This window comes from Candoia aspera, chromosome 1 (assembly GCF_035149785.1).
Source record: "Candoia aspera isolate rCanAsp1 chromosome 1, rCanAsp1.hap2, whole genome shotgun sequence".
NCBI classification, from domain to species: Eukaryota; Metazoa; Chordata; class Lepidosauria; order Squamata; family Boidae; genus Candoia; species Candoia aspera.
Window position 1 is genome coordinate 193,105,380 of NC_086153.1, and position 59,915 is coordinate 193,165,294.

A 59,915-nucleotide genomic window follows, 5' to 3' on the forward strand; every position below is an offset into this window, starting at 1 on the left:
AGACTTGCAAAATTCTGTCACTATAGCTGTTCAAATAAAAGTAGCTTTAGTTCAGCACAGTGTGTTTCTTCCTCTTGTTTACTATTTAATGTTGGTGTTACTTTTTTTGGACTTGTGTGATATACTTTGAACTAGTAATCTTTTTAATTTGGTCATGGAATAAATCACAAGCTCCTATTAATCCTAAGAATTTGCATCCTTCAATTACTAGAGGTCTAATGGCTTTTCTATTCATTAGTTGTAGCCCATTTTTTGCTATAACCTTGCCTACTTTAATTGCTAATATTTATTTATTTATTTGTCATATTTCTTTACCGCCCATCTTGTATTGCGACTCTGGGTAGTTTACAGACAATATAATTTGTCTAGGCCAATTTTCAAATTTTCCTATTACTACTGTTGTTGCTGTTGACAGTACATTCTGACATTAGAATGAAGTTGCCTTCTGGTAAAGTTAATTTCTAAATTCCTCTTTCCATATCCTGAGGACTTCCTGCTGCCAAAATGTTACATTCTATCCCAAAACAGAGATCTAATAAGGAAAACAAAATCTCCTCTGCTTTGGCTATTTATTTTAAAAATGCTTGGAGCTTTTCAGTACATACTTAAGCAAAATTTATTTTCTTGGTCTTTTCCCAAGCTAAAGTTTACTTTTTCTCCACAGAAATCATACGGAAGCTTTTGGTATTTCTTTATTCCTCTCATATTACCTAACTGTTGAGCACAATGAATAATTTAAAAATATGATTTCCAAGTTACTTCTCATTTGCATTGGCTGAGACAGATAGGAAGGTAAATGTAGCCAAGTCCCATAGCCAGAGGCTTACATGGCTTGATGCACAGCAATAAAGTTCCAAAATGTAAAATGTAGACTTGCAATTCCAAAAGAATATGATTATGCAGTTAAAGCCACAAAATGTATCAAGCAGAGATGCAGGATGGATTACTCCACGGATGGCTGCTGTGCCCTTTTTTAAATAGTTGTTTTGATTCAATGAATAATACAATAAATTAATATAGCTTTATACATCTTCACTGTTCCATTCATTAGCAACTCTACTTCATTTTAAGATGAGCAAAGAAGGATATAATAAAACTGTGCCTTGTAGATTTCATTCTGATCTGTCTAGCTAATAAATGTATGAATCTGTAAGTGGAAAATCATTTTTCAATTTTAAACCCACGAATTCTATAGGTATTATAGCATCCCTATCTGTACTCGGTTTTGAGACGTACCTATTTGATTAAACCATTTCACCATTATACTAAACCAATATGTAATGACTAAGTTTGCACAATATATAAAGGAAATCACGTGTGTGAACCTAGTCAATGTCTATTAAATACTTACTTTCAGCATTAGAGTGTCAGGATATTAAAAGGAATGAGTGAAAATGTTTTACATGTTCTAACACAAATGAACATCTTTCAATAAAACACTTACAGCAGAGGGGAAAAACCAAACAGAATTAATTCTTAGGAATGTTGTTCAGAAATGAAATTTTTCTTTTAAAAGGAAAAGTTAAAAAGCAGAAATGTTCAAAGCAAGGTATCTGGGAATACACACACATAATATTGGCAAAATCATGCAGCAGGAGGATGAACAGCCAATTTCTTAAATCATAACCACTCCAGTCTATTTCCACATAACTTTAAAATAGCAGAGAATCCCCTATCCAACCCCCTATGCATTTAGCAGCGGACTGCTGCACTCTGTATTACTTCTAAAGAGAATCCCATTTGATAGTCTTCTTCAGATGACTGGCAAGTGATCAGTCATCTGCTGACAGAAGAACTAAAGTCAGCTCCCTCTCTGCCCATTAGAAGAAATACAACCCTGTCAGTTAGTATGTTCATACAATGTCGGGCTGTAGAAGGGCATAAATAACCATGATTAAGCCCCAATATAACTGAAGCAGTATTCTTTGCTCCATACAGAATAGAAAATGAACATGATTTAAATTCCAATTTTTTTTAAGAGCAAAAATGTAGTTTGAATTACAATCTGCACAATTCTCCCAGCAATATTAATTAGTCCAAAAGACGATATTTTAGAGAAAATTATGTACAACAGTTCCAACTACAATTTTCTACTTGAGTGTGTTTTTAAAATAAATATTTAAAATGATTTATACTATAGTACATTTGATCTTAGGGACGCGGTGGCGCTGCGGGTTAAACCGCTGAGCTGTCGATCGGAAGGTCGGCGGTTCGAAACCGCGCGGCGGGGTGAGCTCCCGTTGTTAATCCCAGCTCCTGCTCACCTAGCAGTTCGAAAACATGCAAATGTGAGTAGATCAATAGGTACCGCTTCGGCGGGAAGGTAACGGCGTTCCGAGTCGTCATGCTGGCCACATGACCCGGAAGTGTCTATGACAACGCTGGCTCCAAGGCTTAGAAACGGAGATGAGCACCGCCCCCTAGAGTCGGATTCGACTGGACTTTACGTCAAGGGAAACCTTTACCTTTACCTTACATTTGATCTTAGCCAAAAGGCTGAGAAGCGATATAACAAAAAAGATTTACATTTACACCAAGATGAGTAACAGTTGTTGTTGTTACATTGCACAAAAAGAGGCTTCCACATCTTTGGATACTGTCCACAGCAAAGCCTCCAAACCGAGATGAATTCTAAAAATATTCAGTATTTTCCCCTAGTTTTTGACCAAATACATGCTGTTCTCTTGCCCTTCTGTGTATTGTCATCTTTTTCACTATTGCAGGTCACCTGGTATATGTGACAGCTGAACATCCTGTGGGGCTTTTGTTGTATGTGCAACACTATATTTCTATCACAGTAAACTTCATGGTTGTACGTCTGCATTAAGAGAACAAGAAACATAATTTTCACTTCAAGTGATTGAGAGAGAATGTGTTCCTACGACACATAGGCCCTTTGTGATGATACAACCCTTATATATGATGTCACCTTCTAGGTTATTGGTAAGTGCTTCAGACTGTAATTTGATCTTAAAACACTATCGGAAGATATTACAACTTGAGTGCAGTGTTCTAAAACAGACAAGTCAACCTAAAACCCATTTCTGTTGGTTTAGCTTTTATGTTACTACTGTAGATTTATATCCCATCTTTCCTTCAATGAGCAGAAGATCCCTATTTATTTCCAATACAACCTTGTGCCAGTAGGTCAAGCTAAGAGATGGAGACTGACATACACTGTTGCATTTAAGCATGGATTTAAACTGGGGCATCTTCAGTCCTACTATGATAGTATATACTTACGTGAAACCTGAGCAAAACTTCAGCCCTATGTCTTCCAAGTAATCTTAAAGCTAACTTTACTGGATCTTCTATGGTAGCATTCCACAATACATTATTTGCTCTCTGGTGACCCTAATGCAAGTGCTTCTCTACCAATTCCGTTTTCCAAAGAATCATCCACGTTATTCAAACTTACATGTTTGAAATGTACAATGGCCAAGACATCCTGAAGGGCTTAAATTCCATCTGCTACAAAACATAAAGGAAAGGTTCCAGAGATGTGGACACATTCTTATGAATGCTGGCCCAGCGTCTCATGAGTCCTCAGTAATGGAGCTGTGAACAGCTCTACTGCCATGGGAATCTAAGAATAGCAGCAATCAAATTCTAGCATTGGAAGTAGCAGAGAACAGGCAGAGCAGGAGAGGTGTCATTTCCTACTATGGTTTCAATATTTCTAAAAAAGTCAGGCTGGCTAAGGAAGAAAATGAGTGAGAAGGAAGCAAAGGTAGTTTCTTAGCTACTAAACCAAGAAACTGCTTGTGGTTGCTGCCTTGAACCAGGGCGTCCTAGAATGATACTCAAAGGCTGAAATCTTCATTAGGTCTATCCACCCCCCATCCCCCAACCTTCACTGTAATCAGAAATGTGTAAAATTAAGCATGAAGGTAACTAACTTATGATTAATATGTACTTTATGAATCCAGCTTTTACTAACAAAAATTATCTTGTTAAACATTGGTAAATGGAATTTACATCTCCTGGATGTCTTTTCTTTTGGGTTGTAATTAGATCTTCAAGAACTCCAAAGTTTGCTTCTTTATAAAAATAAATTTTCCCTGTTTCCCCCCCCCCCCACATATATGATATTGAAACAGCAAATATTTCTGGTATAATCCTTGTATCCAGGAAGAATGAACAATTCATCCCCCACTGCTGTAACCCTGAGGCACTCTAGATGCATTATAACTATAATTTCCAGAATTCCCAACCAACAAGGCATCATGTTGGGACAACCTGACTGAAGTTATCAGTATATATACAAGAACTCGCATAATCATAAGCCCAACTTCTCCCTGACTTTCAGCTGTGACACATTTTCTTTCATGTTAAAGCTTAACACACGTTTTTGCCTTTTTCTTCAAACTGGGGACCCTTAAAAAAAACAAATGCCATTTATACATTTATCCAATTAGAAAAAAACTCTCCTTCAACTTCGTTTTAAAAAAGATGCTTAAAGCTTCTTTTTAAATTGGAAAGGTTCTTTGGAGGAAAGTGTGCGATCACTGCTTCAAAACAACCATCCAATTTATACTTTAAATTATAAAACTCAGCTCTGGAAAGAAATCAGATGCATCCAACATGAATGCACTGAGTGTACTTCCAGACTGCTATGCTATTACTTTTCTTTAACTCTTTTACAGCTTTGTCCCACTGTTTGGCAACTTTTGCCTTTAGCATTTGAATGGCATATACAGAAGTCCTCACTTAATGACCACAACAGAGACTGGAAAATTGGTTGTTAAGCAGTGCAGTTGTTAAGTGAGTCACTACATGACCAAACCCAATTTTACTACCATTTTTACGACAGTCATTAAGCGAATCATGGGTCGTCAAGTGAATCACCATGATCATTAAGTGAATCCAGCTTCCCCAGTGGATGTTTTTTGCCAGAAACCAGCAAAAAAGGTCACAAATTGCGACCATGTGACTGCAGGATACTGCAACTAGTTGTAAATGCAAGCCAGCTGCCAAGTGCCCGAATTGTGATTATGTGACTGTGGGGGTGGTGCAATGGTTTGCAACGGTTGTAAGTGCAAGTACAGGTCATAAAGCACTTTTTTCCAAGACCGCCATAACTTTGGGCCATCGTTAAATGAATGGTCATTAAGCAAGGACTACTTGAATAAAAGGGTTAACAGTAGCACATTGTTAAAACTAAGTTAGAGTATCACGTTGATAGTAGGAACATCTGGAAAACCTAAATTATACTCACCACATCCCAAGACTCAACAAAAGGAAAACTCTTCAACCGAGTACCCTGCTCATTACAATGGAAGTCAAGATGAGCTGCCCCATCAACTCCTGTCTGAGTAACAGCCACGACAGACAGCAAGTTCAGTTCATCTTCATAGTCAACAATTTTGAAAGTCTTAAAAAAAAAGTTTGGTTAAATCTAGCACTGGGCATATTGGTCACATTTTTAAGTATCTTCTACCTTCAATACAAATTTGAAACAGAAAAATAAAGTTCCCTAAATTTTTAAAAGCTTGCTCTCATTCAGTGTGACTGGTCATAGTCTACATTTTCAACCCAGTTTACTTGGGATCTCTAGGAGGCGGCATCCTTTCCACAGTTGTCTTCAGTAACTCAAATAGCAGCTCCAGCTGCCTCACTTTGTGAGGAGTTCTGTATGTCGAAAGGAGAATGGGTGCACGTAGGATCCCCCCATTTCAATGAACAAGAAGCTATCAGAGGCCATACTCATCTGAGTTTCTACCTGTACATTATCAGGTTTATTTATTCAGTGGATCTGTATCTTGCCTTTCATTCAGGAGCTCAACATGGCATACAGAGTGCTCCCTCCTATTTTTTCCTCACAACCACCATCTTATGAGGTAGGTCTGAAGTCACCTAGTGAACTTCCAATGGCTGAGCATGGGGTAGAACCTAGATCTCCCTGTTCCTAGTTCAACACCTCACAATTACACCATACTGGCTGCCTTGGTATGTTTGTGATAACTATTCACAATCCACTTAAGCTAAGAGATGGGCACAGAACCATTGACACCGTCAGGATTTAGTCTGTAATGTACACTGCACTGTAGCTTAAGATACTGAGAGATCTTTTGGGAAAAACAACAATGTAGCAGCTACTCAGATGAATACTGTACAATGAGATCGCCACATAGGTAACTCATACAGGAATTCCACGTCTTAAGATCAGGTATAATTTTATTCTAAAATGGGACGGAAGACATTTTTGCATTTATGTCCCCAAATTAAACCCAGGAAAGTATTTTTAAATAACTTCCCTCTGTAAAATGTAATGTACCTGTAAAATGTACCAAACAAAAGGTATGCTTTGGGTAAAACTTGGGGTCTTACTTCTCTGCAGTCTTTTTTTAAATTTGGTAATCGAATATAAATGAACTACAGATTTTAAAAGCCACAAGCAGTTCTTGCCATGTTTTCACCCCCCAACTATATTCATTTCCATGGAAACAAGGCTGGAAATTGTTTCCAGAAGCCGAGGAATTAGAATTCTTGTGGCTGTGTCATCTCAGCTACAGTTCCTGATAGAAGGTGAAAAATGGTTTCCAAAAATAGTTGCTAATGATATAGAGACACACTGCTCAGCTCAGATCTAGAGTATTTCCTTTGCATCTTTTTGTGAACTGCATGCTCTCCAATAGCATAGAATTGGTCTCAGGCAAGGCCTTGTGAGATTTAAGCAGATAATCAACAGCCAGGTTGATTCTTTGCATCTCTTTCCAGGATTCCTAAGGCAGTAACCCATCTTAAATTTCTAGAATTTAACAGGCCTCACATTCTTTAAGTCCTATTAACACAGTAATAATTCACCGACAGATTCCTCACAGATCAGAGGTCAACAATAAAAGAAAAATAGTTGCTTATCCCTCTCTCCTGCAAAAGAGAACAGTCCCCAACTTATTCCTGGATACGTCAGTTAAGAAATCATGACATGTAAACATGAGTGACATTTTGTAGGCATACGCAAACTCTACCCAGCCAACGTGGGTCATTTCACTGGCTGCCTTATTCAGGATTAAACATTTGCCAACCATATGTGAACTGAATTTACCTCTTGCTCAGGATCATCATCCAATAATTTAAAACGCTTCTTCACTATTCGGCCAGACGCAGTTACTGTTACACAGTTGTTCACCTTTGATATTAAAAATATGGAGATAAGAGAGTGTTTCTGTGTTGTTTTGACAAATGATCAACTAAGGACAATACTAACTGAAGCATTTGTTTTAAGTCTACCTGAACACGGATTCTAAATGGGTTTTTAATTGAGTTGCTGCTGCTAAAGCATAAATTGCCCAGAAGATATAACGTATCAAAAGAATTGAAAAAAAAAATCACCCCACACCTAGAAAATATGGCTGGCTTGTTGGCAGCACCACTGCATAAAACTATTCAAAAGAATAATGGAGTCAATAGGAGGAGGAAAACATAGAATAACCCCTATACTCTAGAGATGTAGTTTTTTTCAGCCTGATGGATGTTTATAGGACAGAGTAATATAGCTTTCTCTTGAGTTAAAAATTCTTTGCTGTTCATGAAAAATCTCCTTTCAAACAGTATTAAATTGTTTTAAAATTGCTTCTTTATTAGACTTCTCTTAACATAGCGTGGAAAACCAAAGACTGATGCATGGAAACTCCCATCAGCTCCAGCCAGAATGGTTGGTAGGAAAGGATCCTGGAAGTCGTGTTTCACCAATATCCAGAAGGCTGCAGGTTCTCCATCTCTGTCCTTACAGTTTCTTAGAAGTGATTCCAAGGGACAATCTGGTTATACAGGATAAAATGCTGTCTTGTTTTGGGATTAATTCAAAAATGTTTCATGACATCAGGTTGTGGCTCAATATAAATCTCTCCATTCCTGCCATCAATCAGTCAGTAAGTCACAGACAGGAAGTAGAAGGTCTAGGAAACAAAGCTGCAAGCCATGGTTCTAAAACTATTTTTCTGACTGCTAAAAGGCTCATTACTCCCTTTGGTGGTTTTGAACAAGTTTATTTGAATCTTCCCACGTAGCTTTCAAAACTTTATAGCTGTAAGTTTTAGAAGGCCTTTTGTTATCAATTAGAAAACTAACACGGGTAGTCCTTGACTTACGACCTTTTGTACAGCAACTGTTTGAAGTTACAGCGGTGCCGAACAAAGGGACTTATGACTTGTGCCTAACTTTACGGCCGTTGCAGTGCCCCCGTGATCACAAGATAAAATTTTGGGGGCCGGGCAGCCTGCCCGCACTTATGACCGCAGGGGCGCTTCATCTTCCCCCTCCATCTATGCCCTTTTGGCCCCTTGCTGCCCTGCACTCTGCCACCCCAGCTCACCTTCGCTGTCTTCTTGCTCCTACTGATGAGGTGTGCCTGGCCTGGCTGCTGGCCTGGCTGCTGGCCTGGGCTGGGGCTGGGCTTCACACTGCGCTGCGGCTCAGGATCTGCTTTTTGCAGCCCCAGAACTGTGGCGTGCCAAAACACCCCTTTGTGCCACACTCCCAAGCGGGGCTTCGGTAGCAAAAAAAAAAAAAAAGCCAAAGCTTTTGCCTTTTTTTTTTTCACAGTCCAGTCCAGGAGTGTGGTGTAAAGGGGCGTTTTGATGTGCTGCGGCTCAGGGACTGCTTTTGGCTTTCTTCCCCTGCAGCAGAAGCCCAGCCTGGCCCAGCCCCGCAGCCAGGCCAGGCACACCTTGTCAGCAGTGAGAGCAAGAAGGTGGTGAAGGTCAGCTGGGGTGGCAGGGGCCTCGGAGTGCAGGGTGGCAAGGCCGACTGGGACTGGGCTAGGGCGACTGTGGCTTCCAAGGGCGTGGCAAGCAGCCCCAGAGCTGCGCAGTTCTGGGGCTGCTTGCTGCCCTGCAAGGCAGGATGGCCGAAAGGGCAGAGATGGGGGGACCAGCGGGTGGGGGGAGTTGGAGGCAGTCCCTTACCTTACCAAGGCTTGGGATCAAGCCCAGAATGGCTTGGATTGGGGTCCTCAGATAATGACAGGTAAAATTCACTTAATGATGGCAAAGGGGAGTGCTGGGATTGCCGTTGCTAAGCAATATGGTCACATGACTTCTTGCTTTACGACCGCATTGCTTAGCAACCGAAATTCCAGTCCCAATTGTGGTCGTAAGTTGAGGACTACCTGTATTCATCTTTTTTTCTCTGGAAACCCATCTTAATTCTACCTGGGAGTATACATAAAATGATAAACATTGCAACAAAGTAACACTTGAGAATGATCCCTGTTGCTTTCTGACACTGGCAATTTATTCACCAAATAAAGGCATTGACAACTTATATCTTCTCCATTAGGAGAGATTTCTTAGTTTCAAATTAATTAGTTTCACTAATTTTCAAAGCTGCCTAGCTTCTCTCTGACCTTGAAGATGGGTCAATGAGTTGCATATAAACCTACAGCTCAGAGAAGCATCAGGCCTTCAAATATTAAATTATCAATATTTCACCATGAGCTTCAACACCATGTTCCTGGAATTCTGTTTCTATATCTCATTTTTCAGATGGCTTGCAAACATTTTATGACTGGGCTTAACACTTGCTACTAAGTCATATGGATTGTTTGGTACTGGTACAGCAGACTGTGCAAGGGTGGCCAATGTAGTTAGGAAATTTTGATTTATGCTTAGCATATTTTATGAATCCAGCCAACTGTGATCTATTTAATAAACTATGATTATACATGTAATGTTTGACTCAAGCCTCAGGGGCAGAAACTCTCCCAATGAAATATATTTTCCTTAAGGAATAATTATTTCAACCAGTTTTCTTTCTATAACCTCACATTATTTTCCCTGTTGGCTTCTATGATAAAATCTTCAGTAACTTCTTGCTGCTTGGAATTTTCAGTTTCCTTCAACTTCAGAACTCTGTGGAGAGAAAAACCTCAGGGGGGTCATATTCACAAGAATGGGGAAAGCTGAAAGTACTTTTCCCTTAAACACCAATTTTGCTGTTTTTATTCCTTATAGAAAATGTAGTTATGGTTGTTTGAACAAGCCACTGCCTGATGGAGCCAAGCACTGCTATTTTTCAAGAAGGATCTTTTAAAAGAGCTAGAGGCCTCCCCAGGGCAGCATATGTATACAATATACAGAAGAGTATTAATTGTTTAATCCCTGGACTTGCCATTTAAAAGGGTCATATAGTGGGATATGAGAAACACTTCAGCCAAAGAGCCACTGCCAAGAAGGTAATGCTGACCTAAATAAGACATGGTCTAACTCAGGATAAGCCCTATGGCTTGGGATCAGGTTATTTATGGAAGTGTCTCTTCTCAGTGGTATCTACCTGTCCTGTTAGATCTGGCAGGAAAGGCGTGCTCTGGGTCCCATCCATGACAGAGTGCCATCTGGCAGGAGCAGGAAGAGAGCCTTTTCTGTTGAGGCACCTGCCCTCTGCAACATCATACCCTCAGAGAACAGACTCGTCCCGACCCTGCTGGCCTTTCACAAGGCCTTAAAGACCTGGTTTTGTCATCAAAACTACCATATAAGCCCTGGAACAGCTTGCCCATTCCTTATTATCCCACTGTGGCTCTCATTCAGCTGTTCCCACTCCAACCCCATAGTGTAGCTTCTAGCTTTTGTTGATCAGATACTCAATCTGAGCAGCCTATCACACACAGAACTAGCAAGCTACTTTCATCTTGATGCATACTAGTTTTCAGCAAGCACTTACTTAATTACATTTGGACCCACATGTAGCATCCTTCCAGAACTGTCGGGGTGGAAAGATATCCTGTCAGGTTCCAGTGAGCAACATTTCATATCCTGAATGCCATTCTTTGCCTAAATTGATGGAACAAAATGTTTAAATCTAAACTAAGACTGAAGGGGGCAAAAGCTGAGAAGTTCTATCATCTGCACATCCCAATAGTCTTACAGGGGACTGTGAGAATTATACATTATAGATGCTTGTCCTGTTTTAAGAATCTGAACACATTTTCCTAGCCCAAACCCACAATTTCACTGATTCTTATCAGCTTTTATTTCGACTTCTTTGGTGTTCCAATATGTTTGAAAAAATCTTTAGAATGCTTTGTTGCTCTGCTTTTGGAGCTGTTGCTCCCACTTGGTCCTGTTCCAAACTCACTACAGTGAGCTTTAAATTCCTTATTGGTCAGAATTAAGGAAGTATGATGGGTGGTTTTGCCATGGGCAGAGAGAGCTCTGCAAAGATCTGAAGAACTAGAACTGAAGTTAGTGGAAGCAACTGTGATGTGATTTATCTAAGGAGAGGCTATAGACATCTGAAAATGCAATTCTGAATTGGAATGAGATCAGCTGAGGAGGTTTAAATTCTCTCTTTAGCATTAAAATTCTATTCACACTTCCCCAGGAATACGTTCAACTAAACTCAGTGGGACCTCCTTCTGACTACATACAATACGTAGACGAATTCCAGATGGGGAGGGGGGGACGTAGATCAAAATCAAAACGGTTATCCCTGCCTGCTTTGCTTTTGGATGCACCCCTCAGTGGGATATAGCCTTTCAGGATCTTTCTCAGTTTGAAATTCAAAAATTCCTCAATTGGATCATGTATCATTTTGTACATGCCCAATCCTTCAATATTAAGATGATGCTACTTCGACATTAACTTTCAATATTATGCTGCCAATCTAAATAAAACTGTCTGGTGAAAGGCACAATCAGTGAACTCCAGGTGAAAAACACTAACATTTTTGTTCTATTGTTCTATTCTCATTCAGGAGGGAAACATGTAATTCATTACATTAGAATGTTACCAAAGTGTGGTCTTTTAAAGAACAAACATGGAAGATTCCTTCTTGACTTTTCTTGTTAGGTGTAATAATATAATGCCAAGGATATCCTCCAATCTGAAATGCACTCTCGAGGGATGAGACTTCAAAAAGAAGATCTGGAGTGTCTGTGAAGATAACTGAATATTAATATATATATATATATATATACACATGAAGAGCTTTATCATTTCACTTGTTCTTCTGCTTGTTCAATCACAATAAAACCTTCCACTGAATTTGCACTAAATGCAGAAAAATGCAATTCTCTAGTTTACAATACAGTGATGATTACAAACCATGCTACTTTGCATTCAATTAGCAGAATTTAAAATGGGTATCTGAGTAACTTAATCAACAGCACAAGGAATCAGTTTTTCCCTTAAGTATTATAAAGAGACATTACACATTACACACAGTAATAGAAACTTTAGCATTATTAGGAAACCAGTTAGGCCATCTGGACATATGTACACTACAGACACCAACTTATTGAACCATTAATCGCATCTAACACATTTTCAGCACATCATTCTATTGCTTCTAGGTTTTCAGGGGGAAGTCATGACAGCTAAACTGATACAAAACTGGTTTACATTTGAGTGAAGGGTTCATTCATTGGCATTATTTATTAAGAATATTGGATAACCCTCAGTCTGTGGTCAAAAACATTAGAAACTTTTGCTAAGCCCATAGCAAATATTTATATTAATAACAAAAGTTTATATCTGAATGCAAAAATAATTCGGGTTAATAAAAAATGTAAACAAAATCTTGATATGTTTCTTGATTTTACTGAGCACACTAAATGCTCAAAAAGTCTTGAGGCCCAAGAATAAAAAAATATTGCTGTAAGGCCTCTTGTTGCCATGATTGTACTGAAGCAAATCTACTCCAGAGGAACAACAGCAGTATCTGATTTAAATTCCAAAGATATTTGCAAGTGGGGTTTCATGTTTTGCCCTGTTTGGTTAAACAATAGTTTGCAGGAGAAGACACAATGGCATGAGTCATGCAATCTGGTAAGCCATAAACCATAGCTTATGAAATACAATGGTGGGCATACACATCATATTAAGCCAAACCCTAACCATATTATGGCTTAGTAGTGTATGTAAAATCCAGGGACTGTGAAATAGAATGGAAGTAGTTACCTAATTCCGCATTATTCAATGCATCCTTTTCAAGTAACACCACTGAAACATTACTTAACAATGGAATTTTGTTGGTATTTTCCTGAAAGTTGTCCCTATCCAGTCAGAATAGTTGTTACTGTATGTGATATGCAAACACATGTTAAAGACATATAAAATATAACTTACTTCTTTTAAAAAGTTGCATTACACACACAGATGCACTGCCATATAAAACAATTTAGTATGTGTGCTCGTGTGCATACACACACACACACAATGGAATGCCAGACGCTTATGGGGTTACAGAATAACAGAAGTTAACTATCTGTGGCCCTTTAGATGCTGCTGAAGTATAGCTCTCAGCGTCCTTCACCCTTTGTCATGCTGGTTACCACTGACAGGAACTGAACTTAGTAACATCTGGAGAGCCACATGTTAATTCTCTCTCCTTTATAACTAATACAAAAAATCGCAAACAATTTCCCGTAAAGATAAATGCTGAGGGAGACATGCTGATCGAGAAAAGAGCCTGAAAACAGGATTTTTCGAAACAACTGATCTAGCAGTAGTTAGGCAGACTGGGTTATTGCCATGCATTGGAAGCAGGCCTCCCTCTGAGAACAGTTCAGATACTTCTAAACAGAGACTGCTAACTGGATTTGGCCAAGGTTACAGTATGCTGGTACTTTGCCATCTTCACTGGCTGCCACTAAGTGTCTAAAACCACTTCAAAGTGTAGAATAAACTTACGAAGTCTAGAACAGCTCTTCTCCAGCTGTGCCCATCCCCCAAATAAGGTAGGACAGATAGATACAAAGAAGGGCATTTTCCAGACTGGTGCCCCATTTTTGGAGCACTCTTCCCAAAGAGGTTCATCTGGAGCCTACACTATGCTCCTTTCAATCATAATACTGTTTTGTTTTCCACAAGTATTTTAGGGAGTGCTGGTTTTAGTCTGATCTCATCTACCCTTCTATTATGATTGCTATTGCTATAGCACATGCTGCTGTTTTATCATGTATACTGATTATACATAACATTTTTTATGCAACTGAAGCTGGGAAAAAGCATCGCCTTTTCACTCTCTAAGCTATTGTTTAAACTTTCCCCCAAATTTCTTTCCTGGGACACAGAGGGGTACAACTTCTCCAGGAAACTGTCCTATTTACTTTTGTGCTTTTCAATAGTCTTCCCCAACGTGATGTCCTTTACATGTGTTGGATAACAGCTTCCATGCCATTCTGAGCTCTGAATTAGCTGGAAGGTATTAGGTGTGGGAGCCCGTTCCAAGATGCTTCCATTTGACCTAACTTCCACTGGCCAGAATTAAGTTTCATTAACAGTGACACTGTAGCATTTATTTCATAGGATTATGAAAACTGGGTCTCAAAAAGACGCTTTAAGCATGCAGGGGCATTCACACAGCAACTGTTAGCAAATCTTTAAAGCAACTGCATCTTCTGTGCTTGAATCCAAAACACCGCATCACCTTAGTAATTTAGTCAGTGTAACTTTTATTGTATGAATTTTTAACCTAACAACCTGACTGGCTGCAATCTTATATTCACCTACTTAGGAGCAACTGTCATTGAATTCAAAGAGGCTTATTTGATATAGGATTGCACTGGGAAAGGCTAATCTGAATAACATAAATAGTAGCTAAAATACTACCAGATTAAAATTGTATTAAAAATACTACCAGTTACGAACACTGACTGGGATTGCTAGCACCTTTTAACAAAATCTGAAGCCAACCAGTTATGCTGATGAACAATAGGCCTTTACAAATACCTGTTATTTTAATGTTACACGGAATGCCAAAAGGATATTTTCCCACAATTCCAACTCTGCCATTCCAGCTGTATTCCTGTCCCAAATCCACCTGGTGTTCCATGAACTAAAAACAGTATCACATCTGGTTAATTCTACTGCACATATATGATGACCTAGTCTAATGCTTGCATGTGCATCTAAGAGAAGTCTATGTTGATTTATAAAACAATTTTTAGGCAACTCGCCTATGTGGATTTATCTATACTTACTCCTGAATAATTGTGTGCATCAGATTGCAACTTCAAGTCGTATTTTTAAATTACAGCCTTGTTTCTTAATTAGAACTTTCAAATGATCTTCAACAGTACATTGCCAATGAAATTAAACTGTTCAGCATTTCTTCTATATTATACTGTATTGGCTAGGATCCAAGCATTTTATTTTAAAAACACAAAATATTGACAAAACACCTAAATACACTTAAGGAAACACAAGTAAACAAAGCAATCTTTTAAATGTAATGAAAAAATAATAGAAATCGAAAAAAGAAAAGGATTTTAAAAAATAGTTGTTTTTTAAATCATCTTTTTTTTTTGGTTTGGATCCAAACATGCTTTTAGGTTAGTGCCAGGGTAGGTAGTATGTGATCCATTCCTCTGTTGTGTCCCCACCCCCCACCCCCACTGGCAAAAGTTAAAAGTCCTTAAAAATCTCATGTAAGCTCATAGTGATACCACTAATAAAATAAATAAAGCATTGTAATAAGATTCCATTACCCGTTCAGAGATTGCCTGGAAGCTGTATAATCTGACATGACCTGTGCTGTGTGTTACAATCAGCATTCTATGAGATACCGAAACATCTGCCATGCTATTTCCAAAGATCTGGTTTGAGGGAAAGAAAATCTCATTAGTCAAGTGATCACTAGACGACTCTAGCATCTGACCAACTCATTACAAAAATATGACCTAAAGAGTTGGCACTATGAGGACATCAGCAGCTATTTTATACCCAGCCACAGGATTTTCCACCTAGTTAAGGACCATCCGTTCTGATAGGCAGCAGCTCTTCAATTTCGTTCCATGGTATTTCACAGTCAACCCTAAGATCCTTTTCAGGAGAGATGCTAGGAACTGAACCTGGGACCCTCTGCATGGAAAGCATATGGAGAGGCTATGGCCTCTCTCCTGGAAGCAGAACAATGACGTTACATTAATATTAAATTTAGATAAGCTATTGCTAATTGTTTCAGGACAGTGGAAGGCTTGTCTGGAATTCTCACAGAGTATTTTACCAGGGATATGATAGTAATGAAATTCACCACATTGAAATTATAAGATCACCCATGATAAAACCCACTGAACATCAAAATCTTCAGGGGCTGGGGTCATATAATATGCAAAGCTATTATGCTTAGTTTAGGCTCAGAGTGTTGTGTAAACTCAGGTATTGTGGTTCACATGACATGTGCATCTAAAAAACAGGCTTATTTTAAAAACATAGTTAACAAATTTTGCCTTAGTTCAATACATAAATCCAGGAAGTAATTATGGAGGATTGTGGTCCTGGCAAGTAAGATGTGGGGGGACTGCAAGCGGTTTGTAGGTTCCTCACCCTGGACTATTAAAATGCTTGTGCAATTGCCACTAGAAACAGTCAGCAGGACTACAGAGCTTCAGTTTTAAGCATCCAAATTCTGTACTAATCAATACAAGTTGTGAAATTGTTTTTAAAAATTAATCCAAGCTATTTTACATATTATAATTTTCTTCCAAACCAGACAACTTATTTTTATTAATATATAAGTGGTACAGATAAATAGGAAGAAAGAATGTGTGAAAACTGGGATTTGACTGAAAGAGGGTTGAGGTCTAGCAGCTATTTTGATCCATTGAGGCGAGAGCTTCCTCAAATCAATTTTGCACACTCAACAGGGCCATACTTTTGTGTACAGATATACAGGAAATGTAATTAATAAACCAAGATTTATGGTTTTGTGCTATGTGTCTGTAACTTGGTGGAGAGCTCAGTTTTCTCATAGTATGTAAAATAAAACAGAAATAAAAGGATTTATATTGGATCTACTTTCAGGTATTACTAGAGAGGACAGCATGACTAAATAAACTTACTTTTTTGTCAAGCTCCAGCATGCCCATAAATGAAAGTGGCAAAACTCGGAATACAGCAAGAAAGAACAGTACAGACTGCTGGATGCCTGTCTTAAGAAAACAGACACAAAACATAGCATAAGACCGACATCCATATGTGCATATTTCCTACTTTTCTAGAACACTTATAAAACTTATGCACTATATTTTAAAAAGGCAAGGCTACTATTTAATTTTTACCCTGCCTTTATTATTTTTATAAATAACTCAAGGCGGCAAACATTACCTCATACTCCTTCCTCCTCCTATTTTCCCCACAACCACTACCCTGTGAGGTGAGCTGGGCTGAGCGCGCGCGACTGGGCCAAGGTCACCCAGCCGGCTTTCACGCCTAAGGCGGGACTAGAACTCCCAGTCTCCTGGTTTCTAGCCCAGCACCTTAACCAATATAACCTTCCCCACTTAGTCTTCAACTTAAAGAATTCTCTAGCCAGGACATGCATCGCTGAAAAGTCCATGGATTCGAACTGGGGAAGGCTAGATTAAGGCATGGCTCATGTTTGCGTTGTCTCAACTGCGTCATTAGTATAACTGCAACACAATGGAGCAGTAACTTGTGTGCTAACCTCAAAAAGGATTCATAAGGTATCCATGTACTTTAAAGGTGCAAGTACCACATAAGTATGAAGAGAAAGCAACAAGCTTTCTCTGAAACACAATCTTGGAAATACACTGAAAGGTCTCTTTGAAGAGCAGTCCCAAATACTTCCATGTCAACATACCTGTCGTGCAGCTGCTGGGAGCTTTTGCTGAGTTGACTTTATTGCCATGACCTCTTGAGGCATGTCCCAACTTAGGTACCTATAAGGAATAAAGAGGGAACTCATCAAAAGCAGAATTATTGTGTATTTTTAGGAGGCCAATTGGGAACAAAATCTTTTATTTAACTAAGAAATAACATAATTTTATTTAACAAGGAGTTTTCTGCCCAAGAAAAGGCACACTTTGGAATGCATCTTTCTTTGATTCAAAGCAGCTACCTTTCAAGACTGCTATCAAGTAAAAGGCAGTTACATTGTGTTACATGTTTACACCTTAGTCCTGAATGCAAAACTTGTCATTACGGCCATTTGATTTCAATGAGAGGGATTTGCAAGTCAGTGTAGGTTGAGCTGCAGACACACAAAATACAATAATAATAATAATAATAATAATAATAATAATAATAATAATAATAATTTTATTTGATTTATATACAGTAACTGCCCATCTAACATATGTGACTCTAGGCAACTTACAATAAAATAAATTACAAAAAATAAAAAATAAAAAATAAAGCACATGGCAGCCAGGCATCATCCAACCAATTATCTATACAGCCAGGAGATGGGCTCTGTCACATGCCCAGGGCCCTGGGCTCAGGCACAAAACCAAGTTTTCAAGGCCTTATGGAAGGCCGATAGGGACAGGGTCAATCTAATCTCAAGGGGGGATGATGTTCCAAAGGACGGGCGCCATGGCAGAAAAGGCTCTCCTTCTGGGCTCTGCCAGTCAACACCCTTTAGCCAACGTCCCTCAGAGCATGCTCCTCCTGCCAGATTGGGTAGGACAGGTAGAGATAATTTGGGGGAGATGGTCCCGTAAGTAACCTGAAATGTCTTTATCTAGAAATAAGTCCTACTGAGTACAATGGGCCGCACTCTTTAGCATTACATTTTAAAGCACTGAAACCAGAATGGCTTGCTTTCCAGAAAACATGAAGAGTGTCACTCCTTCTAACACACTAACATAGTCTTACATCAAGCCTACCTTGATTACCTGAATTTGCAGTGGGAAGCAAGATACACCTTTTCAAGTATTTCTCCTGAATTCGCAGACAGACGGAGAAGCCAGTTGTGAGCGGTCAGAGCTGCCCAGGAAGGCTTGTAGTCTGAAGGCCTGGGCAGCACTTCCCCCTGCATTAAAAGGACTTTAGCTCGACAAAATGCAGAGAAAGGTCACATGTCATGCTACGCCACGGTTCACTAAGCTATGGTTTACTGACTAAACTACAATTGCCTGTGTTCATGTACAGCTGCTTGGGAGTGCTTTTTACTCCTATAGACCTTCACTTATGGGGATCCCACTGGTAGTTCACAATCACCCAGTTACATTCACCCAAGCAGGTAAGAACAATCTTTCTGCCCTCCAGATCAGCGGTCCCCAACCTTTTTGGCACCAGGGACCAGTTTTGCAGAAGACAATTTTTCCACAGACCGGGGGGAGGGGGGATGGTTTTGGGATGATTCAAGTGCATTACATTTATTGTGCACTTTATTTCTATTATTATTACATTGTAATATATAATGAAATAATTATACAACTCACCATAATGCAGAATCAGTGGGAACCCTGAGCTTGTTTTCCTGCAACTAGACAGTCCCATCTGGGGGTGATGGGAGACAGTGACACCCGAAGTGGGTTGCTTATGTCCAGTCTACTCCATAATCTCATTTTGGTTGCTGTCACTGTAGAAAACCCTCCTTCACAAAGATAGGATGTTGGAAATGGAAGCAGGCTTTTCAGTGCTTTTGTGGCGATCAGGATATTCCGCCTTGACTTTAACCCAGAATGTGTGGAGATTTGAAATTGTCTCAAACACACTTTTAAGGCCACTGTCATTTGCTATCTCAAGCAGTTGATCCTCTTCTAGCATGGACAAAGTCGATTCAACTGGCTTATTCCCAAATGGGTCACGGATCCATTCCTTCCCAGTTTGGGGGTCTTTTGTGGTTGGGAAGTAATGCTCAAACTCTTTTGAAAGCTGAGATAGGTGATCATGCACCAGCTGGGAGAAAGAAGGCCCTGGCTCAGTCTCTTTCAAAATCTCTGCTGATGTTTGAAACATGTCAAAAATCCCAATGTTCACTCATCGCCCCCATAATTCCAGTTTGGCTTTGAATGCAGCCGCTTTATCTGCCGTCTTGAACACAGTTGTCGTTCTCCCTTGAAGTGACAGATTTTGTTCGTTGAGCAGGTTGAATATGTCACACAAACAAGCAAGTTTTGCGACCCATTCTGTGTCACTGAAACGTGCTGCCGGTGGTGACTGTTTTTCTAAAACAAATCTCTGGAGCGGCTCTCGTAACTCAAAAACTGGCCAGTGATCTACCTTTAGAAAGCCACTTCACTTCTGTGCATAAGAGAAGACGTGTGTGCTCTGTGTCCATCTCCTCACAGAGCTGCGTGAACAGATGTGAGTTAAGAGCACGTACTTTAACGTGGCTGATCATTTTAATCACATCCTGCAAAACGTTAAGTTTAGGTGACATTTTTTGGCTAGCCAGCATTTCTCTACAGATGACACAGTGTGTAGACTCACATTCAGAAGCAACCTCCTTGACCCAAGTAGTGAAACCAGAAAGCCATCCAGTCATGGCAGCTGCTCCGTCCGTGCATATACCGACACAAAATGACCAATTCAGTTTTCCTAATATGTAATCATTCAAAGACTTGAACAGTTCTGCAGCTGTGGTGTTGATTGGAAACAAAAGTGCACATAACGTATCCTCATGCACATCCTCCTGAAAAATATATCGCACAAAAACAAGCATTGTTGTCTTGTTGTCAGCACTGGTAGACTCGTCAACCTGGATTGTGTACCACGGCGACTCATTAATCCTAACAATATCCTCTGCTATTTCATCAATTTGTCTAGTTATGGTGCTAGCCGAAAGACTAACATGTGCCACTTTTTGAACTGCAGGCTCTCCTAAAAGTTCATGGCAAACGTCCTTAGCAGCAGGCAGGGTCAACTCTTCACCAATAGTAAAGGGCTTCTTAGCTTTAGCAATGCGGTTAGCCACTAAGAATGATGCTCTCAGCGCAGACACATTTGATGAAGTGGTGGCCTTCAATAATTGCTTCTGTTCTTCGTGTTCACATTTTTTCCTTTTGAAAAACTCCAAAGGCTTGTCTTTTAATGCAGGGTGCTTGGTCACCATGTGGCGAAGCAGTTTTGAAGGTTTCATGGCTTCGTTGGATAGCCATTCGCCACATACTATACAATGTGGGCTTGGAGAATTGAATCACCTGTTGCAATGAACCTGTAATTTAAGTAGGACTGTTGGTATTTTCTTTTAAATGCAGCTTTCTTTTTGTTGGCAGTCTTAGAGTCTTCTGCTGTCTCATCATTGGGTCTTTCCACCTTTTCAAAGAAGCTCTCCAGCGACGTTTGTTTTTTACTCATTTTGGCTAGGGGTAGCTTGTGGGCTTACCAAAACTGTGACTGAGACAAGTGCGCAGTGCAAGAAAGAGGCGTGGATGGAAGTGGTAAATAAAATGATGGGCGGGCCACGCGCGGACTAAAATAAGTGTCAGATTCTGACTTCTCATAAGGAGTGCGCAACCTAGATCCCTCATACGCGCAGTTTACAGTAGGGTTTGCGCTCCTATGAGAATGTCCTGTTCTGAACTGTGACTCGACACGGAAGGTAAAGAAATAACCTTTATTGATACAGTAAGTGTGATACACGTTCAGTGGTTAGTTGCTGGTTGGCACACAGCAGGCTTGGCATGAAACTCAGGATGGTGGTAAGCAGGGTAATGGCTTGGTTTGACAAGATCGTGCTGGCGAAGGCAAGGCTTGGTAGATTTCGCACTAGATCCAAGCAAGGCTTGGCAGGATTCACTCTGGCAAAAACAAGACTTGTCAGGATTCACACTGGGTACAACAAGGCTTGACACAGAGTACTTGCGTGCTTGCCAGCAGGGCTGAAGAGCAGACTCCTTTCTAGAAAGCCAGCAAAGTCAAAGCAGACCCAGCCACAGAATTCCTTGATTCACAAAGCACGTCAGGCACTAGGACCAGCACGGAAACCTGCAGGTTCAGGCAAGGAGCTCTAGCCTGGTAACCCTTGGAGGCTTGGCAGCAGTGCAGCAGCAATGGAGGTAGCGACATTTAGGCGTAGGAAGGTAGGACTTGGTGGAGGATGGGTCAGCAGGGCAGGGCCGGAAGCGGCTGCAGGCAGCGAAGGCGCAGGAAGGCAGGCTTGTCTGGTGGTCCGGCTGTGCAAGGCTTGGAAGGTCTTCCCAGTTCTGGCTCAGCTTCCAGACTTCCCAGAGGTGAGGTCTGGAAGCTGAGCCTGAAGAACGGTTGTCCCCAACAACATGTTCCTCTTTTTCCTGACCTTTTATTCTTTTTTCTTCATGCCGTTTGGAGATAGCAGCCAATGGGCTTGCTTTCGTTTTGGTGCTCTTTCTAACTGTCAAGCTGGGCTCTGTTGCAACTGTTCTGCCGTTGCTGCAGAGCTCAGCACTTTTCCTGCCATTGCTGCAAAACTCAGACTGCATTCTAACAGATTCTCTGTTAGAGAATCTAATGCCGCTGCTGATCTGACAGGAGGCGGAGCTTAGGCAGTAAAGTGAGTGATGGGGAGCAGTTGTAAATATAGATGAAGCTTTGCTCGCTCGCCCACCGCTCACCTCCTGCTGAGCGGCCCGATTCCTAACAGGCCATGGACCGGGACCAGTCCGTGGCCCGGGGGTTGGGGACCCCTGCTCCAGATGATTTGGACTTCAACTTTCAACAGCCTCAGCCAGCACAAGCAATAGTGAGTTATAATTCAAAGCATCCTGGAGGACCCAATTTTTTTCTTTTTATTATTTTCAGTTAGTTTTGCTTTAATGTACAAAAAGGAAAAACCCAAACAAAATCCCGATATTATATTACAGGTAATTTAGCCTAATTTTAAAACATATTGTTAAGCTTTGATGCACAATAATATTTATCATTCCTTCCAATATGTTGACAAAAAGCCAACTCATAAAAACAGGTATCTGTAATCCAAGACTCTAAATCTGGAGTAACTCTACTTTTCCAACACTGCTCTTCCTTGCTATCAGGGACATAATAAGCTGTAAAACCAGGTGAAGTGGCTACCTTGGGGCCCAGAGGACCAGGGCCTGCAGGGTTCCCCTCTCCTTGCCCCCCACATTCAGTCAATCCAGTTACACAGGCAAGGGCCCAGTACAAGTCATGGATGGGGAGTGCAGAAGAAAAGAAAGAGCAAGCGGGGAGAGGGAGGAGCTGTGGCTGCTACAGATTGCCTGGGGCAAGTAAGGACTAGACAGTACATTTGAAGCAGAGCCTCTGGTGACCCTGGTGCTTCTCCAATACTTGCTGCTAGCTACTCCCTTCCTCTCCTCTTGGGCTCAGGTCCATGGCTGCAATGGCAGTCAGGAGGCAGCAGCCGTGGGATTCTCCTCCTCCATTCCTCCCACCTGCCTTCAGTTGCTGCAGCCATGGGGCAAGGGGGAGGCTCAGCACCCATGTTCTCTCACCACGCTAGGTCCTAGCCCATACTGCACCTATTTTACTATCCCAAGCTCTATCAAAGCATTATACTTCATATAGTAATAAGATACAAATTTTGGTACCAAATTCAAACATGGAGAACACAAGGTTACCTGTTCTTTCACAAAAGATTTTGGACCACACCTTTTCATGCTTCTACATATTAATTGACATCTCATTGCAATCTATCTATCTATCTATCTATCTATCTATCTATCTATCTATCTATCTATCTATCTATCTATCAGCAAAACAGTACACTAGGAAAGTAGCTAAATACCATAGCCTCTTCTGAATTCTTGAGTTGTATAACTGATTGTTTTGCCCAACCAAACACTTGAAAACTCAATCAATCAATCAATCAATCTATTTTTCAGTCTTCACACATCACATATTTGACCCCAACTAACAGCAGGTACATGTAAACACGTAGCAGGCAGACCCCAAATGAGGAAAATGCTGCTTTCATTTGTCAAATGGTGCTCTTGAGAGATCACTTAATTTGTTGCGCTTGTAACAAAAAACAAGTAAGGGAGCATATTTTGGATATGACACAGGGGAATAAACTACTTGTCCTACTCAGCAAAATCATTAAAAAAATCTTACCACTGGGCTTTCCAATAATAAAGCATCCTCTATTTTTTCTGAGGTAGGCCATCCTGGCACTTGATAAATTATTCTTGGCTCTGGTGTAATGCTGAGAGAGACAAAAGAAGGGTGAATTTAAAAAGTATCCCTTTCTATTATTTCAAATAGTCCTTTTTATTTACATAAAAACATAAGCACACTGCTAGATTAGGCAACAGGCCCATCCAGGCTAACATTCTGTATCACATAGGGTTTATATGGACATAACATGCTAAACCAAAACTAAATAAATCCCATTGTAGAGTAGTACAAGGTGAGAACAAGCCATGGTGCCCAAGCAGATTCATCCAGAAAGCTCACAGCCTGCAAATGAGCATTTGCTCTCTCTTATTCTAGCACCACAGCAAGTGGTATGCAGGGAATCCTGAAACAAGGATATACCCCTGATATCCCTTTCCCAGCTATGTCTAGTTGCCCTTTAAAGTGATCTACATTGGTAGCTACCATGACATCTGATGAGAGTGAGTTCCATGACTGAATTATTATCAATTGTTACCCAAATCTTGGTAACAACCAGCCACTCTGTGGTACTGACCCTCATCTTTCCCCAGAGGACTGGAATTATCTCAATTCTGCTTTCTCATGTCTCTCCATCACTGGCCACTAGGCATGGAACTATCTTGGACAAAAAGTACCTAGTCATGTTTTGCCTAACTTGACATTTCTAGAGACAAATACCAGGATATTAATTTATTAATTAATTAGTTGGGGTCAAATATGTGATGTGTGAAGACTGAAAAATTGATTGATTGATTGAGTTTTCAAGTGTTTGGGCAAAACAATCAGTTATACAACTCAAGAATTCAGAAGAGGCTATGGTATTTAGCTACTTTCCTAGTGTACTGTTTTGCTGTTAGAAATATATATATATATATATTTACTTAACGTACCACTAACTACTGAGGTCTTTTGGTAATTTATAATAAAACTTAAAACTAAAGTTAAAACTACAAAAAATAAAAACAATTAAAAACAAGCACCTGTAATCCTAGGTATAGTTAACTAGAAGAGCCATATAGAAATAAACAGAACCTTTCCAAATAGCTAAGATCAGGCTTCAGCTCTACAGAATTTTTGCTGCCTCACCCAATTTTACCCAAAACACTACGGCTTTGTGGATACCTTGATATTACTAACACTCAAACATGATAAAATTACTGAGAAAAAGAGAAATATCTCTTTACAATATCTTCTAAAAGGAAATGGAAAAGATTTTTAAGGATAATAATTACCAGCTCACACAGCGCCGGTAATTGTCAAGATAAATTTTTCCACTATGATAATAAATTGGAGATGAAGACTGTATAGTCCAAACATTCTTGAATGTTGTTGTTTCCTGAAATAAATAATAAGGAGCTATAAAAAGATTTGGTTTAGGATACTTATTTAAACTAATCATGACAGTTATCCATATAGTAATTTGCTGCAAAAGGTAATCATTTTTAGTACTATGTCTTAAATATAATAGGTGTTTACCTGTTACACTAGAAATTTCTAGAAAAACAGCTATTTACAAAAACATAACTTATCTGAATGATAAAAACAAAACCAGTTGGGTGACTTTGGGGCAGTCCCTCTCTCTCAGCCCTAGGAAGGAGGCAAATGGCAAACTACTTCCAAAATCTTGCCAAGAAAACTGCAGGGGCTTGTCCATGCAGTCACCAGGAGTCAATGCTGACTTGGAGACACCCCCTCCAAAAAATCCTTTTTTTTTTTTTTTTTAAATCACTTGATATTTAAAGAAGTACCTTAAATTTGTTTACACTGATTTATAAATTAAAATAAAAATTTAAACATGTTCTCTCTTACATTTTAATAACAATTATATATTTTTCTCTTTGTTAATTTCTCCATAGATACAAGTAGTATTCAAACTAGACCGAGATGTATTAAAATATATCTTAATTATGGCAAACTAGCAATTAAGAAAAACATTTCTCCACTATATGCTTGACATTAAAGATGGAAAATAATATACCTATTTTCCAGCTTCGAATATATAGTGCAACTATGCAATCTTAATTTTACAATTTCTCTGAGCCTGTTTATGCTATAACCACATCTCATATAAATAATATATCTAACAATGTAAGCAATGGTGTGGTACCTTCCCAGGAACTCACAGGGACATACAACACTAGTTTCAGTCCTATGCAGTCTTACGTAGAAGTAAGAACCATTGACCAAAGTGGGGCTTGCTTCTGAATAAAGATATACTGTCAAGGACCAAATTGCAGCAAACTTGAAAACCTGGTTCTGCCACCTTGCTTGGTGTGGGAGGGGCACCAGTTCTTCTTGGGGGTGGCTAGTACCATAGATTTCCCCCCAACAAATAAGATCTTCACCTCTTGGATTTTATATCTATTTTATCTTTATTTATTGGTCTGTTATATTGTAATTTATATGCTTTTAATTTTATTGTAAACCGCCCAGAGTCCCCCTTTTGGGAGAGATGGGTGGTAATAGAAATTTGAAAAATAAAATAAAATAAACCTGTGAAAAACCCAAAAGAGTCAATAAAGCTGCCATCTATACAAGCCTCCTAGAAAATAAATCTCATCAAATTCTGCAAGGCTTATTTCTAAGTAGCTATATATAGGATTTGATATTCTAGAGGTGACGGACTCGTCCCTGGGGGAGCTGGGGGTGTTGACAACCGACAGGAAGCTCTGGCGTGGGCTGGTCCATGAAGTCACGAAGAGTCGGAAGCGACTAAACGAATAAACAACAACAATATATAGGATTGCACTATGAGAGACTTGTTTGGAATTTTTAGTACCAAGTACTCTGTAATCTTGATTGCATTAATAATCACTGAAAAATATTTCCTTTAGAACCACTTCATGCATCTATTTTAGTAAATATACCAGTGTGGGAAACAGCATTAAACCTATGCTTAATCTCAAAATTATGATCTACATATGAAATTCATTCTAGGTTTCTGTGCAGAAGTTGTCAATAAACTTGTTATAGATTGAGCCGGAAAAAAAAAATTGGGTATGAACAATTCCCATAGCTGTTACCTGGCATATCAGCTTCCTCAAGAGACTCATGTTTTTCCTATAAACAGTTCCAACATCTTTTGTATAAAATCCCTGTGATCTTCTAGTTAGTAGGTGGCAGATACTGTGGATATCAAATGCATCAGATGAAGTGGCTTTTGCTGCGGCAGATGAAGAAGATGAGCCAGAAAACATTTTGATAAGATTTCCAATTTCTGCTTTGGATAGTTTATTCGGAAAGCAGTAACCATCTAAATAGAAGAAAACACATATTGCCTTTCAGTTTCCTCCAAATGGAAACCAGACCTTTGTGTACTTTCTCCAGACATACATCCTAGTATAATTTAGAACTGCAGCTTAAAGCTTCAGTCTTATGTTTTCTTCGAAGAATGTCCCAGTCAAATTTTCATGGGTCTTTCTGAGTAGATATGCATTACTATCTGGAGTAGGACAATTGTGATATTTCCACAGCTATCCTCAACAAATAGCTTTCCCCAACATGGTGCCCTCCAAAAGTTTTGGCCTTCAACATGGGCATCTTGGTTGAAAATTATGAGAATTGAAAAGCTGGGAAAGAGAGAAGCTGAAGCCCAATTCATTTGGATGGCAACAGATGGGAAAAGATTACCAAAGGGAGGACCAGATGTTTATGTTTCCTACCAAATTTCACATCAGAAACATTACACAAACTATTTTAATACAGTTTACAAACCTCTTAAATATCATCTACAAATAATCCTCAAGCAACCATGAATTTTCTAGCTAGAAACTTTTCTCTCCCCCTAACTTTATCTTAACAGTCACGGAAGAACTTAATTTTTTAATCCTTTGAGCAGAATATACCTTCAAAATCCTATTGTATCCTTAAAGCTGCCATCCTCAGCCCCCTTACTGATGAGTAAAAGCTCCTAAATACATCGGGCTTCCTTCCCGTAAACATAAAGCTGCATTACCGACCCTGTAAAACTGAATACCGTGTTACCAGAAGGCTTACTCAGAGGCAGATCTTCCTGAATTATCTGCAATTCAGGGTAAATGGAACGTGGATTTATGGAAAATCCTAGGAAAAGAATCCCTGTTAAAAGCCCTCCTAGCAAAACAATATACAAAGCAGCAAACGTACCTCTCCCCCACCTAACCAGTTTAATCAGAGAGCCAGTTTGGTCTAGTGGTTAAGGCAACGGGCTAGAAACCAGGAGACCGAGTGGTTAAGGCAACGGGCTAGAAATCAGGAGGCTGTGAGTTCTAGTCCCGCCTTAGGCATGAAAGCCGGCTGGGTGACCTTAGGCCAGTCCCTCTCCCTCAGCCCAGCTCACCTTACAGGGTTGTTGTTGTTGTGGGGAAAATAGGAGGAGGAAGGAGTATTATTTATAATAAAGGCCGGATAGAAAATAAATAAAATAAAAAATAAATAAATAACCTCCGATACCAATACCAAATCCTCCAAAAGAGCAATTAAAAGGCCTGGCTGGCTTTCACCCCCTGCCCCCTCATCTTTCCTCCGCCACTCCGCAATGCCGACTGGGAACAACGGTTTCCTCTCTCGCCATCCCAGTGCGGGACGCCTCGATGTTGAGCCTACGATTCCCAAAATGCACCGCACCCGCTTCCTTCTTACGTAAACCCTGGAGGGCCCTCCTCCGTCGCGCGTCACGAAGCGTTGCCCGGAGTCTATGTAGAAACGTGATGAAGTTGGATATCGTGGTAGTCAGCGGGAGGAGCCTTTTTAGACACCGAGCACGTGCTACGCTTTCACTTGCTGTGCATTTTTTAGACATGCCCGGAGTTTGTTTAGTATTGTTAAATATAGTGATGGGATTAGAGGAGACACATGAATAAGGGTATCTGAAACGCACTCTGGATTGCAGGGCAATCACGTTTGAAAGGTATGCTCCGCTCGCCAACTTCAAAACCACTTGTTCCGGAAAAATATAATCACTTGAAATTAAATGTATGGGCTGCGCCTTAAATTAGGTAGGAAAACTTAGGTAAACGGAGATAGATAATTCCATTGGGAAAAGATCCGAAACTTTGTACAGTATCTACGCGTTTGTACCAGAATTGCTATTGGTCCCTGTGGAGCATAATAAGATTGCCTAAAACACTTCTTTAAGGGTAAGATCTGAATCCAGCGTGGTTTACTTCTGGATAATAATGCATAAGAATCTGGTTGTTTCAGGTTCTTGGGAGAGTGATATTTATTAATTCCTAAAAGTTTTAAGGAGTGGAGTTGAAACATTCCTCTTGCCTGAGGTGAGGAATTGCCTTCGGGCTGCAGGATTACCTAGCTACAAACTAGAAAACTACTTTTTAGTATGTTGTGTAAGTCCGTGTTCTTTGCTTGTAATTCAGTGTATTGTGAAATTCGGAAAAAAAAGTTAATTTCATAAACTGTGGTTAAATTTATCACGTATAAATATGGTATGTGTTGGAAGACCTGAAAGGTGAAGTTAAGGACAGATCGTCATGGAGAAAATCTGTGTGGCCACTAAGAGTCAACACCAACTTGATGGCGCAAAATCTTTTTTTTTTTAAAGAAAGGTATGTGAACATAGTAATTAATGGTGTAATTCAGGAACAGGCCACAAGGGTATTTGCAGACACTTTCTTTGATGTCTGCAAAGCACTTTGTCCCTGCTGATTTAAAATAATAAACCTTTAAAAAGTTGATGAAATCATGCTGCAGAACAAAAGTATTTTACCCATCATTGCCTTTATTTTCACGAATATTTCTGGAACCAATAACATTTAGCCACACAACCACCATGTTTAATTTTCTATCTGCCCTCTTATTTAGAAAAAAACAAACTGTGTGGCAGAGAGTATCCTGCAGAGAAAGAACAAGCCCACCCATTTGGTGCCTTGTGGTTGGCCCTTTGAGGGCACCTGCAACCTACCTGCAGTGTTCCAAATATATCCACCTACCCCCAAGAGTTACCTCTGTTCCTTATGGCTTTATTGCATTATGAAATGTATCTCAAAAAGTTGACTGGTTCAGAACAAATCAGCTTATCAAACTGAATTTGGCTCAGTGAAACGTTGGTTAGTGTGTTTAGACTTATGGGACCTATTTCTTTCCAGACTCAGTTCAGAGTTTTTAAAACTCTGGAATTTCCATCCCAGGAAAACTGACCTCAGGGCAACAATGAATAAAGCAGCTTTATCACAGCTTTTTCTTTTGTTGGTCAACCTGAGTTTTTAAGACTTATTAGTTTTGTTGGCTGTACTGCTGTGTATTTGGGTTACTCTGGCTTATAATTGCTGCCAGGTTTTTGCTTAGTTTAACACCTCAAAAGCTGTTATGGTAGAAAATATCAACATTTTACGTGAATATATTTTCTCATGTCTTTGAGTGTAAATCCTATATTGGTAAATAGGTGTTTCTGATTTAAATATAAGTTTAGAAAAGTGAATTCCTTATGGACAGGGAACAGATCCAAATAATATACACACACATGCACACACACTTACATGTTTCCTGTGCCCCCCTCTCCCCCTCACTTTCACATTTTAGATGATCTTCTCTTTTGTCTTCTGCGTTTATTCTCTATGGGTAAGTATTGGAACCATTTAAAATGATATAGTTGACTGGCCAAAATAAGGTATTTTTGTTATTGCTTAAATTTATTTAACTTATATCCTACCTTCATCCCATACAACTCAAGGCAGTATACATTATGCTCCCGCCTCTTATTTTCCCCACAACAACAACTCTGTGAGGTGGGTTGGGCTGAGAGAGAGTGACTGACCCAAGGTCACCCAGCTGGCTGCCATGCTGAAGAGAGGCCTAGAACTCACAGCCTCCTGGTTTCTAGGCCAGCACCTTCACCACTACATCAGACTGGCACATTTAATGTTAATTCTAATTGTAATAATAATAATAATTTATTAAACTTGTATGCGTGTGAGCAAAGGGGGGAAGGACAGCATGGTGCATGTGAGCGAAGAAAGGCGGGGGTGGGGGAGACTTACCTGAGTGACTTATGACCTTCCCTGCTGGCTTCCCACAAGCAAAGTCAGTTGGGACCATCACATGACCATGGGACACTGCAGCCGGTCATAAGTGTGAGCTGGTTGCGAAGCACTTAAATTTTATTCATGTGACTGCAGGGGTGCTGCAATGGCTGGAACTCTGAGGATCAGACTTAAGTCTCTTCGTTCAGTGCCATCGTAACTTCAAACAGTCGCTGAATGAATGGTTGTAACTTGAGGTCTACCTGTAAAGGTAAAAGACGGCAAGCACAATGAAGTGATGGGTATCTCTCTCCCTCACCAAAGGCCTGGGTAAAGAGCCTTCACAGCTCTTCTAAACAACAACAGAGTGAGGCCATCCAGATCTCAGGGGAAACCTCATTCCAGAGGGCTGGTGCTGCTACAGAGGAGACTATGTGTAGTATCTCAGAGCTATATATTTAATCCACTGTATAGTAATTTTCTTTTTATTCCATTCAATCATGTCTGATTCTCGGAGACTGCCTGGACAAGTCTCTGCAGTTTTCTTGGCAAGGTTTTTCTGAAGTAGTTTGCCCTTGCCTCCATCCTAGGGCTGAGAGGGAGTGACTGGCCCAAGGTCACCCAGCTGGTTTCATGCCTCAGGCAGAACTAGAACTCTTGGTCTCCCAGTTTCTAGTCTGATGCCTTAACACTACACCAAACTGGCTCTCTTTCCTCAGCCTAAATCCTGTCAGTGTGTTGAGCTGCAACTGAAAGAAGAAACAATCTGAGGAAAATTGGCTGATAACAGGAGTGGGAGTTTGTAGCCCTCCAAATAATAATAATTAAACTTGTATGCCACCCGACTCAACGATTCTGGGTGGCTCATGACAAACAAAGAAATTACAATAAAACATAAAAAATAAAGATGGCAAGATGTAACTGAGTGATCAAAGGATTGGGTTGGGAGACAATTGATGTTCAGTAGGTGGCTTTGGGTTAACCTCTCAACCTAATTTACCTGAAGATTTGCTGTGCGGATAAAGAGAGTCCTCTTCCCACATAAATTCCTTACAGCTTTCCAAAGAAAGGTGGGATACAAATGAATGCAACAACAGCAACAGCAACAGAATGAACTGCAATTCAGAGCAGCTCAATTATTTATTTGTTAGATTTATATTCCACCTTGCTGTTTTCCCCACAACAACCCTCTGAAATAGGTTGAGCTGAGAGAGAGTGACTATCCCAGTCACCCTGTCAGCTTCTGCGGCTGAAAGTAGACTTCAATTTAGGGCTCCTTGATGTCATGGCCAGTGATGAGAGATCCTGGAAACTGTAGTTCAGCAACATCTGGAAAGCCACAGAGACCCATATGCAGTTACAGGATAATATTTTCTACTGCATAACGTGGTGACCTTTTCTTTTGAAGGTTTTTTATGTTGCTGGAAAATGCCTGCTATGATAGGAGGTTGCCTGCAGTAGGAGTGGCTGCTCCAGGATTAGGAGATGACAAAGCCCTTGTTCCTTCTCCTACTAATGAATGACACAAAACAACATTTTAAAAAGGAAAGTTTACCTAAAGCATTTGCATTTTTGACTTTATGGAATAATTGACTGGCAAGATTGCATCTCTACAATGACCGATCACCTGATTGCAGCAGCTGTTTGTAGAAGTGCTACTGTATAGATCAGGGTTTCTCAAGCAGGATTCCATGGAACCCTAGGGTTCTGCGAGAGATCACCAAGGGTTCCCTGGGAGATCATGATTTATTTAAAAAAATATTTCACATTAAAGATGTAAGTTTCATTCTTTATTTTTAGTTTACGGACACTGTTAATGCGTATATACAGGCCTACACATGAAACAAATATATTAATTTTGTAACTTCTGGCCTATATTTGAGCCTGAATGTGCAGGGGTTCCCCAAGACCTGAAAAATATTTCAAGGGTTCCTCAAGGGTCAGAAGGTTGAGAAAGGCTGGTGTAGATGCTTCTCATCTTGAGCGTTACCAAGTTGCAGGAAGTCTGTTCCAGCACTGTCTCCAAAAACCTGCTCCCATGGCTATGCATGTGTTAGACTGTACAGTATGTGGGGGGCTGGGGAAACATTTAAGCATTACTGCTTCTGTGCAGAACCCCATATTAGTGAAAAACAATTTTGCTTGAACGTTTTGGCTCCTGCTCAACAGTGAGTCCTATTAATGTGTCTGTTCTTTCCTGAAACCACTTGTACTGTCTTCTGTGACCACATCCTGTGACAGTAGATTACACAGATTGTATTGGGTAAGAAAACGGTTTTCTTTCCAATGTATTACACACCATGTTCTGCTCCTAAAAAGGGGGCATGCACATTTTCCTTCTGACTTTTATGAAAGTGTTCCTAACTTTGGATGCAATCCTGCACATGGTTGGTTGCTATAATTCCTGGAGGAGTTGTTCAGCAACATCTGGAGAGCCACGGGTTGCCCGTTCCTACTTGATAGGACAGAACTTGCCACTCATTTGTTGGTAATCAAGCTGGAAGGTTCCTAGAACTAACAATCAGAAAACAGCTATCCCTCCTTGGTTAACACTTTTTTTGTGGAAGGGAAGAAGGTAAAACTAGACTTGTTGTGGCTGGTCATGGGTATTTCAGAGAAAAATAATAAACATTCCAGAATATTCCAGTGCCCTGATCTCTATTACCATGTTCACGTTATGTGTACTTCTACTTTTACTTTACATACTTCCCCTTTCTCCCAATATGGTACAAACTGACTGTGCATCTGATATATTATTTAACATGCATGTTCCCTAGAGATGCTCACCAGGAAACAGTTAATTTAGTTTTTGAAACCATCCAATAGCTATTCATTATGTTGCAATTGTTTCTTCAAATAGTGCATTTCTAAAGGTGGTAAGTTTTCAGTGTAAATGGATAATTGTGGGAAAATTTTTCTTCCCACACAGCAAAATTGGGAACAGCTCAGATATTTGTCTGAGAGTCATCAGCTGTTGAATGACGAAGTGATGAGGTATATGTGTATCCATAAACCAATATTTAGATTTATTTTTATATAAATGCTTACTTTTGTTGTATGCTAGCTTTTAGGCTTGTTACTGGCTTCTGGTGTCACCACAACACCCCACATATAAAATTATCTGCTTACATAAGAGAAGAACAATATTTAAGCCATTCTTCTTCAACCTGGTGCTTCTGGGAGCTAGTGCTGGGGTGGAGGGAGGAGAGATAATTGTAATGTTCAAATAATTCCAGTGGGAGTGAACAAGGTGCAGAGCAGCACAAATGGTCATGAATCTATTATAGTAATCATTTTATATAGGCCTATTTTGCATTTAACATATTTGTTTCATCTTTAGTAGGTTTTATAAACCATGTTATCCAAAGCCTTCCTCTACATTCCAGTGGCATTTGTTGTTTCTTTGTATATGGCCAAGCTTCTAACATTAAATAGATAGTAACTGCCATGCAAAGGTATGAGCTAGCATTTTTCTTAGTATTTCTGCTAGATACTTTTGCCATCTGTCTAATTATCTCACATGGGCTTATTTCTGAGTTAATGTATTTCTGGCCACTGAAGCAGTATTGTTATAGCAAGAATTTAACTTTCACTGTAGGTGTATTCTTCCTCATCACAATTTATACATAATTTGGTGAGTCTGTTTTCCAGTGGTGTTGCGGAATTGGGAAAATAAGGCTGAAAGCTAATTGTAAGAGAGCCGTAGAACAATGGCAAGCAATAGCAGCTGTCTAAAACCTATTTCCTGTGCTTTAAGAGCTGGCTCAGTGGCCTATCACACTACCTTACAGGTCTTATAGCTAGCTTATATAAAAGTGTAATTCAGCCTCCAGGAATTGAAATGTTTCTTCGTTAGGTCAGTAAGGGTCTGCAGAGAAAACCTGTTCTTAGCCTAACTATTCAAACTAGTGCACAGCTTTTTTCTTGTTTTTTGGTCTGTTCTGGTTTCCTGGTTCTGTGACACGCTGAAACTTTTTTTAAAAATATTTTTTTCTTAAAGATTTTTTAAAAGGAAGATAAAATTAATACAAACTAATATAAAGTAAGAAAAAGAAAAATCAAAGAGAAAGCTAAAAGTGCAAGAAAGGAGAAAAAAAAAGAAAAATAGAAAAGAAAGAAAGAAGATACAAAGAAGTAGTTTCTGATCTTCTTTACATCAGTTATAAGTACAATTATAGATTTACCTCTTACTCTATGGTTAAAACATAACTCTCTTCTTTCTATAATCTATCCTGTCTAATCATCAAAACCATAAATCATAAGTTCATTTTTTCTGTTTCATGCAAAAAGTCCATAAGAGGTTTCCAGTCAGCAATAAATGTAGATATTTTTTTCTCTGATCAAAGAAGTCAATTTAGCCATCTCAGCAAGTTCCATCATCTTTACTTCCCATTCCTCCATTGTGGGTAGTGCCAAATCTTTCCGTCTTTGTGCATACAATAATCTTGCTTTAGTTATCATATACAAAAACAACGTTCCATGACGTTTTTCTAACTGTTTGTCCATCAATCCCAAAATAAAAACCTCTGGTCTCAATTCTGTATTAATCTTTAAAATCCTCTGAATCAATGTGTGTATCTGAATCCTGAATTTTCTAGCTTTTTTACACATCCACCAAACATGATAAAATGACCCTTCGTGTTTTCCACATTTCCAAGAGAAATTTGAAGTACCTTTATACATTCTAGATAGTTTCTCTGGTGTCATATACCAAGGGTACATCATTTTATCAAAATTCTCTTTTAAATTGTAAAAAAATGTGAATTTCAGTCCTTTCAGACACATATTTTCCCATTCCATCTGTATATTATAAAGCAACATTTTTAGCCCACTTTATCACACATTCTTTTACTTGTTCTTCTTTTGTTTCAAATTTCAATAAAAATTTATACATTTTAGCAATTATATGTTCATCATTTGTACACAATTCTATTTCAAACTCAGTCTTACAATGTTCAAAACCATGAATTCATTTGCCTACTTTAAATCTTTCTAATAACTGTAAATAAGAGAACCACTGACAGCTATATCCCTCTGCCACCAGTTCTTCTTTTGATTTTATTTTACATTTCCCTTGACAAAATTCTGGTATCTCATAAGTTAGTCATTTGTGTTTGCATATTATTTCTTGTCTATAAAATGCTTCATGTGCTGAGAGCCACAAAGGTGTTTTCAGGCACAACATGGATCTATCTATTCCATATTCTCAATGTGGCACATCTAACATAATGATTTTTAAAATCCACATTAACCTTGACTTTGTCATGCCACAAGTATCCATGCCACCCAAATCTCAGGTTGTGTTCTTCTAACTCCAAGAGCCTTCTATTTCTCAGCAGCACCTACTCTTTCATTCAAACCAAATAGCAAGCTTCAAAATACAATTTCAAATTCAGTAGACCCAATCCTCTTCTTTCCTTTGCATCTTGTAACACCTTATATTTAACTTGTGGTTTTTTCTCCTGCTGCACAAATTTAGATATATCCTTCTGCCACTGTTTAAATGGTGCATCAGTTGTCAAAACAGGTATTATTGAAACAAAAACATCATTCTAGGCAAGACATTCATTTTTATCACAGAAATTCTCCCCAGCAATGACAGTTGTAGTTTCTCCCTTCTTAACATGTCTTTTTTAACTTCATTCCATGTCTTAACATAGTTATTTTGAAAAACAGTAACATACAGTTCATATTTGTCCCAGTGATACCCAGATATTTTACTTTCTTCTCAATCTTAAAACCTGTTTTATTCATCAGTTCTGTTTGATCTTGTATTTTCATATTTTTGTGAACATCTCCATCTTCTGTTTATTGATCTTGAAACCTGCTAATGCACCACATTCTTTTAATTTGCCCATTAATATTTCAATTTCCTTTAAAGGATCTTTCAGAACCAACACCAAGTCATCTCTAAAAGCCCTTAACTTACAAGTTTCTTTTTTAATCTTTACTCCCACAATCCTCATATCTTGTCTTATATCTCTATTCAGTATTTCAAGAACCAAAATAAACAAGAGAGGAGACAGTGGGCAACCTTGGCTTCTTCCTTTTTGTATCTCACAGGGTTTTGTTAGATCACGATTAACAATTATTTGTGCTTTCTGTGAAGTGTAAATCGATCTTACCATTTTATAAAGTTTTCTCCAAAATTAATATCTTCCAAAACCTTGAACAAGAAAGCCCAGTTCAAATTGTCAAAGGCCTTTTCTGCATCTAAGAAAATCAATGCAGTTCGTTTTTCATTATGTTGCTCCAAATATTCCAAAGTGTCTAACACTTTTCTAACATTGTCCTTTAACTGTCATCAAACCTGCATTGATCCTCATGAATAAATTCTTGCAAAATTATCTTCAGTCTATCAGCTAGAATCGCTGTGAACTACTTGTAGTCATTATTCAATAATAATATTGGCCTATAGTTTCTTGTTAAAGTCAAATCTTGTCCCTCTTTAGGTATTAGTGCTATATTGGCCTCTTTCCAACTCTCTGGCATCTTTCCTCCCTATAAGATAGAGTTCATTGTGTTTTGTAAAGGCTGTAAAAGTTCATCATAAAATCATTTATAATAAGTACCTGATAATCCATCTGGTCCAGGTACCTTTCCTGGTTTAATCTTTATGGCTTCAGAAACCTCCCTTATTGTTATAGGTCCATTCATAATCTGTATCTGTTCCTCTTTAATCCTTGGTAAATTTTGTTTCTTTAGGTATTCATCTGTTTTCTCCAGAGAGATGTCACTTCCTTTATACAAGTTGGAATAACATTGATGAAATGCTTTTTGTATGGCCACACTGTCCATTAATACAGTTATCTCCCTCTTGTAACTTCAATATCATTTTCTTTTCTTTTCATAATTTATATGCTAGCCACTTCCCTGGTTTATTTGCAAACTCAAAATTTTTTTGCTTTACATAATTCATCTTTATTTCCATTTCTCTTACTGTTACATTTCTCTTACTGTAACATAGGTAATTGTCATTTACCTATGTTACAGTAAGGGAAATTGTCAAAGCTTAGTTTGTTGAGAAATACTTACCTTCTCTGGAAATTTCTTTTATTTCTTTTATTTCTTTATCATATTTTTATTACCATCCATCTCCCCCATACCCTTACCCTGAGCTTGCATCTTACCAACCCATTCCAAAATTTTTGGAAACGTTTCCCAGATGTCTTCCTTCTCACTTTGCCTTTGACATATTTGCCTGACCTGCTGGAGCTATCAAACAGCTGTGGAAGACATGTAACCTTTTGAAAGGGATAAAAATGTCATGCAGAAGTGCAACGTCTTGTCTCTGGAGCAGAATTGCTTTGGTGGTCAGCATTTGATTATTGTTTCATTTTAAGGCACAGTGTTTAAATAACTTACGTGGGAATTTTTGCCTGTTTTATTAGAAACCTTCAGACTAAAACAATCTGACATGAATGCACTTGTGTGTATCCAAGTCTGTGTGTCTTGAGCAAACACCTTTTTACTCACCAGGCAATTTCTCATTACAGCAGTTGCCACTGCAGTGGAGAAATTTGCTATACAAGAATTGCAGAGGCATTCTTGAACTCTCACAAATTTGTTTAACCTGATTTTACTAATCTAATAGCAGGAGCTCTCCATACAGACCAAGTTACAGTTTTTAAAAGCCAAATACCATCTTGAATTGCACTTGACACTGATTTCAATTTGGGTTAAGAGGTTTGGCTTTTTAATATTAATTTGTGTGGAATCCAGCCCAACATTCATGCTTTCTCTCTGTATATTAACCTAAAGTACTTTAAGGAACAAAAATGAGTCAAGGTTGAATCAAGATTTGAACATCGGACTACTGAATCCAATGCTAGCCACTGCCCCAACATGAAATATTATTTCTAGAACCTCACAAGGTTTAAAAAAAAACACCACAGAACAAACAAGAACAAAATTATTAAGTACCAAAGAAAAAATCTGTCCCTGAGCAGTTAAAGTAGTAGTGTAACATAAGATTCTAGCCCAAAAGCTTTTTCACAGATTTATATAGTTTTCATCTCCAAACATCTGGAGGAGTGAACAAATTCTTCTGTGAAATTCCAGATGCACAGTATTTCATAGTTACAATGAACTTCGGAGATTAGCTGGCCCTGTTCTTCTTCTTGTGGCCACTTCATGTGAACAGTTGGGGGAGCACATGCTGAAACATCACAGGCAGTTAACTAATTCACTGAGAAAATACACAGAGTTTAAAAGATTAGTGGGAGGAAGAAACCTATATTGTTGTGACACTTTTCCTGCAAAAAGCATAGAAGGAAGATAATCTCTTGTAGGCTGCAACCAGAATCCAGCTGCAGTTAACATGTACAACAAAAAATTTTGAACATTGGTTTGAGGCATTGTCTCCCCCTACTCCCTTTTCTGGTTCTTCAGGTGGAAAGGAGAAATAACTAAAGATGTTACTGATCTGTGTTTCTTCCACCTATGATGAATTGCTTTCATGAATAAACTACTTGAGTAAATTTGTTACAGTCAAATATTGGTTAGAGCACTTAGCTTGTGAATCTGTTTTTACCCTCTGCCGGAGGGGTCTGTCATTTAAAATATATTTTCCTCAGTTACTACAGTGCAAGTAATTTCTTGGTTTTCAAGTACAGTAGTTAAATCAGAGAACTTTTAAACCTATATTTGGTCATAAAAATTGGCTTTTTTATATTAGCAATGACTTACCAGGCTACCTTACAATTAGACACATAGAAATGGTTATTACAGATAGCAGTTTTGGATTTTGTAAGGAGGGGGATAATTACTCTTCAATTAATGTGGCTTTACTTCAAAGGGGAAGGCATATGTTTGGAAGCTTAAGGAAATTCAAAATATGGTGATCTGGTTGCAGTTCGATATGACTAGTTTACCATATCCATTCATTCAGTTCATTCATAGGGTAGCTTTTAAAAAATCAATAAAACAAGAGAAAAACCACAGAAATCCAACCTGCATCGATATTGTCAGGTAACAGAAAATAGCCCTATTATATTAAATAAGTGAAATAATTATACTTCAAAATTACATTCTTGTCTAGCTTTATTTTTTTAGGATTTTATTTTTCTGTTAAAGCACTGTTGTTTAAAAGATTCTCTGCTGCATATCTGAGGAACTGCAAGGTATCCCAGAGGTTCCAAAGCAAAAAGCATTCAACATCTTTTCTTCAGTCACAGATTTTGTTGGATAAAGATTTTGATCAAAATATGTTAGATTAAAGTGATCTGATACGACATTTTCCATTTCATTTAATGGAAACCTTTGCACATCAGTATAATCATAAGAGCTGCTTAATGAAAGCACACCCAGTCATGGCCATTGGTACTTTCCAACTTCAAGCAGCAAACAACCCATCTGTGGTTGGTTTGTTTGTTAATGCAGGATGAAGGAGAAACTAACCACAGACTATACCCTTGGCTTGTATTAAGTTTGTTTATGGCTTCATTCTCTGATTAGCTCCAACTAGAAGTATATTTCTATAAACAAGCCACAGATAGTGGTTTGCTAGCCATGCTATTTGGGTGAAGAAACCAAGGGGTATAATGTAATGCTTTTCACTAACCATCTTGTATCTTTAAGCAATCACGTTGGTTGATGTAGCCATAGTGGCCTGATTCATAAATATTGCTAAGCCATAAACTATGGCTTACAAAGCCTAATGGCTGAGTACACATGTGAAGCTAAACCAAAACTAAAGAAACCACATTCCAGGTTAGGAATGATCTGTGAACACAGCCTTCATGTAAATATGAGCATCGGTGAAGATGCAACTCACAAAATATGAAGGCAAAACAGTAAAAACAGGCCACGTTTTTGTATGCATTTCTATTCTTCAGAGCTCAGAGGTGGGGACCTCCCTAGTGCAGTTTCATTTGGTGGCTCCAATGTGATTCCTACTCAGTTTGGAATATATTTGCATCTTATTGTTAGTTACCAGGACGAGAGAACTTCAGATGCAAAGCAGTTATTTTATTCTTTGCCAATTTATAATCAACAGCAATCCAACTATCTGTCAATATAACATGTAACCTTTCAGGAAACATTTGGTATCTCAGGCTCGCTTTCCTTATTTGTTGTATATACAATAACTGCAATTGCTTTCATTCTAGAAAACAACACGGGCTCGACTGTATTCCAAGTGGAGCAGGAATAAGTATTCGCTTCCTCTCCTATGGAGGACTGTGGAAGAACACGTGGCAGCACCAACGGGCTTCTCTTCCATGCTTGAGACTGGAGGAAATGCATCAGTACAAAAGGCGCTGCTCTCCCCACAGCCTATCCTTACCGTCCTTGGCAGCGAGGCTAGTCTGTGCTGCTGCCCACACACCCCAGCGATTCCTTCCACATGCCGCCCTGGTTAATCTCACCTGCTCCTCCTCCACCCACCCACGTGCCCCAAGAAAGGGCACCTTCAAAAGCAACAGTCAAAGTCCAACACAAAAGGAACATTCTGTTATATGAAAGAACTGAAATAGGCCGAGACCATCTTAAGGGAATGTTGACTTTGTGGAAGACCCAACATCAGTATTCTCCTGAATAAACCCACCCCAAAACAAACAAATTGAGAACAGGAAGTAACTAGTCTCTCCAACAGCCAGAGCACAAATGGCATGGAGGGGCAGAGAGCCCAATGATTGGATTAGGCGGGGCGGTTCTACTGTGGGCCAATTGGAGCTGAGCAGGTCACTGTCCTCTAAGGATGACTTCTTCATGTGATCTAGCAAGTCCTTATGGGAGGTTTTCTTCTCCCAAGGAAACCACTACAGTACTTCCAAGCTGGAACACCTTGCCCTGGCCTTAGCCTGCCATAGCAGTGGGCTGGCTATGAGATGGAGGCTCCTTTGCAAGAGGTAAAGAGGGCTTTTTCAGACCAGGACAAGGAGGCTGTGGCGTTCAGCCTTATGATGCTTTGTTAGGTTGGGACAAATAAATGAAAGCGCAGAAGAACTCTGAAGATCTACTTCCTGTAACAGCAAATACCTCAAGTTTATTGTAAACCGCTCAGAGTCCCTCCTTGGGGGGAGATGGGCAGTGGTACAAATTTGATAAATAAATAAAGTCAACAGACCAACACAGCTGCATTAAGGTGTTGGTAGCAGTAACTGTGGCTGGGAGTTGTGGATATGGTATTAGTGAAACAGCAACAGGAATAGTTGTGTTTGCTTGCCACGAAGGATGGGAACAGTCAAGCCATTACTCCTTTTAATCTAGCACATGATTCACATCAAGGCTGGCTCTGCCTGCCATTTATTCATACCAGTGGCATACCTAGCATATTTGACACCTGGAATGGATCATTTTTAAACACCCCTCTCCTTCAGTGCTGAGAGCCAGTTTGGGTTAGTGGCTAAGATATCAGACTAGAAACCAGGAGATGGTGAGTTCTAGTCCCACCTTGGGCACAAAGCCAGCTGGGTGATCTTGGGCCAGTCACTTCTCGGCTGTGGGAAGGAGGAACTGGCATACCACTTCCAAGTGATGCTGCCAAGAAAAGCGTAGTGGGGCTGGTCACCAGGAGTCAAACTGGCTTGAAGGCACACATTTTTTCCTCTGTTGCTCTGCACTGCCACTGACCGCAAAATGGCTGCTCAGCATGCAGGCAGCAGTGACCAGGCTGTACACCTGCCACTAGCCTCTGTGTTGTCAGCAGCACCCCCATTATTGCCTGCACCCTGGGTGGACCACCCTCCTCCCTGTGCCCCCCTTTGCTATGCCACTGGTTCATACCTCTGGTAAAAACTATCTGCTGGCAGGACAGCAGACTGAGAGACACGATGGTATACACGAAGGGAAGAGGAAGACTCTTACAGCTTTGGCTTGGCTTGCCCTAGTATGTGGTTCCTGATGGATTATTTCTGAAAGAATGAAACATTTCATCATCCTGCTGTGTAAGACGATTGTAGTGATTACAATGTGTTTTTGGGCTTTTTAAGGCCACCACACTTCCTTTTTAGAGGTCAAGATTTCCTCACTTGGTTTCACTGACAGTAGCCATGTAAGTATGCCTGAACCCAAGTAGGGATGTCACTGACAGTAACCTTCCCTTTGCAATTCCTCACACACAGTGTAGAACTTTTGAGACCCCTTTTACGCTTGAAAGAGGTAAGAATCCATATTTCTATGCAAGCATTTGAATGCTGGGCTTTCTGTTCTGTTTCAGAAGTTCAAAGTACTTCATTTCATGATCCATTCCAGTCCCATCACAATTACCATGGTAAAACCGTTCGTGAAAATTGGCTCCCTGAGAAAGATGACTGTTTCAAAACCACCTGCTCCGTGGAGGGAGGTAGCTTCTGTTTCTCTTACCCCCAAGAAATATGTTTTTGATTTTCATCAGTACTTTCTTGAAACAGACTTCCATATAAAACTAAGTTACAGTCCTATAAGAAGACTGTACTCTTTGAGATGTTTGAATAAGTTCCATAAAATTGATGTCAGTACAAATGCCTCTAAATTCCAGTGTAACATTTAGTTTTATGGAGAGGTTCATTATCACAATTAATAGATCTTACCTTTAATGGGTTTTTTTAAATATTTGTAAAGTAAAGTAACTAGCCATTAAATTGTTATCCTCCATGAATTCCTAAACTGAAATTATTAGAGAGTATCTTCCATTGCTCAGCATTTTTCATTTTGTTTTGACATAATTGTCTGAAGTGGTTGTGACTCCAGTAATCCTTTACTCCAGCCTAGCTGACATTTGAACACCATTATTTGACTGGAGAGACTTAAATCTTCATCCCACTCAAATCCATCTATTGTGCTCTCTAATTAAAAGCTCCATGTAGTTCACCTTTGGCTGTTTTGGGTTGTGTTTAGTAGTCTTCTAAGAGAAATGACTAATATGAAATCATAATGACAAATATGATTTAAGCAAAACCACTTGTATTTTCCTTTTATTGTTGCAATCCATATGGCTATTAAATACATCTCTCTCTCTCCCTCCCTCCCTCTCTCTCTTTCTCTTTCTCTTTCTCTTTCTCTTTCTCTCTCTCTTGATAGGCACATATGTATGCATGTGAGAGACATTCTTTTAGCTCACTAAGAGACCAGATTTTTATAGTTATAGATCTGTGGAGGAATGGTGACCATGTTGAATAGCTGGTACATAATATGCCAATGTATCATTCCAGCATAATGAATCACCATTATGCAGGAATCAAATCACAAAGGTAGACAGATTTATGAGTTCACAGGCATTTGTGTATGTGTATCTCTCTCATATTCAAAATGACAAACTGCGTAATGAAATCAGCCCTGCACTTTCCATCACTGTACATTAAAGAATGGGCAGTGTGTGAAATATCACCCCCAAGAAAGCAACAGAAAGATAACATACTGCAGAGCCGTTCAGATACTCAAACACTATCGTAGACTGTTAGAAGAGGGCATTAGAAGAGGCGTCAGGCTAGAATCTGCTGGAACACCCAACAAAGCATAAGAATGGAACATAGGAATACTGTAGTAGGAGTTCTAGAGTGCAACAAGGCCTATTTTAAAAAGGAAAAGGGAATAATGGCATCTAGAATATACAGTTGATTACATATGGTGCTTAAGAGAGAAAAGAAAGGGCTGTGGAAGCTTTCAAAATAATAAAAGACACATTTTCTTGCATTTTTCTTTCTTTTTTTTTTTGACAAAGACCACATGCAGTGGTCATAGGAAGAAGAAAGACTCAGGGGAAAAGCCATAGAAAATTCAGTACTGAAAAACTGCCAGAGGTCAGGTAAATTTTCCTAAGAAAAATTAATGTTACAGTTCATCTATTCTTCTGTTTGTATATTAACTCTTAATATCACAGACTTATTTTTGATGGGGCATGTACATGGGTTTGAGGGATCTGATTGAAAGAGGCAGGACCACACAGATGTTCAACTTGTTTTCCCACTTTTAGTCATTTAAAAAACAGTAAGAAGCAATTTTAGCCAAGCTTTATCGGAACAGTCAAGCAATTTCACATGCCTGGCTCCAAGCCTCACTAACTGTTTTACATTCTTTTATGAACAATTTTCTCTTTCCAGGACAGTTATGTGTAAAAGTGTAAGAAACAAGCACATTTTTTCTCTGTGCTCTAATTTTTAGGTCAAAGTCATTTTAAATATTTGTTTGTTTGTTTGTTTACTTAATTTTTATCCCACCTGTATTATTTTTATAAATAACTCTAGGCGGCGAACAATACTCCTTGCTCCCCTATTTTAGCAAGTTATAATACAAACATAAGTGAGGTACTGTATGTGGACTTCTGGGAGTTGAAGTCCACACATCTTGAAGTTGTCAGGTTTGAAAAATACTGATCTAGAGTAAAGAAAGAGATGAAGGTTATACTGGTCTGCATCCTTCCATCAATCAGCCTGGCAGCTTGTTCTCTGCTAGCTTTTAATTTGCAGGCAAACCTTGATAATCTCCTCTGCCATGTTCATTTCTACTAGGAGCTTTCTGCACTGAATAGAAAGACCCTGTGGTGGTCCTTCTTTTCAGCACCTTTCTTTGGGTGGTGCCCAAACAATTATTTTCAGCAATCTTCCACTTGTCTGCAAGCTAATACTGGCAAACCAACAATAAAACTTCAATAGCCAATTGCTGTCTAAATCTGCTTTAGCCCTTTTAGCCATCACCTCCATTTCTACTCTTTTGCTGTTCAAGCTTCTCTTTCCCAGGATCCTTTCTGATGGTGTTTCACTCCACCTCTAATGCCAGTGTGGCATCTGACATTGGTCCAGTCCATCTGCAGCTTCTCTTTCTCCTATGAGAGCTTTCCTATGAGAATCTAAACTAAACATACTCTCAGCCCTTTATCAGCAAAGTGAGTACAGCCTGTTTTATTTGGGTGTCTGCTGCAAGGATGCATGAATATGTGAAGAACCAGCAGGATGCTTTGGCAGAGAGCTGGCTCATCACAATTTTGTTTAACAGTTTTATATCTGTGTGGAGAGAGAGAAAGACAGAGAGAGAGAAAGGGGTGGGGGAAGATTTGTCACATCTCTCTTTCTCACGCACATATCTTTCCCCAGAATTAATAGATTTGGGCTTGATAAATTTTGCATATTAAAATGAACCAATTCTCTTGTGCTAATTCTATATTGTTGACATCTTTTATGTGGCTGTCATTGGGGGAATCATTTGGAGAACAGAGAAGTAGAATCTAAATAAGGTACAGACATAAATGTCATGTGATCCAGTTGTTTTTGATGCTGTCTGCTTATGTGAGAGAAGAAAGCTAGCATAGCATTCAGTTCTCCACCTGCAGTCTAAAGAAGCAGAGTCCAACAAAGACTTAAAACATTTCGGCATGCACAAATTCTCTCTCAAAATGGTTTTCCCCTCTTTTACCCCAGTTCAACTATTTAGCCCTATATTGCAAGCATATGTGTTCTTCTAAGCTCTCAAGGTGAATAGATGTTCATAGATCTTTTCTCAATTAATGTAAATTGATCCTTTGATTAAATAAAAAGGTGTAGGTGAATTAAAAACATGTCTCCTATTTTCAAAATCTTCCCATAGCTGAGTGCTTTGAGATATTTTGTGGCTTTTCTGTACACAAAAGCCAGGACAATAGTCTGGCTGATCAAAGTATTGAATCCAGATGAAGTCTGACTTAAACTGTTTCCTCAGCGATGGGCAATTCCAAAGAGCTCACTATTTTTTAACCTCATTTCTCCAGTGAGTCCACTGGGAATTTTTAAGGTAATGTATGAAAAAAGCACCTTCCTGCTTTGCAGACCAACTATTTTACAACTCCTACAAAAGTGAAAAGAATTGTCTTGTTAGGTATTGGAAGAAATGATCATAGAAGAGATCAGCAATGACTACAGGGTGTTACTCCTTTCATTGGGGCATGCATGTGACATCATGATGCATAAGGAAAAGGGGTTGGGCTGGTGTGGGGATGTGGCTTATGTCACTCTGTCTGTCCTTAAAGCCTCCCTGCAGAAGAGATGTATGAAGTCCATTCCGAGGCTCAAATGTGAGACCACAACACTTCTTGATCCAAATATTTTGGCTTCTGCTGTCCATAGAGAGAACAGGCAGGATCTTTGCTCAAAAGTGGTAGGGAAAAATGAGTCAATTTTTTTTACAAGCAATGCTGGAAGTAATTTTGGATGCTTCACTGGGTTTTTTAAAAAATCCCATAGACTGTTAAGAATATAAAAATAACCTTGCTGGATCAGACCAAGGTCCGTCTTAGTCCAGTGTTTTGTTTCTCACAACGATCTACTGTATGTCCTTGGGATGATTGTGAGCAGGAGAGGGAGGTAACCCTGAATCTGCTATTGTTCCCCTGTTAGCCCCAACCCAAAAGTAACATTGCATCTTCAAGATTAGTAGCCTCTCACAGCATATTTCCTACTGAGGTCAACTTTTAGCTTGTCATGCTCCCCGATCAAACATTCCCAGAACATCTGATTGGACTCTCATGCATGAATGGACTTAACACGTGTCGAGACTTGAAGGTCAGTAGAATTGGGAGGGGGAACATGCCAGGAGTGTGAAAGCATCTTGTTTGGACTATCTCTGGTATCCAAGGTCAAGCTGCCGAGCCGTTGGAGACATCTGCATGGAGCTGAGCTGACTGGCACAAAGAGGGGGGCTGCATGCCTGAGAGGGGGAGGGGATTCGTACTCATTGGGTTGTTTAATTTGGGGAAGGTGTGGGAACTTTCATTCGCAACTTTTTCACTGTTCTGTATACTACTCTCCATTAAAGAGATTTCTACTATCATCATGTATGAATTGACTTAATGGCAGATTGAGTAATACAGTCATTACATAGCTTTAATAAATTTCAAGAAAGTCCCAGCCTTGTCTTCCCAGAACCACTGATACATTGTCTGATGCAATGGATTCATAATATGAGAAAGGAACAGAGGTAATTCAGAAAGTCACCCATTTTAGTCTATTTAACAGTTGTAATACAAGCCCTTCTAATGATGTCTGGGTTTGATGTATTCTAGCTTGCTTGCCTCCAAGGCCTAGGTAGTTTTTCCCTTTTTGCTCCCCTCTTTTGTTTGTTTACTATCTTGTATGGCAAACCTTGAATCTTTTTCTTTATAAAAGGCACTGTGCCAACGTGGACTTCAGAAATTTCCTTATGGTCAACTCTGCTGTTCTCATTTCTCACAGTGGCAGATGCTGCTGGTAAGACCATGCTGAAGTGCCTACTGATTAGGAAAGACAGTTTATTTTGTGTCATGGAATTGCTGCTTGCTTGGAGACCTGCTGTACAGTATGAGGTTCTTAGGAGAATGAAAACACAGGGAATGGAGCCTTCTTTGGGACTTTTGCATCAATGCAGTATGCCTGAATCCCAGAGATTTTAATGGTCTTGCATAAAATCTTGAGAGATAGCAATTTAAGAGCAAGACTTTAGTGATGTTAAACTTTTCATTTTGCAGAGCCTAAGGGCAAATCTTGGGAGTCTACTGGATAACCTAGCACCTATGAACAGTTCTTTGCTGACTTTGCTCTATACTATATAGCTGCTGTAAAAATGAGAATGTTGGTGCTTTTCTTGATTCATTGTGTGAAACCTTGTTTACTTTTCATATAACCTTTCCCCTTGGATTCTTGAAAACAGTCTTTTCCCAATCCTTTTCAAGATGCATCGGAACATGGTTAGCATTCAACAGAAGTGTAATAAGCAAGGTGCAGGCAGTAGCTTATTGCAAGATATATCGAACTCAAACAGCCATTTTTCCTCCTATGGAGGCTTGTATGTTTAAACTGGGTATAAGTGGATATTGCCAGTAATGTTTCCTTCTAAAGCTTAGTCTTATTTTCTAATGTGGCAGCACATTTTGACCTATTTATCAGTAAAAATGAGCCAGGCTAAAACTAATGAGCAGATTATTTTAAGTCTTTGGAAAAACGGTAAATAGCAGTAAATAAAAATGGCATTTCTTTGACAATTACATTATGGCCACAAAGAAGTATTGTGCAAGAACGAATGAACCAATGAACACTTATTAATGAAAACTTAGTACACATATTAATGCACTCTGCTATTTCTCAACTATGTTTATAAGAGAAGCTGGAGATATGGCATTCTTTTTAAACAGGAAGATAGTATTTATGTTCAACTTTGTATGTCACTCAGTTTTTGATTCTGCTTCCACGCAATGTTACAGGTAGACTGCTGTTAGTAAAGAACTAAAGACTCATTTGTTGAGCTTAAGTATTGGTGACTTCATGGACAGATCTGTGTAGTTTGTACTGACTGAAGGGCTTCTTGCAGTGTTTTGATTTTTGATTTTCCAACCTAGCCTTCAGTCTTCATATTCCCTGGAGAAATCCAAACCATGTACTAACCAGGCCTTACCGTGCTTAGTTTTGAATCCAGGCATGGTTGGCCAGGGACTGCCATCTGCTGAGACAATATTAGTATTCATATTCATAAACTGGTTCAATCTAATAGGGCTTCCAAATTGATGTACAGATGCTTTGTTCTGTTTTAATACGAAACAAAGGCAAGAACGTCTGTCTGTCTGTCTTCTTTATTTATTTATTTATCAAATTTGTCACCTCCCATCTCCTCCGACCGGAGGGACTCTGGGCGGTTTACAACACAGAATAAATATACAATAAAAACTCAAATAAATACACGGTAAAATTCCACAAGAATCCCATTAAAACCAAAACAATTTCCTAACTACCCCAGCTCGTAAAATCCAGATGGCTATGATCTCTTCGACCATCATGTAGGAGGGGCACTTCAAGGCACCAGCCAACCCCAAGTATGTCGATTCTCTTCCCTGCCCCAAGCCCGGTGGCAGAGCCAGGTCTTCAACTTCTTCCGGAAGGCTAAAAGCGATGGGGCTAATCTTCCCTCTGGGGGCAAGATGTTCCAAAGGGCGGGCGCTACTGCCGAGAAGCCCCGCCTCCTGGACCCCGCCAGATGGAATTCTCTTATTGACGGGGTCTGCAGCATGTCCTCTCTGCATGAGCGGGTGGGATGGGCTGATGATATGGGGAAGAGGCGGTCCCTTAGGTAACCCGGTCCCATGCCGTGTAGGGCTTTAAAGGTGATAACCAACACCTTGAATTGGACCCGGAAGCAAACTGGTATCCAATACAGCTCACGTAGCAAAGGTGTTATGTGCGCCCTTCTACGGGTGCCAAAAATAGCCCACACGGCCTCATTCTGGACCAGCTGAAGCTTCCGGATACTCTTCAAGGGTAGCCCCATGTAGAGCACATTGCAGTAGTCTATATGGGAGATAACAAGGGCATGAGTGACCGAAGGGCTTCCCGATCCAGGAAAGGGCGCTGTGCAAAGGCCCTTCCAGCCATGGCTGCCACCTGCTCTTCCAGCAGGAGCCGTGAGTCCATGAGGACCCCCAGGTTACGCACCGGATCTGTCTGGGGCAGTGCAACCCCATCCAGAACTAAAGATGACAAAGTCCTGGATACGGAGGAACCCTTAACCCACAGCCACTCCGTCTTACCAGGGTTCAGCTGAAGCCTGTTGTTCCCCATCCAGACCCCTACAGCCCCCAGGCACCGAGAGAGGGCAGTCACAGCATCACTTGCCTCACCTGGGATGGAGATATACAATTGAGTATCATTGGCATACTGATGATACCTCATCCCGTGGTGACGGATGATCTTGCCCAGCAATTTCATGTAGATGTTAAATAGGAGAGGAGAGAGGACCGAGCCCTGCGGCATCCCACAAAGGAGAGGTCGAGGGTCAGATCTCTCCTCGCCTATCACCACCGACTGGGACCGGCCCTGGAGGAAGGAGGTGAACCAGTGCAAAACTACGCAGCCCACCCCCAACTCCCTGAGCCGACCCAAAAGGATACCATGGTCGATGGTATCGAAAGCTGCTGAGAGGTCAAGAAGAGCGAGGATGGATGCACTACCCCCATCCCGCTCCCGCCAGAGATCATCCATAAGTGCGACCAATGCCGTTTCTGTCCCATATCCTGGCCTGAAACCTGACTGAAAGGGGTCTAGATAATCCGTTTCCTCCAGAATCCTCTGGAGTTGTAACGCCACCACTTTCTCAACCACTTTCCCCAAAAAAGGGAGGTGGGAGACTGGACGAAAATTATCCAGTACAGTAGGGTCCAACACTGGTTTCTTGAGGAGGGGTTGTACCAGCACCTCCTTAAAGGCAGCTGGAAACAGCCCCTCCCTAGGATGTATTAACCATTGCCTGGACTCAACCACATGTCACCTCCCGAGCTGCTTTCGCCAGCCAGGAGGGACATGGATCTAATTGGTAAGTGGTGGCATTTACTGTCTGGAGGATCCTGTCCACTTCCTCAGGTCCAACAGGATCAAACTGTTCCCAGATAACATGGTAAGTACGATCCCTTGGTATCTCCACAGACCCTGCCTCATGCTTGGAGTCTAGCGTAGAGCGGATCTGAGCGATTTTGTTTTGCAGATGCTCCGAAAACTCCTCTGCCCAGCCCTGTAGGTGGGTCACTGCACCCACCTTCCCCAAGAGGGATTGAGTGATTTTAAATAGGGCCATTGGGCGGCATTCTGCAGACGCAATAAGAGTGGAGAAGTATTGATGCTTCGCTGCTTTTATCGCCACCAGGTAGGCCTTAATAGCGGCTCTAACCAGTGTTCGGTCGGATTCGGTCTTTGTCTTCCTCCAGCGGTGCTCTGGACATCTCTTAGTCCTCTTCAAAACCCTCAGCTCCTCCGTGAACCACAGGGAGCATCGAGTATGATGAGGCAAGAGAGGTTGCACAGGTGTGATCCTGTCCAAGGCCCCAGCCGCCTCCCTATTCCAGGTGGTGGCCAGGACCTCCGATGGACCGTGCAGCAGATCCCCAGGTATAACCCCCAGCTCCCTCTGAAACCCTACTGGGTCCATCAGTTGCTGGGGGTGGACCAATCGAATGGGTCCTGCCTCCCTGCGGAAGGGGGTGGCATAAGAGAATCTCAAGGCCACCAGGGCGTGATCTGACCATGACAATGGGGATAGCTGTAACTCTCCCCTCAGGTCACATTGCCACTGCTCTGACAAGAAAACTAAATCTGGGGTGAGGCCACTGTCTTGAGTTGGGTCGTGAATAATCTGAGTCAGGCCCATGGCTGCCATGGTAGCCATGAATTCCCGAGCTGCCTCAGAGGCCTGCCCCAGGGAAGGCAGGTTGAAGTCCCCCAGAACCATAAGCCTGGGGAACTCCACTGCCAACCCTGAGATGGCCTCCAGCAGCTCAGGCAGAGAGGTTGTCACGCAGCAGGGAGGCTGGTACAGCAGCAACACTCCCAACTGCTCTCGTGCACCCAACTTGAAAAACGGGGTCTCACAACCAGCCACTTGTGCGGCAGGGCCCCTGAAGGCCACCAGAGACTCCCAGATGACAACTGCCAACCCTCCCCCCCTGCCCTGAAGTCTTGGCTGGTGCCATACCATAAACCCAGCTGGGCACATTTCCGAAAGGGGCACCCCCCCTTCGGGGCCCAGCCAGGTTTCAGTAATACATGCCAGGTCTGCCCCCTCCTCAGCGATCAAGTCACTTATGAGGGGGGCTTTGTTGTTAACAGACCTCGCGTTAAGTAGCAACAGCCGAAGACCAGGGCCTGGGTCTGAGCGCAGAGGGCCGGAACACGCCACCGGTAACAAACACCAGGGGCGTCTTCCCTGAAGATGGCCTGCCCTCCAGCTCCCACCATAACGTCCCCTACCCGTTACCTCCTCAATAGTATGGCCCGCCCTGCAGCCCCCAGAGACTCCAAATCCACCTTGTCCCATTCCAGCACTTCCAGAGTCTCCCGCTTGGAGTAGAGGTCCCTCCATCCACTCACACATCCTCACACATACACAGTTACCCACAGGGCAATGGCAAGCCCTCTGGCGCACCAGCTCGCGCGCTCGGCGCCATTTGGGCCCAGCCATCACCCCCCCATTCATTCTTCAATCACAATGCTCCCTGTTTGGCCTCTCACCGGTCAGCCAGGGGCATCTCATTTGCTCCCCCTCACCTCCTGCCTCTCACTCAGGAGGTGAGTGCTCTCCCCCACCATCAGACACTTCCTGACTCCCCCTTCGTCTCTCACCCCAGGAGAGAGTCCTCATTCACACTGGAGGGGCCCCAACAGCTCTCCACCGCTTCCAGGTAGGTAGGTAGGGGATGGCTCAGATCTCCTTGCCCAGCTCCTTCCACATCCTCGGGCCTACAACGCCAAGGCCTGTAACCCTAGGCCTATCCCGGGCTCTCCCTGGTTGGCCAGTCAGTTCGTTATCTGGCTGGTAGTTGATCTGCTCCGCCAAACCGGGCCTCCAGGCTCGTTCCGCCGGCTCACAGCACTGCTGGGATGCTGCACCGCTCACTCGCTCTGCCAGGCTGGACCTCCAAGGTGGGTCTGCAGGTCTGTCTCGCCACTGGTCTGCTGCGCCGCCAAACTGTTCCACTGGGCTGGCCCTCCAAAGTTGGGCTGTCGCACCACTGAGCCGTCCGACTGCCGCGATGCCAAACCACCCCACCAGGCTGGTTCACCGACGCCGGTCAGCTGGCCTGCAATGCTGCCGATTCACTGCGCCGTCAGGCCGCTCCCCTGTGCCTCCAGGCTGCCAGGCCACTGAAAGCCACCATCCAGCGCCCCCAGGGGTCACCTGCCAACGCTCCTCACGCCACTTGAGCCTCCCCCGAGTCCCATGCGCCGCCAATCTGCTGAGCTGCCAATCCTCTGGGACTCGCTGCGTCGCTTCGCGCTGCTGGGGCTCGCCCAGGTCCACTGCCCCTCGCCGCTCCGTCCAGGGTGCTCCGTCCAACCCCGACCCATCAGTTATGAGGGCCGTGGAGTCTAGAAATCCCCTCCAAAGCCCCCCGATCAGGTGAAAGCCGGGGGGGGGGACCCAGGAGTCTTCCCCTTAGAGCAGCAGTCGGCGTTGAATATAAATAAAAAAGTCAAATACCTGCAGCAGAGATGGTACTTATTGTCTTACTTTGGGAGGGAGCTCCATAGTTGGCTGCTGTTCCAGAATTGGTCCTGTCCTGTATTGTAGTTGAATCAGTTCCTTTTGCTGATGGAACATAAAGCAAGTTCTCTGGTGAGTGTAGATAATAGGCAAGTTTATATGAAGAAATCAGTCTTTCAGAATCTGGCTTCAGGCCATTTGAGCTTTATAGATCCAAACTAACACCCTGAACTAGCTTGGAAATAAAATGAAAGGCAATGTAGTTAGTTCAAGATGAGTGATGGTCACTGAAGCACACACCTGGTAGTAGTAGTAGCTAATGTTTGAGAATTTTATCCAAAGGTAGCTTCATACAGAATGCATTAAAGAAGTGTAAGCAAAAGATAATTTGGCCTGAATCACTGTGGCTTGATTAGTGATGTCCTAATTAAAAAAAAAGTGAGCCAACAAAAAAATGTCATGGTCCCTGTTTCAATGTTCCTGGAAAACATCGTAATGTGTTCCCATGCCGTGGTGCTGACACAAGTTGCTGTACGGGAGGGGGCTGCTCCTGTAGTTTATTTAGAAGTAAAAATCAAGCAGATTGCAAGCCTTGTTTGAAAAAAGCTGTCTTGAGCAAACTTTGCAACAGCCATTCACGGAAATTCCATTTCCCCAACTGCCTCAATAAAGCAGAAAGTACTACTGTACTGTATTGATAATTTTTACAAACACTTGCTCAGAAAACATTGCAAGGTTTCTAAGTTTATTTTAAATATGGATAGTGGTACTATTCTTATAACATGAATGACCCAAGCATCATCTTTTAGTTAATAGACTCACCATTGGACTTCAGCGACACATAGTCAAGAACTGCAATAGCAATTTTTTTATAGTCCTCCAGCTGCTGCGAAGAAGACTGGGAGACTTACCTCTTCCTTTTTTCTCACCTCCTTCCTTTTTTCTCCAAAGTGCAATCAGTTGTTTTTTTTTTAAATAATCCATCACGGCCTAACTTCTTCTCCTACCCCCAGAGGTGAAGTTGGCACCCACTATACTCTTGTTCAGAAAGGCTGTTACAGTTCTTACATCGTAAAGAATCTGAGAAACAACCACAGGTCAGGATATTTATATATAGTCATGACTGACTACTTACAACAGCCTTTCTCGACCTTTTGACCTCGGAGGAACCCTTGAAATATTTTTCAGGCCTTGGGGAACCCCTGCACATTCAGCTTCCAATATAGCCCAGAAGTTATATTCTTTTCACGTGTAGGCCTGTATATATGCATTAACAGTATTGTTAAACTAAAAATAAAGAATGAAACTTGCCTCTTTAATGTGAAGTTGCCCGAATTTGAAATACTTTTTTAAATAAATCGTGGTCTCCCAGGGAACCCCTAGTGACCTCTTGTGGAACCCTCGGGTGCCCTGGAGCCCTGGTTGAGAAACCCTGACTTAGAATCTCTTCCTTGTCCCTGGAATCGCTATGTAGGAATTTATACAGGTATTTATTGGGTCAGTAAATGGCTTTGTCTCATTAGTGAAAAAAAGTAAACAGTCATAGTATTACATAAGACTACATTCTGTGTCATGTATTGGTTGCAATCGGCCATAAATGGCAAAGTCCGCTGGACAAAGTTGTGAAAGTGTTGGACGATGTTCAATGTATGTCATTTAAGCCACGTTTGTTTACCAAATGTAATGAAGAAATTGGAACAAATCACCTGAACCTCCTTTTCCACACAGAGGTCAAAGGGTTTTTGAGAGGAAAAGTGTTGTCACATGTGTATGGACTGAAAAATGAGATCCTGATTTTCTTTACTTTTGAGCAAAAAGAAGAATTTTAAGGTACCTGACAGATGATACTTGGTCTGCAAAGTTATCTTACTTAGAGGATTATTTTGAACATTTAGGGTGAACTTCAGCATGTAAGGCAAAGCTGAAAATGTCTTTGTCTTCAGCCAAAATTAATGCTGTGAGAGAGAAGTTAAGATTTCGACTGTGGAAAATGAAAGAGGACAATATGGACATGTTCCCAAATATTGTTGCAACAAACAACCGTGAGGTCATGCCACAAATGGCTGAGCATCTTGAAGAATTGGAAAAGAAAAGTCAGTACTATTTTCCAAATATATTCATTGAAAACCGTGACTGGTAGAGAAATCCCTTTATGAAACAAAATCAAACCAATTCCATCTTAGTCTCACACAAGTGGAGGAATGAATGGATATATCTAATGATCTCAATTTGAAATTTAATTGGAATGTATGGAAAAGGTTCTTGATGATCTTGGAAACAGGTGACGAATGAATACTCTCAGCAAAAAAGGCTGTGGTAATCCTCATGCAATTTTCAACATATTATCTGCCCAAGTTAGGATTTTGTGCGCACATTAACATAAAAACTGAGAAAAGGGATAGATTACAGATGGTTGAGGACAAAATGCCAGTGTGTTGTTCCAGTATTCCTCCTAATATCAAAAGGACATATAAATCAAATTAAGCCCTAATATCCCTTAGTCTAGATCAGCCTTTTGCAACCTTTTGACCCTGGAGGAACCCCTGAAATATTTTTCAGGCCTGGGGAACCCCTGCACATTCAGGCTCAAATACAGGCCAGAAGTTACAAAATTTATTATATTTGTTTCATGGGTAGGCCTGTATATATGCATTAACAGTATTCTTAAACTAAAAATAAAGAATGAAACCTACCTCTTTAATGTGAAGTTGCCCTAATTTGAAATAAATTTTAAAATAAATTGTGATCTCCTAGGAAACCCCTAGTGAACTCTCATGGAACCCTTGGGTTCCAGAGAACTCTGGTTGAGAAACCCTGGTCTGGATTATGAAAGAAAAGAATCCTGATAAATTTCTGTTTGGTTGGTTGTTTCATATTATTTAAAAATAGAAATATACTAATAATGGAGTAAATACAGTAATTAGGCAATTTTGAAGGCTGCCATTTTTTCCCCCTCATTTTTTACTGTAGTTGTAACTGCCACAAAGGTTTTCTGAAAATAAAGACTTTCTGTACCCGTAGATTCTCACAGATTCCATTCCATTCAGAATTTCAGTTTCATCCAGCAATTCAATTCATGGCTCCAATATGCATTCTTGATGCAACCATACTAGTAGAAAATGGAAGAAGGCTGACACAGAATATTATAGGGTGTCATCATAGGTTGATGACTACTGGCCTAGAGAGATGCTATTTTTGCAAGGTCTCTGGATTTTGTCTCAGTCTTGGGAGAGATAAGGGTTGCTTAATAACACAGTCAGCTTCCCAGCATGGTTGACTAGATGGAGTTAGTTAAATTGTGTAAGACTAAGTCTATTGAGAGATAAATTTAAACCCCTGAAGTTAATTGATTAGACTAGTTGATCTGGTTTTGGTGTTCCATGATACACAAACTCCTCATTGAGGGTGTTATGGAAACAGAGCCATACTGTGAAGCAATCTTGAATATTACAGAATTGAAAAATTGGGAAATTAGTAAACTGAAATTGAGAAATCAGTAAACTGAAAAATTGGTAAATAAATTGAGAAATTGGTAAATAAACGGAAAAATTGGTAAATTTCCATCAAAGTAAAACCTAAAGTGGCTTGCTCTTTCAAACAATTTTGACTTAAAGGTAGAAGACAACAGGGTGGAGAGAAGAGAATAACATTAACTGAATAAGGAGAAGAAGGTGTTTTCAAAATGACAAGTTTGGGTTGCTACGTAGAACAAATATTCTTGAGAATGCACTTAAAATTAAGGACCCAAGGTGAAAGGGATAGAGAGGAAAAGACTGGAAGCAGCAAGAAAGTTGTTATAGTTACATGGTGATAATGAAGGCTTAAAGTGAGACGGTAGACAAGCTATTTTCCAAAGTTTCAATTTTTAGATCGGCACTGAAAACAAGTAAGCCTGTGTTAGGCACAATTTAGAACTGTTCTCCAGACAATTCTGGCAAGAAAGATAAAGATACAAAACTGAGACTAAACTGTTTTTTGTGGCATTTGAGCACCAATAATCTAGTCTTACAAATAAAAATGAACTCGTGACCATGACCATTGTTCTCAAGGCTAGTAATTCACAAAATGAGCTTTTAGTCATGCCATCTAGGGAATTAGGCTTTGGTGTTTTATCAGGGGATAAAGTGTTCTTTTGGGGAACTGAAGGCAAACTAATCTACCTACACATGAGAAAACAAGGTGGGTCAAGGAAAGAAGTACAAGATAGAGGTCTAGATAACAGGAGTCAAGTTTTGAAGTAAGCGCGGCGATAGCAATAGGTAAGAGTCCTATGAAATAATCTCAGTAAATAAATGAATCAGAGGTCAGTCTTGTCCCAAATCAAGTAAAGAAGATTTTTGTTTGGGTTTTTCACTTCCCTAAATTTTGTTACCAAAGTATGTAGTGTATAAAACTGCATACCTTAGGTAAAAATGAATTAGAATTAAAATATTTCTGATAATAGCAGTAAAATATTGTCTGTCTGATAAAATTGCTTGCCAAATTACATATATTATGTGTAACTGTGTACAAAAATGTAGACCTATTTTTATGTACATGGAAAAGCATATGCATCTATGTGTAGATCAGGGACATGCGCTGTTAAGAGGAAAAGATTAACAAACCAGGTCCATTGGATTTAATTTAGTGCCCATTTAAGTTTAGCACATTATGATTATTTTCCATTTATTTCACATATTCAAATATATTTATTTATTTTCTTGTTCTGCCACTAGAAGTTGGTGGCAACTTTTGGAGAATGCTGAAAGCTTTCAGGGGTTGTATGTGGCTTCACACTATTGTGCCTGTCATGGAAAGTAAATCAGATGGATTCTTCAGTCCCTAGATATAGCATTTGCTCTGCAAGCAGAAAATCCTAAGTTCAATTCTGGTCATCTCCAGGGAGGAATGGGGAAGGCTCTACCCATCAGTATAATCTATAAGTCAGATGGTCAACATCACATTGTAAGCACAAGTTATTTTACAGATATAACCTTCAGATAACCTTACTTTATCCAATAATTGTCCGCTCTGCCTTGTATTATAGTGTGTAGTACCAAATGGCAATTCAAAAGAATCTAATATCTGATTGCAGAGTAGTAATTGCACTTGAACAATTCCAGAAGCCAAAAAGGATCAATGTAAAATCTGCCATAGTAAAAAGAAGACAGCTTCTTATATTCATTATGGGGCCTGCAATATGTTGATCAAGGCATGAGGAACTATCTTTCAAGGGTACTTCCAATTAAGCAAGCTCTCTTCCATGGGGAATTGGGGTTGTTAGTATATTAATACTGTAGAGCCTTTTGTGTTAAAAAGTTACTAAGGTAGTGCAGAACAAATCTAAAAATAGAATAATGAAGAGATTTACACCAGCAGTAAAATCATTACAATATTACAATATAATACTAACACAAATATTTACATAGGAGAATGAAAAGAATGTGCAAGCTCAAGTTAGGGATGCAAGGTGCCAATATACCTACAATGTCTCACTTGGTGCTCACCAGACTTCTAGTGTCATTAGACTTTATCTCTGTCTCTAAATATAAAGTTAGTTAGTTAGTTAGTTGGCTGGTTGGCTGTTTGAACATGTGTGTGTGTTTCAGATTGCGGAGTTACAGTTATGTTGCTAACCATCTTATGAGCAGAATTTTTAGCTGTGATCAAAAGAAGTATCAGATTTACTTAAGTACAGACTCGCTCCATAATTCATAATTGTTCTGTGAAAACAAGTTTGAATAGTTAATGTATCCTAGACCAACCAGAATAACTTGATTGATAGTGTATTTATTTTCAGTAAGAGTTTTTTTGGTGGGGGGGTTCCTTCGAGTCAGTCTTGACGCCTGGTGATTGCCTGGACAAGAGATTTCAGAAGTGGCTTGCCATTGCCTTCCTCCCAGGGCTGAGAGAGAGAGTGACTGCCCAAGGTTCCTCAACTGCGTTCAGGCCTAAAGTGGGACTAGAATTCACAGTCTCCTAGTTTCTAGCCTGATACTTTAACCACTACACCAAGTTGACTCTCAATAACAGATTAGGATTCAGTAAAGTAGTAACTTTTTAATAATATCAAATTAAGACATTCTCGTTCTCTCTTCATGATTTTTCTTTTAAATCTAGGAGTTGGGTATATTGCATATTTGCATTTTGGCTCTTTACTAAAGTTTATATCTTTTAAGAAAAAAGAAAAATCAACAGTATTTTAGAAGAAGTACATTTTTACAATGGCTACTTATTTACAAACCCTTGAAATGACAAAGTAACAAACAAGCTAACTTCTTCCACTCAAAATATTATTCCTAGATGATCTATTGAAAACACCCCTTGAAGAGCTTTAATAAATTTCCTT

At 40.3% G+C, this 59,915-nt stretch overlaps 1 protein-coding gene across 8 annotated transcripts; it reads right to left on the reverse strand.

Moving 5' to 3' along the window:
* Positions 1-2,552: 2,552 nt before the first annotated feature.
* Positions 2,553-28,271, reverse strand: DCAF17 (DDB1 and CUL4 associated factor 17). 8 transcript variants are annotated; one of them, XM_063318193.1, is made up of 15 exons: positions 28,170-28,271; positions 26,771-27,000; positions 24,980-25,083; positions 23,706-23,796; positions 18,584-18,720; positions 17,548-17,626; positions 16,787-16,876; positions 15,434-15,541; positions 14,676-14,781; positions 11,734-11,888; positions 10,666-10,775; positions 9,770-9,854; positions 7,049-7,132; positions 5,219-5,374; positions 2,553-2,818 (listed from the first exon to the last, which is right to left on the reverse strand). In XM_063318193.1, exons 2-15 carry the CDS (start codon positions 26,942-26,944, stop codon positions 2,642-2,644), a joined length of 1,656 nt encoding a protein of 551 aa, XP_063174263.1. In that variant the 5' UTR covers positions 26,945-27,000; positions 28,170-28,271; the 3' UTR covers positions 2,553-2,641. The 8 variants fall into 8 exon arrangements, 7 of the variants coding, with proteins under 7 accessions (XP_063174263.1, XP_063174264.1, XP_063174265.1 ...); XM_063318194.1 differs by lacking the exon at positions 28,170-28,271 and adding an exon at positions 28,066-28,151; XR_010068919.1 differs by lacking the exon at positions 28,170-28,271 and adding an exon at positions 4,266-4,361 and having other exon boundaries at positions 2,688-2,818; positions 5,204-5,374; positions 26,771-27,427.
* Positions 28,272-59,915: the final 31,644 nt, after the last annotated feature.

Bases quoted from the DNA above. Each gene is read 5' to 3' on its own strand.
- DCAF17 (XM_063318193.1), bottom strand. From the start codon at position 26,944: ATGTTTTCTGGCTCATCTTCTTCATCTGCCGCAGCAAAAGCCACTTCA. The intron at 9,855-10,665 runs GTAAGTGCTTGC...TTCTCTCCACAG, and splicing joins GTGGGTCCAAATGTAATTAA to AGTTCTGAAGTTGAAGGAAA. The intron at 5,375-7,048 runs GTAAATTCAGTT...TTTTTTTTTAAG, and splicing joins ATGATGATCCTGAGCAAGAG to ACTTTCAAAATTGTTGACTA.